The following is a 63,483-nucleotide window of genomic DNA, read 5'->3' as shown; positions in this document are numbered from 1 at the left end:
AAGAAATGGGTGCTTATTTTAGGTAAAGTACTGGTTTCATGGCAGATTACAGCACTTATAGGTAGCCAATTTTTAGTAGGATTTTGTGTTTTTGCAGTGTATAAACTCGTCCTAAAATCTCCTGGTAGTCAGCCATGTTGAATTTGGGCGTGATAAAACAAAGTACCTCGACACCAGCAGGTGAAATTACACCCCAAATCACCACCCACTGTGGAAACTTCACACTGTACCGCAAGCAGCTGAGATTCTGGGCTTTTCCACTCTTCTAGATCGAAAAGTTAAATTTATTTGGATCTAAAAAGATGACTTCAAACCTTTGAGCAACAGTCTAGTTTCTTTTCTCCCAAAAACCTAGGGTCACAATCCCTTTAAGTTTGTATCTATCTCAGTTGTTTGTGGACCTTTTTCTCTTCTACTAAGCTTTCTATTTATATACTTTTATTTACAAATTAAACGCATATTTTATTTTTAACTGAAAAGAGGACCAGTCTAGTCCATTATCTTCTTAGCCCAGGTAACCATCTTTAAGTCCTTATGTGTAGCAAAATTTTTTCTTCCACTCAACTTTGCAATATGTTAGGACACAGCACTATTATTAAACAGTGTTTGTGGCTTATCCTATGATTCTGCTGGTTATAATATTTCTGTATTAAAAACCTCTATTGGTTTCATGTAATATCCTAATTTTCTGAGAAACTAAACATTGGGTTTCCCTTTGTTATAAACCATAATCATGAAAATTACCACCAGATGAGTTTAACTTTTAATTTCACCCTGTGAATTCTAGTCTAAGTTATTGAGATCCACCTGTCACATCTTTATCAAACAAAATAGATTTGGATCAAGTTCTCCTGTTACTTTAATCCTCAAACCCACTTTGTTTAATTTACCACTTGATATTTAAGTTAAACCCGTATACAGTGAATGTACACTGATACAACTGTTTACATGTAGAGTTTAAATATAGAAATGCTAAAATATTGGTGGTATTTTTAACTAGTGGGTTGATCTCAAGCTGCCGCCTTGTCTTCATTTGTTACTGTGCATCCAACTTTTCCATTCAAACAACCATCAGAGCTCCACATCTGTACTGCACTTAACATTGTGTATGATTTCGTTCTTTTGAGAGGCAGGTGGAAGAAAGGGAAATGCAAAGTTGTGAGGTCTGCCTTTTATAGATTATATTTTTGGGGGACTTTTAAGGTTTTTTTTGAAAGGGAAAGGTCAATATAGAAGCCGCCTAAAATGTGAATTTTAAAGCAATTTCTCGTTACAATTCTGCATGGGAGATGTCAAAACCGGGATTATAAACGATTGTAAAAGTTCAATAAACACTTTTAAGAAATAACACATTCTGTGGTGTAAAGTCCCGTCATTCCTGCATGGAATAGAGAAGCACCAATCATGGATTGGATTCAAAATTTAGAGAAAGTACTTGAAATTTTATGTAGTTCCCACAAGTTTAAACAGGGAGTGAACCGCGCCATCTTGGTAGGCAAGCGCATGCGCAATGCATATCGGACCCCATGGCTTCCAGACCAACTAAGAGAAAATATGTGGACACTCTAGACCAATCGCTCGGGATCGACCCGAATGAAACGGAGAAGAAAAATATGGAGAAGCTGCCTCCGATTTTATAGTACAATATGATTAACTACCAAGTGAACACGAAGAGCGTCCACCATGGAGCAGCTTTACGATCTGAAATCTATTGATTCATACAATCACTGTTTAAACGGATTGTAAACGAACCCTTCACGTGAATAACAAGGTTCTGGTGAATGGGAGGGTAGGTACATGTAGCAACATACACGTAGGCTACATGTCCGTCTTAGCTTGGAGATAAACGCTACATTTGCTAAGCTAATTTAGCTTGTTCGGCAGTAGGTGTAATTTATTTATTTTGTATATATTGCGTAAAAGATGGCACTCCCGTAAATGGCACTCATCTTGGCACTCCGGTAAAAGAACAAGGCGAGGTGGTTCGAGAGATTCTGGCTTATTGTTGGCATGGCAACCACTAACAACTGTCATGGCAGCCGCCGACCGCTTATTAGAGACTCAGAACAGTCCATAGTAATATTGCTAGAGAAATATTACTATATTCAGCAAAAATATTACAGTAAGTAAAACTTGGGTTATTTTTGATGACTTATTGGATGAGAAAAAAATGACACATTTGACAGGTTAAATGTAATCCTTTTTTATGCATTAGACGTAAAAAGAAGTGCAAAAAACCAATTCTTTTTTTTCAATTAAAATACAATGCAATAACGTAGCATTCCTTTAGCGAACGACTGATCGTTTGTAGTAACTAAAATATTACTTCTAGCATCAACATGTGAAACTGCTTGATTTATGAATGTAGTGTTAACTTTTTTTTTTTCTTCAATTAATCAGTTAATAATTGAAGAGAAAAAGGTGATTAATAGAATATTTTTTCAAAGAATTTCAACTAAAACCTCACACTTGAGTTTTTGGTAGCAAATATTTAAAACGTTTTTAAACATTTAATCTTAAATGCAAAATGCATATATTTTTGTACAGTTTTGGCTTAATTACTGCTTTGAATATGTGGCTCTTTTAGCAAATAGCATATTTTAGAGTTTGTGTAATAGCATATTTTAGAGTTTGTGTGCTCCAGTTAATCGATTACTAAACTAGTTGACAATTATTTCAATAATCAATCACAATCTGTTTAACCGTAATCCATTTAGAACCATTTCAAAATAAGCTAGGGTTAAACTCTTCAATGAAGATCATTTTTAAAAATAGAACATTCAAATCATTACAGTTCACATTATTTTAAACCAATCTCAAGACTTTAAACATTTTATTACAATGGTAAAAAATAAAAATAAACAAGGTGGAGCACATATGAGAAAATGACAAATGCACCAGGCTACATCTTTGATTCCTTTTTCACTTTGAGGAACTCTGCCATGTTGGAGAAATATTTCTGGTTGGCTTCAGCCACCTTCTTCTCTGCAGCCTGAGGATTTACAATCTCCAGGCCCTGCAGGAGAAAGCAGAGTGAGCCGAAAAAGGAGAATAAAAAAGATAAAGCGAGCCACTCACCAAAAGTCACATTTCTCACCTGAAGGGGAGTAAAAGCCACACTGGAGCTGGTTCCCGACGAGCGATCTCTGACTGTGGACTTTCCTCCATACGTCATGCTCTGCTTCTGCAGCGTCCTCTGTTGGCGATAAAACGGCGCACAGAGATATAAGGGACAACATAAACCAAGCGGAGCTGGGAGAATAAAGGAGCAGCGAGCGTTTACCTGCAGGGATTTGGAGATCCTCGCCTTGGTGGCCTCGTTGACCTGAGCCTGTCTGACTCTGCCGCTGCCGCTTTTTCCCAGCTGACCCAGACTGAAGCCCAGATCCTCCTGATACGCATCATCTTCAATCTGCCACACAAAGTCAGAGATGAGTCACTGATTAAACCACATAAAGTGACAAAATAATAAATAATGAGCAAAGATTAAAAAAAAGCATTTTATCTCAACTAAACACAAACATGCATGTCTTTTTGCAGACTAAGCTGAATAATGCATTTAACCCACAAAACTTCAACTAGTTTTCACCATTTGAAACTTTTTCACATGAGTTAATTAAAAGGCAACAGAGTTGGGTAGAAGCTAGTTAGATTTACTTGGGTAACATTTTGGAAAAAATGTTACTTTTAAGAGAAATTTTACAACGCTGATCTTTTTACTTTCACTTGAGTAAATTGTCTGGATGATCAACCCACTGTGAGCAACTTCACTGAACAAAGTACAAAACTTGTTTTAACAAATAAACCACATCTCTGTCGCGTTTCTCTTAAAGCTTCATAACTTTTATCTCTAAAGAAACAGATTTTTAAAAAGTTCTTTTTTCCCTGACTTTGTAATTAGGTTATTTGTATTAATTATTTTCATTTTGGTCCTTAAAATAAGAACATTTTAACACAACTTTATATTTTCGACTGCCTGGTGATGTAATTTTTCAATATAAATGATTGGTAAGAAAATCCAAAAAACTCAAGTTTAACTGATTAACTGATCAAAACATCAAATGCTTTTTTATTGTTGAATAATTTCTACTTTGACTTGAGTGCAATTTGTTTTGTTTTACAAATATTACAAAAAAAACAAAACAAAAAACAGCAACAGGCTTGACAATGATTGTTTTAATTTTTACCAAAGCTTTATTGTTAAACTAAGGAAGTCATTTTATTTAGAGTGATTTAGTGCTTCATGTCAAATAGAGATTATAAAGTGTGACTTCTATATTATCTGACTGCATGTTGAACTCTTTTGACTTTAGCAGAAATGTACCAACGTGAGGTAAAATAGTTGAAAACGATGCAGATTTATTTTTTTCCACCTTCCTTTTCCACCTTTTAATGTTTTGACACATTGACGCAACAAGACACTCGGCATGGAGTTTTACTTTTATACAAACTGTTTCCACATTCTCTAAGAGAAATGTTTTGACACAATGTAAGCTGCTGCGAGATTACGAAACAACGCAACAAATCTAAAAACAGAGCCGAGAAGAAACAAATAAAAGTCACACACGCACCTCTGCAAAGGTCATTCTGTTGGCATGCTTCCTGATCTCCGTCAGCCCGAGACGCTCCTTCATCTTTCGATACCTGCAGGGAAAGAAAGGAGAGCAGTGAGCTTGGAAATGGGAGCCTTATTTTTAGCTGCTGGCATTTAAAACATATAAGTGTGAGTTATACAAGATGCTCGTCTTTGTTTTCCAACGTTCAGGAAGCTTCTTTCTTTCTTTCATTGATTCGAGGAACACAGGATTATGATTCTAGCTGTTGCTCACTTTAGGGCTTCGTGGCTTTTTATGTCTAAAACCGATAAATTGGTTGAAAATCAGGCCTTCCTGACAGATTCTCTACCTTCTCCCTCCTCTCTTCTTCCTCTGTCCGTCCAGCGGCGCCGGCAGAGGTTTGACCTGCTTCACCGGCGGCGGCTCCTGCCATTTATCAAACTTCCTCTCGATCTCTTCTTTCAGATCATAGCCAACCTGTAGAAGAAGAAGGGAAAAAAAAAAACAAAAACGTTTCAAATAAACACAATCTAAGTTGTTCTTATTGTGACTGTAAAACGAAAATGCATCATTGTTTCTAGGACCTTTCCATCTGAGCTCTCGTGAAAACTGTCCACTCGTGAAGCCAGGGTGCATTTCGCTGCCACCAGACGGGCCGCCTTCCTCCTCAGGTCCTGAGTGGAAGGAGAACAGAAAGTTTAGCCGATCGGACCGGTGGATCATTTTCAATTGTCAAACTAGATAAAAACACACAGTAGTTTTTATCTGCTTTTGAATCGTATGGGAACAAACACATCTTCAATTTTAGTCTTGGATCAAAAATGCAAAATAGGCCAAATTAGATTTAGATTTTTTTTTTTAGGTAATGCAGAAATTGTTCCTGATAAAAATAAAAGAGTAAAAATGCACTCTTTCATTTTTACCAGCAGAACAATTTCTGGGTCAGATAAATTTGAGCAATGACATGTAAAAGTCAAACTGGGTCCTGCAAGTAAGCTGGAGAAAGGTTTTAAGACGCACGCCTCGTGCCTTACGAAGGTGAGCTTTTCTTTAAACTTTGCGACTAACGTTGACTTATGCTAGTTGGTATTATTTTCTGACAATTTCATTATAAAGTGTAAAAATGTGCTACTCAAATATCTAAACATTTTACCTTATTTCATGTTTATTTGTCAGACCAACTAACGGGGGGAGATTATGGTTCGGGTGTTTCGTAAAAGGTTTGATTTTTGATGTGAGGATAAAATCAAAACTACAAAAACATCAATGTATAAGTGAAAATTAACACTTTAAAAAAATGTTTTTTTGACTCTGTTATAAAACAATTTTGTATTTTTGATCCGAGACTAAAATTAAAATTATGAAGAAAAAAAGTACAAAGTAATCGGGATTTTTGCAACTGAAACCAAATAACTTTTTAATTTTTTTGTTGCAAATTAAAAACGGAAAGAGGAAGTGACACACAGATTGAACACAGTTTCAGTCCAGAGGGGATGGGATCGACATGACCGGCTTACAGGCGGCAGCGACTGCACGACGTCACAGTGGTAGATGAATCCTGTGTGCGGCAGCAGAGACGTGCTGCTGAAGCCGGACAGCGTTCTCCTCTGAGCCCCCAGCAGCATCAGGTTACAGGCCGGCATCTTCGAAAGGTTAGTGAGGCCGCCAGCGATTCCTGCAGCCGAGACGAGGAAAACAGAGACATCAGCAACAAATAAAGGGGGAGTTCGTGAAATGCTTGCTCTGGTTCCGTTTGGCGCTTTTTCCCCCCCCCCTCTCACCCATGATCTTGGCAGCAGTCGACGCTCCCACGATGATGGACAGGTTCGGGGCTATGAAGGACATTCTGGACTCCACGTACTCGTATATCCCGTGTTTGGACTGGTTCAGCTCCAGCGCCATGTCGCACGCCTCTTCGAGCTGCTTCAGTTCATCCTCACTCAGCAGTGATCTGCAAGCACACAGAGATCAACTGAGCTCTTTTACAGCATCATTTTAAATGGGGAAATATTGAGAGGCTGTGAAGCTGCAGCTGTAGGTTTAGATGGTTAAAGATGAGAGGCTCACCCCTGCGTGGTCGAAGCTGTGACGCTGACCACCATGATGGTGGCATTGGTCAGGATTTGCTGCAGCGTCTCATTGTTCTTACATTTCTCCAGATTGTTTCCCAGCTCCTTCAAAGAGACAACAGGAGACGAAATGCAGTTAAAATGCACCATGCAGGGGAAAAAAAGAACCCAGCAACCCTTTTGTCTCTTTCTGACATTAAATCTGGCAAAAAGTTTTCCTGTGTTAAGTCAGACAGGATTATCAAGGCCACCTTCATGAGTGGTCAGTTTAATTTTTCTACTTCTTTAACTTTACACACAGTTATTCTGTATTTGGTAATGTTGCTTTTAAACTGTACGACTCGAGTGAAATGTTTCGGGATTCTGGCCCGTTCCTCCTGTCAGAACTGGTTTAACTGGGTCGGGTTTGAAGGCCGTGCTGCAGCTCTTCAGCTCCGACCGCAAATTTTCTTTGGTATTGGGATCAAGGCTTTGTGACAGCCACTCCTAAACACCGACTTTACTGTCCTCAGCTCCGGTTGTAGCTGCTCCTTTACATGTCGCTTCAATATTTCCGCATAATGTGTCTTATTTTCTGAAGCCTCCTGCCACCGTACTGCGCAGCTAGGACATTTGTTCTCCAAAATAAATGCTACAATGGTTATTGAAGTCAAATATTTTTAAGTTTGGTTTCATCAGGTCACGTGCCCAAAACTTAAGGTTTTTGTCGCTTTGTGCAAAGTCTTTAAGGTAATCAATAGACGAGTCTCCGATTAACTCAAATCTTGTTGATTAGCCTGTCGGAATCTTTTAAGGTCTTGACATCTTGGCACTCCCAAATTGTTTAAAGGGATAGTTTTTCGTATATTTAAACTCACCAATTTGAAAAAAGAAGTGTGGAGAATTACAAAACACGGATGTTTAGCAAATAGAAACTATTTTTGTCATCCTAACTGACATAAAACAGGAAAAGTCTTGTCCTATTTAAAAGTACAAGATGAAAATGTGTTGTTTTTTTTAATCCCGACATACCTTGACTGTGCGGATGTAATCCAGAGAATCTGGCACCAAAGACTCGAGCTCTGGAAACCTCTTGGAATATTTGTCTCTAGTGAATTTATGAATTATGTCTAAAAAAAAAAAAAACACGAGACAAAACTCTGATGATTAAGAAGGGACACACATTTCTTCACACTTTTAAACAATATTTCTCGTTTTGCAGAAACTCACTGAGCTCGTTGTCGATCTCCACTGTGAGATTATTGGCTGCTACAATCAGCCTGTATTCTGGATCGGCCTCAACTGGACCTGAAACTAAAAAGATCCACAAAAAGATCTTATTCATAACCATTAACAATATTACACAATGTAAGACTTTAGCAGTCATTTGAGTTTTAAATACGTCACTCACCATCTGAGTTTTTGCGCTGCTTTCCGATATATTCTGAGATTTTCTCCATAATGTCTGAAAACTTTTAAAAGACACAACATGATTATAAACCCAACCAGGTTTGATTACACCAAATATTACCTTATATACAGCCGTAAAAAATACCTGTTTGCTATTGCGCAGCTTAGCGATGGACGCCACGCTCTCAGCTTTACTGTAATCCACCTCCATCTCCTCTGGAATGTCTTCCAGCCCTCCCTCCATCCTTCCCTGACTCCTCTCTCCATCGCTGTCCCCCTCCTCTCCTTCTGGATACAGTCCATCCTCTCCCTCATCTCCGGCTTCCTCCAGATCAGCCAGGAGCTCGTCAGCTAGAGACATCTGAAAGGAAATCGTTATGAAGCAACAGGCGGTGGTGAAATAAGGGATGCATTTCAGTGAGAAGCATGAATCACAAAGAGATGAAAGAAAACAGATTTCAGTTTGTGTAGCAGTTTGTTTTAAAAGGGAATATATAAAGAGATGTCACCTCTAGGAAACGATTCCTCGAGTGATTCGAGTACCTCGATTATTAAAATTCCTCGAGGAAAATTGACCTGCCTCGAAGCTTCGTTAATTTATGTTTAATCATTTAGCGCACCGTGTTCCGGCCGGAACATGATCTGCGTTGCGCGGAGCTCTGACTTCCGCCTCTGAGTTGTTGACGGAAGCTACGTGTTAGCGGCATAACGTCCAATCTTCAAGTTCGGCCAGCGGGGACTTTACTGATTGGTGATAATTCCGGGTTTTCATCGTTTTTGTGGGACCAATAAACATCCTTAAAATGACCGGCGCGATGCCGGGAGTTCGGCAGCCTTTTCATCTCCGGAGCTGCTGGTTGAACGGCGGGAAGAAGCTGAGGAGGATTTATACAGGTGAGCGGAGAGACTGAACACGATGCTTACAGGGTAAGAGCAGCTTTACGAATGAACCGCACAATAAACTTATATCATCCCGGTCTGAACAACCGGGAGGCGGAACATGGCTGGTAGATGAGTTTCTGAACGGAGGAGCCGTAAATATCCTGTCTTGCTCCCCCGGTCTACAAAAAAGTAACTGGTAGGGAAGCTCAAATGTGGAAAAAATAGACTGATGTTGATATCTGATAGTAACACTGGTGTTATGGAAGATTTACCAATATTTTATTTCATAATTGTTTTTATCCGATTACTCGATTAATCGTAAGAAAAATCTATAGATTACTCGATTACTAAAATAATCGTTTACAACAGCCCTAGTCACCTCTTCCCTAATGGGAAATAATTTGTTCAGTGAAGTTGAGGTGTTATTCAAAGTGTCACCAAAATCGAATGAAAACACATATTGTAAACTTGGCGTCTTCAATAATTTGTTCTTATTTATACTTTTTTTGTTTGGTTCTATTATTAATTGGACCCAAAACACTTAAATGTTGTTTTAAAAAATCACAATTTTAAAAGGTCATCATCAATAAAGTGTAATTTAGTTTTTAATCTTATAGTTAAATCACCTTGTGTAGTGCTTTATATATTTTTACATTTCTCAATTACATTTTTTAAACTTAGTTTTGCACTTTTAGTGATTGTTGTTTGCTCCTTTGTTTTTGACTCATGTAAAGCACTTAATTATTATATTCAACTGCATTAAAATCCCCCATAAATAAAATCTGATTGATGCTTGAAAAAGATTAAAAGTGGATCTTATCAAAATAGCGACATATACAGCATAAAGACAAAATTAAAAATATTCTTTCAGTCCCATTGAAAAAATATTTTCTTTCAATCCGATTTTAAAATACTAATCTTACACATTTAGTGGACCAAGTTCAACAATTAAATGTAAATGTGCCTCAAGCATAAAAAGTGTTTGTGTGAGAACCTGCATGCAGAGGTTGGGTGTGCTAAAATCGTAATTATGTTAAAATGACAAAAATTGTTTCTTTAAGGAATGTATTTATAGAGATGAAATGGTTTTACCATTAAGAAAATAATGAGAGAAAGCGATCTGAGAAATATTTTTTTGCCCAATTCTAAATTACTTTATTCAGCGATTATCCACACCATTAATAAACCAAATGTCAATTTTAAACTCATCAAAAGTTTAGACAGATTAAAGATTCCCTTCATTCAACACAACAATGCAGGACGAAATAACGTTGCACACGCTCACATAAAAATATTAAAACGTTGGTAAAAGTTAAAAAAGAAAGAATGAATAAATATTAAACCAGTTGGTAATACATATTACACAAAGTGTCCGTTTGAACAGAAATACCATTTCGATATTTCCCCCAAACAGATGTTAGATAATGATAATGCCATAGTTTCGTTTCCAGCCCTCTGAACCACAACAGAAACACAAAAATACCATAAACACTGAGACAAGCCTTGATGTTTGCAGAAATGCACCAGTGTTTGTTCTGGCTGTAACTCTGTTAGCCAGCTAGCTTCAGTGAACGTTGTAGAACGTCACCCGGAGTTTATTTAAAAATAATAATAATAACTTACCTTCTAGGCTCAAAATAGGCCCGAATTAGTGACCAAAAAGACGCGATGAACCAAAATAATCTGTTTCAAGCGAACAAGCTGAATGTTTAATCGCTGCTGTCCTCCTGTGAGAAGTGCTTCAGTATGAAAACGTTCTGGTCGCAGACTGAATACGTCATCATGACTTCCTGGTGCTTTGTGGGAAATCGAGTCATTTGGGAACACAAACTCAGATGAGCCGTTCCAGAGGATCATCAGCATGTTTTTGTTTAAATGTCATATAGGTGTCATCCCGTGACTGCCTTCTTTATTAATGTTCTTCTCCTGGAGCTTTGTCACAAATTATGAGAACTGTGGCTTGATTAGCCTGAAGTGGCAAAAGTGTAGTCATCCATATCCATTCTTTTGGTAAATTATCAATGTCATCATCATTATGTGAATGGATTGTTGAATTAAGCAAATAAAAAAGTAAAGATAAACAAGAAGAAGCTGTAAAAAGTTTACTTGTTGCTATGGCAATGGTGTTTTCAACGTAATACCAGGTCTTTTTTTTTTGTCATATGTTGTTTTTTAAGTAAATCCAAATAAGTATGCAGGTGAGCCCTCACTACTGACGGTATTGTGTCATTGACGCCTTCTGAGCCTCTCATTTAATTTGTTGCATTCTACGCAGGTGAAAAGTGATAAAAATGAAGCACATCCCTCTATTGGACAGGTCATTTTCCCACAACTTCAACATGCCCCATTGTAATTCCTACTGTAACACGGAACTGTTAATTTAAGGGTTAGAAACCATGTCATGAGACAATTCAAATAAAACATTCACATTTTTTTCAACCTTTATTTCCCCCCTTATTTATACATCATCCCATCTGAAAAGCCTTTTTAAACAACACAAGTTTAAACCAACATTTAAACAGATCGAACAAACAGACTAGCAGGACCTCTGCTGCGTGATCGACTGCCGTTAGTAGAAAATGGGATAAATTAACAGATACACAAACAAATGGAGCTAATTACTTATGAGAAGCTTCGATTTGTGGAGCTATACGCTACTTTAACTGTCATTAAACTATACAAAAAAAAAGGAATGACAAGACTGCTAAAATTTTCTGACTTGGCAAAAAAAAGAATTAACGAAAAAGTAAAATTAAAATTAAAAACAATACAGGACTTAGATCCATACAGTACAGATTGGCATATATTAACAAGTAAAATTATACAAAATACTTATTTTTTATTTCTTCTTAGCAATTAAGACGTTTGGGAAAATATTTTTTATTTATTTGTTATGAAGTTCTTAGAGAAGGTAAAACTTGGATGCATTCCGTCTCAAAATAATTAACAGTTTATCAAGGTAAACTAAGTTAGACAAATAAATACATGAATAAATAAATAAATAAATAAATAAATAAATAAATAAATAAATAAATAAATAAATAAATAAATAAAAGTAGTTTGTTTCATTTTTCGTGCAGTCCAAAGTTTACATCTAAAAGTAAAAGCCCTAAAACAATATTGTATGCACTCGCGTTATGGTATTTGTACAAATGCTGAGGAATATTTCTTAAATACAGGAGTCCGTTTCAAACTGCTGGATCAGCTGCTGCAGGAAGAAAAACCTCTTAAATTAGGACTGGTCTGGAATCCAAGCATTTACATGGACAGATGAACGAGTAAAGAAAGTGCAACCCTCTCCCCTCTCAGTCGGGGAACTGTACAACAGAATAAAGCAGAAAAAGAGAAAGTAAGCTGGTTACACAGCAAGATTCCCACTGCATAGCTGTCAGATTTGTTTCACATTTTTCAAAGCTCCAGGTTCCATTTTTTTTATTATTATTATTTTTGTTTCCTTTTTCTCCCAACATAAGCAGTCTTTTCCAAAGACGTTTGCAGCCAAAGGCTACGGATAAACTCTGTAAACAGTGACAGGCAGGAGCTCAGCAAACCCCCCTTTCATACAAAATCCAGTCACTGGCAAAACCTGGAATGTGTCCAGCTGGTAAAATCAGAGTCTTGTTTCTTTCAGTTCCCAAATCAGTAAAAAAATATCTTCTGGGTAAATGGCTGGTTGTTGGGTGAATTCACTGCTCGCTCTGAGAGGGTTCGGATTCAAAGGTTCCCGTTTTCCGCCTCACACCAGGTGGGGGTCGTCGGCGGGGCTGACGGTGAAGCGCGATGACGTCACTGGGCCGCTTCCGACGGGCGACCGCGGTTTGATCGATAGATCCTCTTTTCTTTTCGATTCTTTGCTTTTGTTTGGCCCTGATGGAGAGAAAAACCAAACGACAGTTAGACATGAAGGCTTAGACATAAACAAACACCCCCACTAATATCTGGTTAAATTTCTTAGTAAGTCGTATCTCCACCACATGCTTTTATAACTTTAATTTTTAATATTTACAAAGTTTGACCTCACAAATTTCTGTTTAATGATCCTTTCTTCCCTTCCAATCTTCAAAAAGCAGTTATTGATATTTCCACACATGACAGCTTGGTCACAAACAACATCAAGCACACAAAGTTTTTGGATAGGAAGCATTTTAGTTTTGTTTGTTGCAACAAGTTCAGTATTTTTTAACTTTGACATCCATAAAGTTTTAATGACTATTTGTCTTTTTATGGTTTTTATAACTCATATCATCCAAGTGTCTTTAAAGGTTTTGGATGGTGAAGTCACATCAAGTCGGGTAGGAAGAACTTCTGGTAGCAGTCAGTCTCGCATCAAATCTAAAAGAGTCTCTGACTGAAGAATGTTGCTGTATGACAGTCTTATGCCAACAGCTCAACATTTGGGCAGCAGAGACGATATTTCACAGAAACATGTCCTGGATTATGTCATTGCTTGTTGGCAAGCACTGCTAATCCCCTTCATTTGCTTTTGTCACTCCTCTGATCTCTGTCTGGCTGCACAGAAAGCCAGGCAGAGATGTTAGAGTTGGTTCTTGCCTATTATGATTGATAAAAGAAATGGTTTGAACTTCACTTTAGAGCGAGTGTGTGTTTGAGTCTGTATGTTTAACAAAAAATTAAACCTTTGCTCTAGTTTCTGTTGCTTTAAATATTATTTACTCTCTTCTCCATGAAAGAAGAAAAGCAAATGATGACATTGACAATGTGTGTAAACTTCTGACTTGAACTGCATGTTCAGTGGCATCAGTTATGCAACAATGTATTTGTGCAAGAATAAATCATATGAATCCCTGTCTGTTAAGAGGCTTGACACTAAAAAATACACTTTAAAAATAACTCAAAGGATACATGGACTCTTCTCTCTCTCCAAGTTTTAAAATCTCCACTCCAAAAAGCTCTGAGAGATGATCTGAGTGTCTAATTTTGGAGCATCTTTGAGGGTAAAAGAAACTCTGAGCTCTGACTTTCATTTTGCTGTGAAATGAGGTAATGAGTTTACGGGATGGAGAGCGCAGTTTAAACCAGAAAATGTGTTGGAGGGGGAAACACGGCTTAGGACATGCATTGTTGAGCGCAGGATTAATGTCCCGGCTCAGCTCCACATGCCACAGCGTCGAGGGAGACGGTTGATTATGGGAGATTAATTCTGGCTGCACACTGGAATAAAAGATGGAGGGAAATGAAGCTGTTCTGTTTAAAGTGCGAGGAGATGAGTTAGATGTCATATTTTATTACTATGGTAACCACCTCAAGGTGAAACTTTATTAAAGTGAGACACGTTGCACCGATGTGTGAGTCAGCTGTTGGACTGTCAGTACAGGCTGACCTACAGGGTGACATTGACCATTTCCCCAGAACCAGAACCAAACACGGAGAAGCAGCATTCAGTTTCTATGCACCACAAATCTGGGACAAACTTCCAGAAAGCTGCTAAACAGCTGAAACACTGAGTCCAACCCCAGAGGTCCTAAATGTAGCGCCGTCGATCCAGCCAAATTTTCAGTACTGTAATTCTACTTCGCGCTACCTGAAAAATCCCAACGGTTTCTGAAAGACATTACGCTTTCCAGCCAATATGTGGTTATTACGGTAATTTACGGTAATTTCACCCCCGCCGTAGCAGGAAGGGAAATTAATCTGAGTGGTGCTCTTTTAATAGACTGTAAATTGCAAAAATAACTTGATAGATATTGAAAGTTCCGGAACTTTCAATAAGTTCCAGATATTGAAAGTTCTGGAACTTTCAATAGTTCCAGAACTATTGAAAGTTCTGGAACTGACATCATGTCAGTGTTTCATAATAATTGAAACACTGACATGATGTGTATTGATGGAACTGGGATTAATGTATTGTTTACTGGTTTTCTCAATTGTTGACTGTGTTTTATCTTCTATGACTTTGTATTTTTGTGTTTTTATGATGTAAATGATTTTGAACTGCCTTATTGTACAAATAAACCTGATTGATTTGTTCTGGAGCTTTTCTGATGTTTTATTTTGCTGTTTCCTGTCTTAGCAGCCAACCAGAAGCCTGATTGCTCACCATGAAAGTCCAGCTTGCTGCTTTTCACAGAGACTGAACCTGGACTTGTAGGAGCTGAGCTGCTCAACTCATTGGTTGGAGTTTCCTGTAGCAAAGGAACAGAAACTTAAATCATTTTTAATTCAAACTCGTCATTCCAGATGTTGATGTAAACAGGAAGTACCTGATCAAACAGATAGATTGTAACGTCATCAAAGAAGGACACGTTCCTCCCTCTGTCCCGCTCTCTGTCAAAAGGCTCCTTGGGTGATTTTAACAGACTCCTCAGCCCGATCCGTTTGTCCACATCCGTCTCCGTGACAACAATCACCCTGCGGGAGCTCTCGTCCTCCTGCTCATCCTCCTCGTCGTCTTCAGGGTCGATTCCTGATGACAGGCCCCTTCGTCTTCCGATGCGATTTCCGATCGAACCGTCCCCGAATCCGCCTTTCCCGCTCGGGGTGAGAGGGAGATTCAGAGCGAGAGGAGGGAGGGCGAGAGACAGGCGAGCGAGTTTGGCTTTAAAACAAGAAAGGAACAGAGTTTAGATAATAAACTGAGTCAAATGGATATGCAAGTTTTGCGGGAAAAAGTGACCTTTTTAAATATTTTTTTCTAGGACAATGGGTGAATTTGCTAGTTGGACAACAAATTCAACAGACAATATGATTTTGACATATTTTGTCAAAATCATACCGTCTGTAATGTTTGCCTTTTTCCAAAATGGCGATTTTAACAATTCCTGGGTATCACAAAGTGTTAAACTTATTGCATCCAAAATGTAGAAGCAGCTTTTATGAATTTGTAATACTTAACGTAACATTTAACTTTAACTTTGCAGAAACAAATAGGAGACACAATGTCCAGGACATAATCTGGTTAAATGATGAGGAAATTTTAGAAGAGGGAAAAAATAAAATCAAACTGAATCCCTGTCAGTAGAGGAAAAGGACTAAAGGAAAAAGTGTCTTTTTGTGTTGCAGCATGACGATACCTTTCATTGCCTGGTTTGCAGCAGGTTGAGATGTAGTGATCTCAGGTTGTTCAATCACAGTGAGCGGCTCAGGTTCAGTTTTATCAGACTCCGTCTGAGGCTCTTGGTTAAGGGAAGCCTCCTGCTCCTCTTGGCTGTGAAGAAAAATACATGTATTACACCCTAAATATAGTATGACACCATTTGTTTACCAAGACATTTTTGTTTCAAGCACATAGCAGATAGTTTTAGCTTTATTTATCAAAGTTTTGATACATTAATTTGTATTAAATTGCACTAAACAAACATGCAAGAAAGTCCTTATTAAAAGCAAATTTCTTATTTGTATTCCCTTTTTACAGTGCAGCTAAAGAACCAAGTCTCAGGTCCTCATTGGATGATTCAAATCTTAATCAAAAGCTGTAATTTACAGCTTGTGGATTGCTGCTGAGAGGTCGTTGCTTCCCACAGAGACACAGAACGGGAAAAAAGGCAACATGCTGACTGCAGAAGGAAGGAAGAGCAGCACTTGAAACGAGCAGATAATTTTCAGGATTATCATGGAGCTCACATCAGCGGCATCTGTAGTGCTCTCAGCCTTATATAATAGCTCAGACAAAGAAAAACTTTCTATTTTAAAATCACAGAAATATTCTACAAAAGCAATCATCTTATCATTGGTGTACAAAGTGTTGCAAGAATAATTACAACACTTTAACTTCACCACATGTTGTACTGCTAAAAAACCCCCACAAACTTTAATGTATTTAGAGGTGATTTCACTTGACAGAGCAACACTAACCACAGCATGATTGTAAACTTGAAGGAAATTGGTACGTGGTTTTCTTTTTTTTTTTTTTGGTAAATAAAAATCTGAAAAGGGTGACATGCATTTTTATCGATCCCCTCTGAGGCATAATTACAAGAGCAAATACTTTGGGGTTTGTCTCTTTCATCATTGCAAATCCAGAAACTGAAGTTTTTACCCATTTCTCGTCGTAAATTAGCCAAAGTTCAGACTGAGAGGATCTGTGAAATTAATTTGAATTTAGATCGGATCTTTCCAGCTAACCACAAAAAGTACCGTGACTCTCAGCACCTCCTCCAGAGTTACAAACCTCAGAGGCCCTAAAAAATAGCTTTATGTTGAGTACAAAAAGGTGGAAACTTGTTAGGTGGTTTCCAAAGGCAGTAAATCTTATTTAGGAGTATTAGAGTTAAAGGGGTTTGATGCAAATACAACAATGTTAAGTTGCAATTTGTGTATTTAATTAATCATGACTTTGATTTGATCTAGCATATGAAATAAACTGAAGTTTGTGATGATGTAAAAACACAACACAAAAAGTGAAATTAGTCAAAGGGAGTCAAGCGCTACAATCTAATTTCCTCCAATCCTCCATTCCTCTGTACGTGTTTCCGGCTGCCTTCATACCTCTCATTCTCTCTCTGGTCTTCCACGGACCCGCTGCAGCTTTCCTTGACTTGTTCCCCCCACGGCCGAAGTGTCACAGTCTCCTTCACAGCTGACCCCCAAAGCATGTTCGTCTTCACATTTTCGCTGAGGGAGAACTGCAGTCTCTCTTCACACACCTGCAATGTCAAAGTAACCCAGTAAGGGAGCTGAGTGAGCAGAAACCATGCAAGAAGTTAGACCACACACTCACCTGCATCATGAGACCATTTCTGGTTGTCATCTTGGATAAAGATCCCTGATCCTTGACATCGGGTGTTTGACCCGGTGACCTCTGCTCATCAATCTTATCCACTGGTTGTGACAGGATTGTTTGCTCAGATTCAACCAACTTACTGCAGTTATCACAGACATCTTCTGCCTTTAAATCCTCTCTGTCAGCCTCAGGAGTTGAGAAGTCATCACCTTCTTCTGTGTCACTGCCCTTCTGATCAGCTGTTTTCTTCAAAGACTCCAGAAGCTCCAGATTCCCCAAGAAAAGTTCCCCCAGTGTCTCCTCCTCATCCCCAGAGATGCAACAGAGTTGTTCGAGTTTTTCAAAATCCTCCAGCGGCTCCTCGTCCAGGTCTTTCCACTCGGATATCAGCAGCGCTGGGATGTTTTTCAAGACGTTTTGCTGCGTAGAAGGACCTGCATTTGAGGTTTTCTGGGTAAAGCTATGACAAACATCTTCAATATCTGAAGTAAAGTTGTTGTCATCGGTCAGCGTTATGTGTACAGACGGGGAGTTCAGGTTGGCGGAGATGCCTTTATTCTGAGTTGTAGCTGGTGGTAGCTCTTGCAGAGATGGCTCCGAGACAGCTGTGCTGTTCGCTGGGAAAATATACGACTCTGTCTCTGGACCAGCACCAAAGTCTTCCAGATTTATGGCAGTAATAAATTCCTCTGCCTCTATAACAGACGGTGGCGGACTAGGAAAAGAGTCATCTAAACTCTCCAGTTTATCATCTTGCACATCGAGGTCTATGCTTGGCGGAGGACTAGGGAAATCAACAGAGCTGAAATTGTCTACCTCTTGATATGACTGATTAAGCTCCTCCGCTCCGGACTGAAGGGCAGCGTCTCTGTAATCCTCATTATCTTTTTGGAGACTTTCCTCTAAAGACTGTGTAGCAAACCATGGGCTGTACTCGGTTTCTTGCCTGGAGCTTGATTCATCGTTTTCTAGGTCGGCGGAGTTACCTTGAGGAGGTTCAGTGACGCTGATGGATATGCTTGAGATGTCATTCTGGAAAGAATGGCTGAAGCGGTTCTCAGAATCAACATGTTCTGTTGATGCTTGTCCCTCTCTGTAGAGTTGATTCTGTGTCAATCTGTTGAAGTTTTGATTCTCCTCCATGTCTGTCAAACACCCTCTGTCCTGAATCTGCCTCTCTACAAACCTCTCTTCTTCTGGAGTTTCCACATTCTCTACTTCCATATCACAGATTTTATTCATTGTGTCACTCTTAAAATCATCAATTTCCTCCAGATTCTCAATATTTTCCTCTTGTTGGATATCTGCTGCAGACTGCTGGGTAACTGGTCTTTCAGAGTCTCTTACTTTTTCACATGCAGAGATATTGCAGCTCGGTTCTTGTGTTTCATTGGTCCCAGTTTCATTTTTGGACTCTGTTGAAGAAGGGTGAGGCTCCCTTACTGCACGTTCATCATTTTCTTTAGATTCCCAATACTTCTCCTGAACCCCCCAGTTCCTATTGCTAAACCCTGCTAAAAAATCTGATCGTAGCTCTACTTCTTGTTGCTTTTTCTCCGGAGAAGCCCACTGATTATTTTGCTCCCCTGATTCCGTCAAACGGTGACAGTCAAGTTCCCCAGTAACAACTCCAGAGGGTGGTGCTTCTTCATCCTCTTCCACGGCACTCCACCAGTCCTCAGCCATCACGTCTGGACCCTCGCAAGACTCTGCAGAGGCTTGATGTGTGTCCAACTCCATTCTGATCTCCACATCTGCTCTGTGGTCTGAGCAGTGAATGTCTCCCAGCTCATTGTGGTCCAGACAAACCATTTCTTCAACACTTTGCTCGATACACAGACTAGTCAGACTAACTTTATCCTCTCTGTGCAAGTTATCATTGTTTTGAAATTCACTCATTTTGGATAATCTGGACTCAGATTCATCTGTTGCATTCCCAGATTTCAAAGACCTTTGAGCAGTGAGATCCCTCTCAGTCCTATCTGGTTCAACAACGCCAGACACGGAGTTGACGGAGTTGATCAAGCTCTTTGTCCCACTGGGACTCTTAGAGTGCAGATTCAAGTTGCTCTTTTCAGACTCTGTGTATTTATAATCCGTTATCTTGGAAATTATGCCATCTGTGTAGTGGCTGTCTATCACATACCCACCACTATGTGAAAGGTTCTTCAGAGGTTCTTCATCTAACTTTGAAAACAGCTTATCGATTAAGTCCACACAGTCCTTGACTTGAGGATCATCATGCAGCAATGTGGATTTTTTGCTCTCGTTGTGATTGTGAAAAATACCTGAATCATCTCTGTGCCCAGCCTCTAGCCCTTTGTTTAGTATATCTTTTTCACAATGTAAGTAGCAAGAGTCATTTTCACAATTCTCAACAGTCTTTTCTTTTCCACTTTCTGTTTTGGTACGGGATGCATGTGAAATAGTTCGTAAGGGGCTTTTTTCTCCTGCTTCCCCCTCCTCTTCAGTTTTCTCCTCTATCCCTGTGAGTGCTCCCCGCTCGCCCCCTCGGCCTCCACTTTGTCTGGACCCTGGTCCATCGCTGCTCCTCCTGTTCAGCACATCACCCTCTAAGTCGTTGTCAGAGAAATAGGCAGAGTCTCTGTGTGGGGTTTCGCTTCCCAGGACCCGCCACCCACTGCCGCTTCCTGCTCCGGTCCAGGAATCGCTGGGTGTGAGGCCGTCCACCGAGCTGGAGGTCATGGGTGACAGGACAGAGTCAGTGGGAGTGATGTTGCCAGAGGACAGGTCATAATCTGGAGTGTTCGGAGTGACTTCACAGTTAGTGTCATTTTGAATGACAGACTTTTCCAGGTCATTGTACTTGTGCTGAAAGAAATTTTCTCCATTTCTCTCCAGAGCAGCTGCCTTCCCACCACATTTCCCCTCCGTTTTATCTTCTCTCTGAGATCTGCAGACCTGCAGGTGCTCTTTCATCATTTCCCCATTCTCTACAACAGTAGTCTTCGTTTGATTTAAAATAAGAGACTTGTTCTCCTGTTGTATCACAGTGTCGGACTCAGTGGATTCAGAAGGAGATAACTCTGGAGGGTCTATTAGTTCCCCTCTGGCAGGTAAGGCAGGTCCATCTGAACAGTCTTCCTCTTCCTTCTGACATTCATCAGTTTCACTGTGCAATAAACCATTTTTGGGCATTATTTCTGAGAGCACAAACTCTCCAGTCTGGCAGTGATCAGCATTGTTTCCTTGGTTGCACGGTTTAAGCAGTTGTTTGTTTGATCCTATGTGGAGAATCGGGATCTCGGGTCTGATGGACACCTTAATCTCGCTCTTCTTTGCACGTTTGGTCACTTGTGCATAGATGGCCTCAGTGTGTATCTCTTCTTTCCCCTTGTTGGATGCCCGTATGGAGGTTTCTGACTGGAATGTGATGGTCTGAGCAGAGTTTGGGTCGATGCATATGGATTCATATTCAGGTGACAACGGAGTAGGAGAGATGGATGGATCTGATTCGTCTTTATTTGTGGTAGCGCTTTGCCTGGATATGATTTCAGTCAAAAAAGTTTCTGCTGATTGGATCTCTTTCAGGAACTCCTCTCTGGTCATTTCTGTTTTTTGTGGCTCAGTCTTAGCAAAATGTATTTCAGATTCTTGTTTCTCCCTCTCGGACAGGAGAGATCGGGATCTCCGAATACCTTTTGTGCTGCCGTCTTCAGTGTCTTTGTTAGATGAAAGGTTGGGAGAGCAGACATAGGGGTGCAACCTGGATCCTGCAGGATACAGGTATTTAACTGGATCGCTTTTCTCATCCTTGTCCGTGTCCATTCTGTCTGTGTCAACCTCTGTGAGGAAAAGATCACCTTGGAATGATGCCTTGTCCTCCTCCCCTCCTGTCCTTTGGAATTGCTTCTCCTGTCCCGATGACTGTCCTGCCGAGCCTATCTCAGTGATCAGTGATTGGGAACGGCGCATTCCCTTGTTGTGCAGCAGAAAGTTCCCCCATTGCCCTCCATCACTCTTTTCCTCCTTCTCCCCATCCCACAAGGTCTTGGACTTGGGCTCACTCATCTCTGTCACGCTCGATATCTCGGTTAGAAACAGGTGCATTGGAGACTTTTTGGCTGCTGCAACTCGTTCTGCCTGAAGTTCAGCGTCTTCCCTCCAAATGTTAGGCAGAATAGTGTCCAGCCGTGACTGGGTTCTCTTCATTCCCCTGGAGAAGAGCTCAGAGGTGGCTGGGTCTGCATCTTCTGACAAGCTGGAGTGAGCGACTGTGGTCCGACTGCTGTGCCTCTCAGGGGAGGCAAAAGGAGAGTCATCCTCATCTGAGTAGGTAGGACTAGACGAGGACTGCCTCTCAATCTGGGAATCTGCATGCTGAGGGCGGGGTGGGTTTCGATAAATGGGCCGCAGAGGATTTTCCCTACGAATGGGGGAGTCAAAGTCTTTCATACGGGGATGAGATTCCTCCTTGGTAGAGTGGCTTGATGGTGCATACCTCCTGTCCGCCTCCCTGTCGGACATGTCACAGGATAGCGGGTCTCTGTTGGATCTCTGCATCTGTGTCTTTACGTATCTTGAGTATCTGTCAGCTGTGTTGTAGCTTGGGATGCTGCGTTGAGGTTTGGAGTGTGGGGGTAGAGGTGGAGGACACATCTGAGGGTAAATGGGATGGCTGGATGGTGGGATGGAGGGGGACAGAGACGGGGACGGGGGCAGAGTCTGTCGGGACCGATGGAGGCCGAGGTGATCAAAGGTGGAGGACGGACAGGAGCTCATGTGGAGGGGGTCCGTCTCAATCTTTCCGCCCATGGTGTAGTGAGGCAGTCCTCTGTATCCAAGCGGAGGCGCGGGGAGAGGGCGGGAGTGAAGGTGATTGGACGAGGACATGGACATGGAGCGGGGTTTTGGAGGGAGGACTGGAGCCTGGAGCACTGTGGGAGATTTTTTATCTGTTTCCCTGCTCTTTTTCTTCTCCACATCATCATCATCACCCAGATCCACCACTGAGAAGTCTGTCACTCTGCTTGAAGTGTCTCTGAACTCGGCCACTCCTGTGTTGGGCACCTGGATTTTCACCTCGCTCGATCGAATAGTTTGCAGTGTCTTCCCGCTGTTGTCTACAGTGCGATAGGGGACTCGCTCTTTTCCCAGCATTCCACTACGGATTTCCACGAGCTCCACATCTCCGGGACAAACCGAATCAGATCGTAAGGAGGACTGAGATTTGCCTTTAAAAGTTGGAGACTTGTCCTGGGGAGTATGCTCCTCTAGGCGGATGTAATACTCACTGGCGAGCGAGGGGCTGCGGGCACTTATCACCGGCACCACAGTGGGTGTGTCTAAAGACTGTCTGTGGTTATTGTTCACAGTTGGGATCGGCTGAGGTGGAGGGAGAGGTTTGTAGCCTCGTCTGGCGTGAGCCTTCTCCCAGAAATACTCAAAGTTCAAGCCTTTGCTGGTTTCTGTAACTGTGAGGATGTCGTCCAATTCAGAGGAAGATGGGGTGATGCAGTTCCCCACAGGGTCCAGCAAAGGGTAGGAGTTGTCTCTGCCGTCCCTGCCGTACTCTCTGTCTCTGTGCCGCTCGTTCGCTGCACTCTGAAAGGCGGGTGGACGAAGTAGATCCCAGCGTCTTTCAAATGACTCGTCACTCTCTCCTCTCCTTCTTCTGCCCTCCTCAAATTCCTCATCCTCTTCTTCCTCTTCCCCCATGCTCCTCTTTGACAAGCCTCGCTCTGCAGCCAGGAGAGACGAGAGGAGGAGGAAAATTTCGGCTACGGAAGGCCGCTGGGACGGAGGGAGCCAGCAGGACTGCATGATCTCATACCTTAGGAAAAGAAAAACAATAAAGACACATAAGTTTGGTTTGTAAAACTGAATTTGGCTGCATTATATCACAACTCTGAATGTGTGAATGAAATCTGTCCGTATGACATGATTGCATTGGAATGATTTGTGACATTTATAGATTCAAGCAGCAATTAAGTACTAACCAGTAATCTGCATGTGAGAGTTTAAGTCTAGGCTGGGCCAGAGTGATCTGTCGCTCCCTGATGACGAAGGTCAGCACCTCTTCATCGCTCAGGTGTCTGTGGGGCTGAGCACCAAACTCGAACAGCTCCCAGATCACCACCCCTAAAGACCTGCAAAAATATAAAAAGTATTAGAAAATAGTCAGAGAAGAGAGTGATTATTTTAAACTTTGATACTTTGCCTTTTAGTTTCTATACTTGCTGTAACATTAATTGCCCATTTGGGACACAAATCAATCTGAATCTATTCGTAACTCAAAAACTGGAGAAAATCTCAGGTTGCAATGCAAAATAAACAAATGCAAAGTTGTTTTTTGTATAACACTACAAAAATAAAGTCTGGAAACTCAAATCATTCTCTAGAAAATGGCTAAATGTCCAAATTTGAACATATCTATACTGAAAGCAGCGATTCTAAAATTTAAAGCTGATGCAGTTAGGAGCTGTGGTTAAATTTGCAACCATGAGCAGGAAAGCAAAGGACCCCTAAGGGTCATTAGTAGAGAACTAACAGCAGTAATATTTCTGTTTCAGAATATGCTGCTGCTCAGTAAACGAAATTATTTTACGGCTTCTTGCACATCTTCAGCCGTGTTGCCAATTAATATGAAGGAGCTGCAGTGAATTGTTATAAGATGATTGTCTCCAACATGTTGGGGTCGTCAGCTCAGGTTTTTTCAGCAATAATAAAAAGAAAAACTTGCTTACCACACGTTGCTGGTTTTGGTTTGATCCGTAACAATCAGGGATCCTCTGTACTCCTCCAGCAGCTCAGGAGCGATCCAGCGCAGAGGGATCCACAGCTTGTCTGGAGTCAGGTAGTAGTCCTCCTTCAGAAACAAATGCACCAACATGTGTTATTTACACGGTTTAATTTAGGGCTGAAACCAATTATCATTTCATTAATTATTCTGATTAACTGTTTGAAAAAGTTGGCACATTCTGCAGTTTTCATTTAGCCAATTAAGCTTATTTTACACAACATTAGAAATATTTATAAATACAAATAAACAAATAATTTAATTATCTTTTTAAATAATAAAATAAAAATGTTATTTCCTAAAATGTGCGTTCATTTAGTGATCATTTGTAGCAAAGGAAACATCTGAAATTATCAGATAAACATGTGAAAAGTTCAGCTCTTTCTGTTTGACTCGACATCAATAAAGTGCAGGGATAATCTGTTAACTGTTTTTTGGATTAACAGATTAATAATTGGAGAGCAAAAGGTGGTTAATAGGAGTGATTTTCACAGAATCTTAGCCGGGTGAAGCAAAAACTATATAATTTGAGGAGACGTGGGTAGAACACAATTACTGACAAAAAAAAACCCAAAAGGGATTTGTTTTTATATTAAATGCAAAATATATTTGTGACCTAATTACTGCTCTGAATATGTTATCCTTTTAGTAAATGGCCTTTTTTGAGTCTGTATGCCCAGTTAACAATTAATTAATTAACTGGTTATTAAATTAGTTGGTGTTATTTTATTAATCCATTCATTATGATTAATCAGATTAATCATATTAATCGTTTCATCTTAGTTTAATTTGTCTACTTCTGAAAAACAGACAAGCATAGATTAACAAACCTTGTAATGGTTGTGTGAGAGGCCGTAGTCGCCTATTCTGACAGTGAGGTCAGAGGTCAGAAGGCAGTTTCTTAAAGCCAAGTCGCTACAGAGAAAACACACACAAAAAACTGATCAGAAGTCCCTTTTTTCTCTGTTGCTTTAATGAAATGAAGTGGAAGGAAACTCCTAACTGACCTGTGAATGTAGTTGTTTTCGTGGAGGTGCAGCAGACCCGAGGTGATCTCAAAGGCCATCCTCTGAAGAGTCAGCAGGTCCCTGGTTGGCAAGTCGGGAGTCATCCCATCTGACTTCCTTTGGGCCCGCAGGTAGCGCTTCAGGTCTCCCTAAGTTGCACAACATTAGCGCTGAACATTTAGCAGGAGGATGAGTCAGCTCTGGTTTGTTTCTAGGTTCGTATGTGTTTTAACGCAAAGCAAAAAGCTGCAGCAACGCTGACTGTGTATGTGAATCCTGCAGTAAAAACATCAATTTTTAGACGTCTGACATCCCAGAGCGTCAAAAAAAACAACAACCGGGGAATGTGGTAATGAACTGGCAACCTTTTTAGTATTCATTTGTGCTACAAGAACAGAATGAGAATAAAATAAGGATGGAAAATATGTGTGAGAGGCAGAAAACAGGAAAGCTTTTTTTTCCTGAAGTCGTCTAAGAGGACTCGGCGTTGTTTGGATTTTCTCCCTGTTGTCATCCGGATTGATCTGCTTGTGTCTCTGTTTGGCCTGAGAGTCACTCCTAAGGTTTCGCTAATGAGTCACAGATTGTGCCAGCTGAGTAACGGGAAAACAAACCGACCGAAACTATAGATCAACCACAGTTTTTCTGTCACGGACAGAAAAACTGTGGTGTAACGACTTTAAAAGATGGTTACGAAATGCAAATAGTGACGTAAATGATCGGTAAATTGCCAAAAATAAAATCTAGTAGACCTTAAACTTAAAGATTTCTCTGGCATTTCATTTAAGTTATTTATTTTGCATAAAAAGTATAGGTAAAGTATTCCTATCCGTTGTTTTTTTTTTTTTTACATTTTGTCACAATGCAACTCATTTTATTTTATTGGGATAAAAGTGTGGAAATATTTGAAGCTGGCTTATTGTCCAACAACCTCAGTCAGACATCCAAAGTCGGACCAAAATGCATTACAAATAGAATCTGTAAGTTTCTATTTGTGACTAATAAGGATATGTACTTTCCATGACATCTACTGTAGTGTTTTCCCATTTCCACGACATTTGAACTTACCAGCTGACAAAACTCCATAACCAAGAGGAAGGGGATGTTCTCGCTGCACTGCCCCAGACACTGGAGGATGTTGGGATGCTTCAGGCTCCTGCAAGAAGAGCGACAGACAAAGCAAAAGAAAAATCTCTTTAAGAGACAACAACAGAGGCAACAAAGACAAAGCTTTTCAATCCCAAATGTCTGGGTTAAAGCCAAAATGTTACCCAGATCTATCACCCTGTAGTTACTCAGCTCTTACTGTCAAGAACAAGTTTTTATTATCATGCAGCTGCAGTAAAAATAAAACTCTGAAGGTTATTTAACTTTCTGGCTGGTTTTAGTGATTAATGGCGATGGTGGCTGTTATTGTAAAGAAAAGTCGAAGCAAATTTAGATTTACAGCAGTGAGAGGTGAGAGTTGCGATGAAAGTTAAAAATATGTGTCATATTTCTTCCATTTTAGTTTCCTTTCATTGGCTCCTGGATATAAGTTAAGATTCTCCTTCTCACACGTAAACCCCTGAATAACGAAGCTCCGTCATACATCAGAGATCTGATGCTTCCTAACAGCACATGAATAGAAATTAGTTTTTTTGTAAAGTACCTTGAGGTGACATTTGTTGTGAACTGGCACTGTATAAATAAAAGAATATATTAAAGAGTAGAGAAAAACCAATAATTCTTTATCATGAATATTTTTTGTTCCACATCAGAGTTCGATAGCGCATTCACACCTCATGTAACAAACAAACAAATTAGAGTTTTTATTAAAGCAGACTAAGCTGGTTTGAATGCATTGAGTCTCCTCCATGTCTCACAGTGGGGACGGCGTCCTTTTACTGGTTTGCTCTGTTTTTGTGGACATATGTGTCTTGTCATAAAGCTTTGGTTTTGTCTCATCTGTCTATAGGACACTCTCCATGTGGCTTGTCAATATGCACTGTGGCAAATTCAGTCTCATTCATTTATGCTTTGCTTTCCTCCTTTGTTGTCTCCCATGAAGTCCACTTTGACTCAAACAACAACTGAAGGAGCGATCTAACGCTGACGAACCTTGACCTTGGAGCTCATCTTTAGTTTCTCTGGAGGTTGTTCTGGGTTCTTTGGTTACTATTTATATTACCCTTCACTTCAGTTTGTCATTAATTGTAACCAACAATCCAGTGAACTTTAAAACTCTGAATAATAAGTGCAACTGTAGTCACAGGAGCATCAAGGCAAATTAAACTAAAGGCATTTTTTATAATTATTTTCAGTGAAATTTTGCTTCTGCAATGCTTTTTAAATCTGACTTTGCAGCATTCGGACAGTGTTGTCATCTTGTGCAGCTGCTCCCACCTGTACGGCTCCGATTCAGCCAGGAACTTCCTCTGCTCCAGGGGGCTGGCGCTCACACGCAGCTCTTTCACCACAGCCTGAGACGAGCCGCAGTCGCACAGCACTTCAGCCAGAATCACCTGCAAACGACAGAAGGACCAGGATGAGGAAGAGAACCAGGAGCAGAAGAAGAGCGGCGATAAACGCAGGCGCCTGGCTCATGATTTGTGATCTAATCAGTGGACGGGATTAAACATCAGAGAGGAGAGAGAACGCCGGGAAGGATCAAAACCCGTGAATAGTAACTTTGAAATGTGAGGCGAAGGAGGTCATCTTACCTTCCCAAACCAACCGTTTCCTATTTCCTGAAGGTAATTCAAAGCATGCCTTTTGAAACACTGAGATTTGGGATCTGTAAAAAAGAGAAACACAAAAGATTTTATTGTTCTTTTGCTACAAACAAAAACAATTTCTGAAAATTGATGAAGATAAAAGAATGTAATTTTCTGCAACAATGTAGGAACTGTAAATAATAAAATATTGAAATATTAAACACTGAGTCTGCAGCCATTTGTACTCGGTAAAACAAGTCAAAAATGTTACATAACCTTTTAAAAAAAAAGACAACTTCTAATTTTAATCAACATCTATTGCAGGAAATGTGTTGTGGTTCTTATATATAACAGCTTTATTTACATTTTTGGGTTTTAAAATTAAAAGAAAAGAAAAGCAAAGTTTTTCAAAAATAGGATAAACACATTTTCTTCTGCAGGATATTGATTGCTATGTGAAATATTTAAAAGACACAGTTTTCAACCTAAAGACAAGAAAAATACTTGGTAATTGGTACTTTTAGTGACATTCTGTTGTGGAAATTCAATGCAATTTTTCCATGAAAAAAACTGCTAAAGCCTGCATTAGTTGTTGTATCTATATTTAAATATTTTGGCTGATTTATTATTTTTACTCATGTTATTAAAAGCCACTGTGTAAAGTCCAATGAACCATTTTGCAGACCCCTGGTATAGACATTTAAAACATAAAATATGCATAAGTAAAACAGATAATAGGAGTAAATCTTAATCAATGAAAGTAAGAATATTATTGCATTCTTCCTGTTAAAGGGACGTTTTTCCTCTCCACTGTCGCTGCATGCTGCTCAGTATTAGTGATTACTATATATGTAATAAGTATTTATTACTTCTTTTTTAGGTAACTACGGACGTGAAAGCATGGCACAGCAACAAACACAAATACAAATACTGCTCTAGAAAATCACCATTTGTAATATGCCTCTTTAAGACACCAGTCACATAAAAACCTGTAATTTTATCCGTAAAATACACACAGTAACTGCATTAATCACATTTTCAAATTTATACATATTAATTGATGCACTTTTATTGAACAAACATTATATATTGTGACAATAATAAATCAAAATCTTATCATGACAAGAAATTTATCACAATAAATAGTAAACAATATGATGAATGCCCACAGCCATCTGCAAAATCAATAATACCACACAAGCAGCTGTCCAGGACTCCCCTGGACGGGTCACCAGTCCATCAGGGCAACACAGAGACAAACAAACATCTCTCTGTTTGTTTAATTATCCTCACATAAACCAGACAACATCTGGACGTCCTGCTGACAGGCAGCAACAGTTCTACAACTGGAGATATGTTTCTCCTTATCCAGGTCAAAGTATCTTTTAATAGACAAACACAATGCCCTTTAAAGAAATGCATTCTGCCCAAATGTCCAACTTGTCCAGCTCAAGCTGACCACTGATGCAGAAATTTCCCAGATTTCCACTTCACTTAGAGGTGAACTGGGTGACCTATGGGGTGAAAACTCACTTTGAGACCTTTGAATTATCCACCTCAGTGACTCAGGAAGCAGCCGACCGTGAGGGAGCGCTGGACGAGCTGAGAGACTTATCTCAGTTTAAGCGTTTCATATCAGTCAATATCAATAAGAATTGTTTAGTCTTTTTGTTTTAAACATCTGAAATACAGACAAACTAGGGGCGTGACTGTTCCTGTTTTATCCACTGTGTTATTTTTTAAGCAGTTATGATGCACAGTGGCAAAACCTTAAACTGCTGCTGTGTCAGTTACTGAACAAGTTGTTGCTAGGTAACCAAAGAGTGAGTGAGTCAGTTGATACCACCAACTTAACTTAGCTGGTCACGAGAGGTTGAGCAACTAACGTCTTTCCTCTGCCTACATCTCCCAGAATGCTGTGCGGTTCTGGTTCAGAGTTCAATGACTACTCTATAAATTGAATATTGAATATTCCAGCTATTGATATTGATCACGTGTCTATCATGATTTACACTGTTATTACTGTACAGCTCTAAGAATGGCCGTCCTCCATCTTTGTTTTCTAGGAGTGAAGTGAAAGTAAGCGAGTCCGAAGGCTGCGTTACCTGCTCCGTCCTGCAGGGCGGCGCAGTTGGGGCGGTCTCTGACCGGCAGGGTGTAAACCTCAGGGAGGGAGGGGCAGGACGACAGGCTGTCCTCCTGGATGGGACTGGAGCCGCCGGAGCACTCCTCTCCATCTGCGTTGTCAAACTCCTGGTTGAGCCGCAACAACGCAAAAAATGACAACATGCCGACAAACCAAAATTAACTGTCAAGCACTGTTAGGTGAAAATCATTCAGTCTGATTAAAAACTCCTGAACAGGTCAGATTAAAGCTCAAATCCAAAACAGTTTGTGTAACCCAGAGAGGTTGATTTAATGAAAGCTCATAAGCATTTACACTAAAAACAAACAAAACATGACCATCACATTAATAAACTAATAATGTCCTATCTTATAAGAACGTTTTCCATAACAGTACAACCAGATTTTTACACAACAGTGTCTTGCAAAAGTATTTACTCCTTGAATTTTGCCACATTTTGTCATGTTACACAAATTTCAATGTATTTTAATAGAGTGCTATATGATAAAAGGTGCTTTTGGTCAAATGCAACCAAAGTTAAACTTTCTGGTCTAAATGCAAAATGCTGGGATGGAGGTTCACTTCCCAGCAGAACGGTGATAAATAAACACTCAGAGCTACAATGAAATGTTCACATAAAAATTAAGCAAATTTACCAATAAAAAAAAGGGAGATTCAAGTAGAGCTAATAAACACAAACAATTAAAAATAGAGTCCCATGATATTTTAATTTCAATATACCAAACTTTCCCAGACTCAGTTTTCTGGATCATGTTTTTTTCTAATATTAGAGACATTTGAGTACAAATCAATTTCCTACTTAAGTTTTATTACCAGTAATTTTACTACAAATCCTGGAACAGCAAATAGCTGGAGCTGGTTTCCTATTTGGCAGAGATGCAAATAGTTATTTTACTATTCTTGTGGCATCTGAGCAAACTGATCAGTTAAAGATATAAAACTGAGACTGCAGAGAAGCAGGAACAAGAACAGCAGCCTGCAGTTTGTTTATCTCTGAGCCAGAACTTGGATCCATTTAAAATTATTTACTATGTCCAACAGTGGCTACAATAAAAACACAAACCAACAGAAGAGAAAATAAACATTTTATAGCTGCATCTATGTTTGAAACTTAAAGTAGAATCTTTAAAACTCTACATGAGCTTCCTGTTTATTTTTTTTGCAACTTTGACGTTTGAAATCTCCACTTCTGATGTAATATTTACCCACATCCATGAATCAAACACGTTACATAGTAATGATCTGTCTCATAAAATCGCCAAACTACATTCATGTTTGTGATTATAATGTGACAAAATGTAATCAAATTAAAAGGGCACACATATTTTTGCAACTACAACGTTTCTGCTTTCAAAAAATGTCAACATGTTTAAGACATAAACACTGACAGTTCTAGCTTTGCATGCCAAAAACAAAATAATGCAATATGCATTAAAGGTCAGATGCATGCACAGAAAGGCAGAGAGGTGGATGAATCTCTTACATGTTGAAGACTTACATTGAACCCCACGCCTCCTCTCTTGCAGCACAGACAGGTGAGGAGGAGCAGAACGAAAGAGACGAGCCCCGAGCAGGAGATGAGGATGATGACGTAAGGTGGAGGAGAGAGAGACTCGGCCCTGGTCTGAGAAACTGGACAGAAACAGAAATGGAAAAATAGAAAGGGAGGAAAGCTTTAACACAGGAAATATTAGTGCATCTGCAAGGGCAGCCAGGGAGAGAAACAGAAATTTCACTGAACCACAAAAGTGTAAAATCATGTCACACAAGTGTTGTGTTTAGCCATTGGAGCATAATCTTAGCTGCGGGTTTTAGGATATAGCGGAAAACCCCAATGGAGAGTTGGTATCGGGAGGGAGAAGCAAGAAAACAAATTAAGCTTACGGTAAAAATTATTATCTGAACCGGTTAAAAAAAGGGAAACAGAGACTGGAATTAAAGTTTGAAAGTGGAAAGATATACCATTCCAGTAAGGAGAATAAGCATGGGGGGGGGAGGGAAGATATCAGAAATGGCATTCCACTCAGGAAACACAGTTAAGAAGCAAGGGGAGGGTGGCTGGATTTGTCATTTAGGTAAAATAAAATAAAGGAGAAAGGGTTGGAAACTGGAAGCTAAGTATTCAACCAGGAAGGTTTACTACTCAGGTTAAAGAGGGAGGAATTGGGACATGTGATATTTGTACCTCAACGTAGATGATTGTGGGAAGTGAACCATCTGCAGAAAAGAAAACGGGCAGGGTAGCGAGGTTAAATACCTTTCAGGTATTCTTAGTTGATTTTATTTCAATTCTGTGTTCAAAAATCCAAGCAAATGACAAGAATAAGTAACAAGTAACAAGTTTAGACATCCAGAATCTGGCTAATACACACTGAAAATGGGAAATAAATGACATATGCATCTTATTTACTGTAAATACACTGGACTTATGAGGTATTATCTCATTAACCTTTTCATGCTTTGTCACTTAAACCACAAATTTCAGTGAATTTTATTGGGATTTAATGATAAGCCAACACAAAGTGCATAACTGTGAAGTGGAAGGGAAAAGTAGACTCTGATATCCCTAAAAAAGGTTAACTAATTAGTCAATAGTAGTGCACTTGTTTGTAATATAATTTCAGTTTAAATAAAACAGTTTCATGAAGGTCTCAGATATTTATTTAACAACAATAGAGAACAAAAAAAAAACATAATAAAGACCAAGAAACACAGCAGGAATAAACTTTAAGCCAAAAAAAATATTAAAACAAAATACAATTACAAGTTTGAAAATTTCACATCGCTCTGTTGATATTTACATCTAAATATGAAAAGAATATGCTCAAATTGCAAACCTAACAAGTATATTATTGATCAAAGAATTTGCCCAAATGTTTATCATGTAGAAGCTGCAAGAATGTGATAAATGTTTGGATGTAACAATTAACAGTTGATAGCAAAACTATTAATTGTGCACTCCTGAAATTTGGCAAGTAGAAAGTCCTTGTTAGGTATTTATGGAACCCAACAAACATGCTGAAGAAGGTGCACTAGTCAGCTGGAAACTAACAAAGAATGTCCCTAGAATGCCTGATGGTGGCAGTATAATGCTGGGGGGAGCCAAATACAAGGCGAAGAAAACCTGTTAAAGTTTCGAAAGACTTGAAATTGGGGGGTTAAGTTCAACCCTAAAAACAGATTGATGTAGATCAAAGTACATTCCTGTGTTAGAATGGCCTAGTCAAAGTTCAGATCTAATTCCAGTTGAGGTGGAGTGAAGAATTTAAGCCCCTAGATGTGCCATCCTGGTGGTGAACATACCCAAAAAGAAGAAAAATGTCCACAAAAAATTTAGGAGGGAGTGCATTTACTAAATGCACATCGATTTTTTTCAAACTGTAAACCCTGAAAATCATCATTTTCCTTCCACTTCATAATTATGCAAAATTCCCAGTAAAGTACTTTGAAGTTTGTCGTTGTTAAATGTGAAAAATTCAACAGGCATAAATACTTTTTTCAAGACACAAATATAAGTTTTATGGAAGAACATAACCTATGTGCAGAGAGAAATACAACAACAACACAGTAAAGAGATAATAAACACAATGCCATTGGTCATATAAATCATAAATTATAACATCTGTCCTTCCTCAAATTGTCCCGGTTTCAATGTCTGACTTCCTCATTAAAATTCAACAATACATTCCTCCACAAGGTCACGACAGTGTAAACACTGCATGCATCAATTTTAAATCATTTTTTAAATAATTTAGCCACTTAAATATTGCGTCCTGCCAAGGAAAACTCCCACCGCTCTCTTTTATCTGCCATTTTTATTGTTATTTTTTTGCACACTGGCGAGCGGAGAAAGTGTCAGGATTTGCAGGAAATAGAAAAGCATCATTTCATCCGAGTGTGGGCTGCTGCATGGCTCGGTCTGTTGCTATTAAAAGAAACGTGAGTGCACTGGATTCCAGTCACTTAAAATAAGATCTAGCTCATGAAAGCCTCCAAAACAAGAAGCTTCTGACTGTGAGGTCCCTCGGAAAAAATAAAAATAACAAATAAAAATAAGACCCTTGTGGCTCCGGCCTTGACGCACAGTTCCTGAGCAGCGCTATTCTTTCCATCTTTCCCCAGACAGATGTCCAGACAGACACCGCATATAAATAGGGACCCAACACAGGGCCTTTTCCCACCAGCCTCCGTGCCAACAGCAGCTCTTATCAAAACAATACACCACCATACAATGACTGCACACATTACACAAACACAACACCCTGCCAGCTCCCTGTAAGGACGCACTGAGAGCGACGATAAGGACGCCAGCGATGGCTAATAGGTTAAACATAATCTCCTCAACCGGAGGATGTTTTAGTCTGAAAAAACTGACCCGACTGGAGATTTTAGCTTTGGTTTTTTTTTTTTTTTTCATGCAATCGATCTGAGGGCCCTGGATCGCAACACCCTGCACATATTTTCACCAGTGCATGTAAATATGGTACCCTACCCCTCACCCAATCAGCTCCGCTCCTGCGATAATAACTCGCAAAATGACTCAGACAAACCGGCTGACATTACAGTATTCAATAAGAGGAGGCCTTCCCCCCCTCCATACCTGACTGATTACACCCCGCAACCCGCAAACGCTCTGCCTTTCATCACTGACAGGTTTTCACCACCACCAACCCCCTCATCCGTCCTCCCATCCATCCATCCATTCTCCGCTCACCTTCCCTCTGCGGTGCTCCGAGGGCTCTCTCCGGGCTGAGGTACGACATGATCCCCGCCAGCGCTACCATCACCCAGCAGTGTGGCCGCATCGTCGCCGCGTCCGGGTCGACAACAGCATCCGAGCGACGCCGCCGAGCCGACCGTCGGTGTCGGTGTCCTCCTCGCTCCCGTTCCCCCCCGCCACGGTCTGTACCGTCTCCGTCTCCTCACCCCCCTTCTCTCTCTCTCTCTCTCTCTCTCTCTCTCTCTCTCTCTCTCTCTCTCTCTCCTAATAATAAAGAGCGTCTCCTCGCCTCTCCTTGTTCTGCTCTCCTCCTCCTCTTCCTCCTCTAATCCGCAATTAAACACGGAGATGCTCCATTGTGCATCCTCACCCCGCCGCTCTGCCTCAGTCTGCTGAAAACAATGTTTTTCTTTTTATATTTATATATATATTTAAATCCTCCCCCCTCATGTATCTCTGTGTGTTGGAGGTTCTGTTTTCTCCTCCGCCTGCCTACGTCACACGCGCACGTCGCGCATTGTCATGGTCCAGCTTCATCATCATCATCATTATGGCAACTTGAAGAAATAATAAAAACTGCTGTTCGTAAATAGGCTGATATTATTTTTTTATATATTATTTTCAAACATGATCAGTTCTGCATTTAAATGAAGACACATGAAATCATGACGTTGTTGTTGTAAAGAAAATAATTGGATTTCTTTGCACTTTTTATGGTGAAGTTTCTCAGAGTTCCCGGTTCTTTGTAGATTATTTCCAAAAATGCCTTCCTTCCTTCTTAAACTTTTAATTTTTTTTGCATCTTCTTTACTTACAAATAAGTAAAGAAGATGCATGGATAGAAGAGGGTTCAACTAGGTGATGCAACAAAAATCTTACCAAGTATTTATTTTCTAGTTTTTAGTGCAAATATCCAAGTTAACGTGAAATAAGACAAAATTGACTTAAAAGTAACTTTTCAGCAAGATATATACGGCTTGTTTTAAGTCATTAATTCTCTATTATAAATAATAATAAGTACTAGTTCCTCTGACAGATTATCGGAAAAATGTTTTCTTAAAAAACTAATAAAAGAAAATCTTATAGTGGAACTATATATTTTTTATCCACACTTTTGAGTAATTTTGTGTGGCCCCACCGACTAGAGTTCAAGATTTTTGTAATTTTTTTAGGATTAGATTTTCCATCCAAGTTTAAATCTTCCTAAACATAAAATGTAAAGCGCAACACAAACAATTTTTTCTCTTTTTCCTTTTTTTGGCTTTAATTTTTATTTTGCGATCATTTTTTCCCCACAAACATTCAGCTGTGTACCAACAGAAACACAGACACTATTCAATATACTCTGCAAATACAGCAAACGTTTTAGAAGAAAACTGTTGTTTTTAGATTATTACCTGCAACAAAAACATTTTTTAGACCAACAAAATAGAAAGCAATTTGCCTTAAAAATTAAATAACTGTGAACAGTAAGGGAAATGTAAAACATGCTTAATTTAGTAAATTCACCATGTTATATTAACATTTTTAATTGGGGGGAGGGGAAGGAGAACATTTTAGACTGCTGAATACTTTCAACTCAGAAATTTTAGTCATCGGTACAAAACGTTTTTACACCAGTGGAACAGGAAACAAAGTCTGAATCTATAAATATTTATCCAAACCTTTAAGTTCCTTGAATCAAATTTCACAAAGTAGAAACACAGTTTGAATATGATCATGTTTCCCTTCCAATTGATCCATTTATTCAACATATATCATTCATAATAACCTGACGGAAGGTAAACATCACTCATGCAAAGTGGCACAAATCCAACACGGTTTTTAAATCTGTCACAAGATAATGTTTCCCTGCAGATATTCATAACAGTAGTGGAGCTGAAATGTTTTGATGCTTCCACGTGAGTCAGCATGCTGCCCGAAAACGAGGCGCATAAATGAGATGCAGTCATCAGTGGGTCTGCAACGCGCTGAAATATTTGCTGAATAAACGGCAGAGACACAAACATGAACAACACACATCCGGTCCACAAGGAGCAGAGGAGCATCTCCAAACAAAAACAGAGGCATGTTTTTATTACGTGCTGAAAGGATGATCATTTTTACTTCAGCCCACAATTTAGAGAATGTTCTCTTTTTAACGCCTTTTAAAAGAAAAAAAAAGAGAGAGAGGAAATGCCGATCATAACTCCTCAAAGTCCAAGGCAACAGCTGGAAATTTATCCATTCAACAAAGAATCACAATTCAGCAAAATGTGGCAGAGAACACAAACAGAGGCAAAGCCTAGGTTCATTTTTTTCAGTGTGATGTGTTCAGGCGGCGTCAGCCAGGCTGACAGGCTGAGCCCCCCTGTGTTGACGACCATCTGCCCTGCTGATGGGCTCATGAGCAAAACGCTGCAGGGGTTAAACCAGGCTGCTGCTGCTGAACGTGACCCCCCATTAAAAACAGAAATAACATTTCACTTCCCTCTGAACACTATCCTCAGTTCTTAAATACGTAAAACGTTTCAAGATTTCAGGATTTCATCCCTCCAGCTCTCCCGGTCGCGCCGCTGCCTCTTCCGGGCGAGTTCTGGGAAGAAGGCGTTGTTGTACGGCCGCTCCCTCTCGTTCACTTCTCTGTCCGTTCCCTTTCTCTTCCCGCTCCGCTGGTCGAGCAGCGCCTGGGTTCGCCTCCTTTCTTCTGCCTCCCTCTGCAGGCGCTCGGCTCGAAGCCGCTCTAGGGAGCTGAAGAAGACAGAAAATTCATTTCATCATTTAGTCTTCAACTCATGAACAAGTCTGGTCTTCTTGTCCAAATATGGAGTCCACTCGTACCTCTCTCCTGTGATTTTCTTTTCCCCTCCGTCTCTTTTTTCCATCTTCTTCTTCTTCTTCTGCTCCCTCCTCCCATAATCACCCATCGCTTTCTTCATGTCCTTCAAAGGATCCAAACTATCCTTCAGTCTGCGATCCTTCTTCTCTCTCTCCTCTTCAGATATCCCCTTCTTCTGTTCTTTCTCTTTCCTCTCCTCTTCTTTTTCTTGGCTGCTTTTCATGTACCACGGAGTGACCTCTGACCCTGGCTGTGGCCCCAAAGACACGAGTAAGCCAATAGCTCGTTCCTGCTTCTCCTATAAAAATAAAAACGGGAAAAAAAAAGAAAAACCAAAAAGACAAAATATTTAGTTTTTTCTCTTTTAATCAAAAAACAATCGTCAAAATTATTTGTTTCATTATGACTGTAAATAATAACGGTTTGAAAGCAACGCTAGTTTAATCAACTTCAATATTTTCTAAACATTTACTATTTAAAACAGAGAGTTGGATTTAGTTCTACACAAGTTTCTTTGTGATTGAGCTTAATCAGTATTTTAATTACTGTAATGAACGTGACTTTAATCATCACTACACATTTTCCTTGTAAACAAACAAACTTATTTAAATTTAAAATATTGAATATTGAAGATGTCATCAAATTTATGACAGATATTTCTAAAGCTTTTAGAACAAAAGAAGGAAGGAACGACACAACCTCTAGAGGATGAGATTGGTATTAAAGTCAGGAAAAAACAATATTTTTTTTATTTTGTTCTCCAGATCTGAACAAAAGTTAAATCAATTTCCCAACTTTTCCACTCTATGTAGAAAATCATGTCCTGCTGACAAACATCTTCATAACATTATTTTCACATGAATGCTAGTGGACTTTAACACAATTTACAATTTACCTGCATCATCTTGACAGGAAGTTGCTTTTTAGAGAACAATAAAACAAATTTATTTAAATAGGTTTAAATTCAGTGAATCTAAAGAATTGGGTTAGAAATAGCCATTATTGTCCAGCAGAGTTGAAATTCAGGTGTAACATCAGCATGAGATTCATAGGTTCACACAAAAAAATCCAAACATGTTAAAATATATATAAAAAACAAGATTAACAATAACAGTAATAAAAATATTCTGCACAATATACCATATAGATACTTTACAGTTATTAAAATCTACATAACGTACTCGCTATCCCAACTATAACAACCTAAAAGTTGTGAAATTGTTTCTCTAAACTAAACTTGAACTTATTCCTACAAATAATCTAGGAGGAAACATGTTGGCAAAGAAAAAAAGTAAATATTTATTTAAAAAATATTATAAACCACAACAACTTTACTGAAAATTGTATTTGCAAATTTGTCTAAAATCTCAGTTTGATCATGTGTAATCCCTCAGGGATTAAAATCTAAGGAGTGCATAGTAAAGAAGAATAGAAGAAGCAGCTCTGTCACCTTTTCTTCCTTCTTTTCTCTCAGATATTCCTCGTTTCCCTTCTTCTCTGTCGCCTCTTCCAAAGGAAACAGATTGAGATGTTCCAGACTGGATCCGCTCCGTTCGTCGTCATCGGCTCCCTCTGCTCCCTCTGCTCCCTCTGCTCCTGCTGACTGGAGAGCAGCCCGAGATTTCCTTCTCAGGTACTCGGTACGTGCCTGTGGAGACAAAGAGTTATAAGAAAGTCAGATAACAATAATCTAAAAATAGAAAAAGACACAGAGATTTTCAAACAATTGAAAAAATACCAACAAGTCCAGCTACTAATGGCTAAAAAAAACAACAACATATAAAATGAAGGTTGTTATGTGACCTGACTCAGATTAAGATGTTGTGGTATATAACTTTAAACCTCCAATGTGACTGACATAAGCAGATTGAAAACCTTTCCACATTGTATTAGACTTATTGCAAACGTTTAATGGCACAACCACCTAATGTTTAAAGGGTATTTTTTCATACACAAGTTTAAATAGTTTTCTTTTTCCCCTTTAATAAATGAAATCTACATTTGCGCTCTGTATCCATCCAGGGCATCTTTATCTGATAAAAAAAATAACAATTTGTGGATCTGAAACATTAACGAGCGACAAAAAGTTCAAACACAGGGGCAAATATTTACCCACGTCACAGTACATGACCACCTACATGCTGGGTGTTCTGCTTTTTTTTTTTTTTTTTTTTACGGAACACGGTTCACGGTTCCGTTACCTCTTGCTCTGCTCGCTCCACGCGGCGCTTGGCCTCGCGCTCCTCTTCTGCCGCCTGGGCTTCATCCCTCCGCACCCGCGCGACATTATCCTTGTTACGGACATGCCAGCTCTTCTTCGGGAGGATGTTCATGGTTGCCTTGGAGACCAAGAACTGTTAGCAGCGGGCTAACTGAGATAGCTAGTGGAAAACTGAGGCGAGAAAAAGCACAAAAGCTGGTCAACAAAACTGTAGAGGGCGCAGCAGGTGAGTAAATAAAGGAATAAATTCTCCGAAATGATGTCAGATATAATATGAAAGTAGAATACAATCGTTAAGTCGCTTGTACAATTTGTATTTAAGCTAACATTAGCCAAACTTTGCTACATGCCAAATTCGCTTTTCCTAAAAGTGTATCAAAAAAGAGAGATACATAGATCTAATATGTAGATCTTCAACATTTTGAAGATAAAACAGGGCAGAAATACTGTTACCGAATTGCTAGGTAAGGAGTTGCATTTGCTTGAGGTTCATGGTGGTCCACAGGAACTAGTCCACTCAAACAGGAAGTAAACAATGACAACATGTTGAATCGATTACAAAACTGTGACACCAGAGGGCGCTAAACAGCTCAAAATGTAATATTACGTAAAGACACGATGGGGTAGATCTAAATCAAATACATGGATAAAATATAACCTTAAATACATTATTATAATATATAAAACTTAGAATCCACAATAGATCCAAAAATAAGATGATTTTTAGACAAAAGAAAAGACTATATTTCTGAAATGCAAAAACGTATACATTTCAAGTTGTTAGACAAAATACAATAAATGTAGGTGCAAAAAAAAAGGCAGGCAATTTTTGTTTCGTGAATTAGACTTGTAGCGGTATTTTTTTTCAATCAAAGATTTTAGTCATGTTCATTTACTTTGCTATTTTTGTATATTGATATTTTTTGTCATATGTGCATTTGTGTGCTTCTCTTTGCATTTGGTCTGTTTTTCACAGTTTACTTCAACACAATAAAATAAATATGACTTTTTATTTTTTAATATGTTTTATTAGCAAGTGACATGGAAAAGGAAACAAATGGGGTGATAAAAATAAAATGCATAGATATTTATTAGTTTAATAAATAAATGTAATAGGTAGGAAGATAGCTAATTTAATATGGCACTATATGAAAGGATTATCAAATCACATTTGAAAAAATATAATTTTTTTATTGGGTACTACTAAGTAACTGAACAGAAACACTTTTATCTCTAGGGCAAAAAAATATATATTAATCTTTGTGCAGAATTGCCTAGTACAATTCAAAATAAATTAATGACATACAGTATTTATGAAATTATTTCAGTTGCATTCTAAATTTGTGAATGTTTCAAAAATCTCAGAACACAAAAACATAATTTGCAGACAGAGTTAGTCTTGGTCTCCTTCGTTGTCCTGTGGTGACAGAAGCTTCATCTTTTCAATCTGCTTCACCAAGAACTGCTTATCCTGCCCTGCCTGTAAACCAGAGATACCACACCGGTTAAACTGGACACCTGAAACCATTTCAGACTGTTAAGGATGGTATACACAAATTTTAAGAAATTATTTCACAGTTATAAATAAAAAAACACATACCAATTTAAGTTGAGCTCTCAGCATTGCAACAGATTTTCCATAGATAGAGGCTAAAGCGATGAAGTAGCACATGAACACACTGCAGGGGAGGAAACAAGAATATGGACCTTTAAGTATTATGTAATACGAGTGGATCTTAATAAATGAGAATATCATAAAAAAATGATTTATGTCAGGAATTCATTTCAAAATGTAGAACTCACATGTTACAGAGATTCATTACAGTCTGATAAATACCGTCATGTCAGCAGTTGTGCAGGCCACAACAGTGCTTCTGTCCTAAATATGTATTTTTATTGGTCTTACATAATATTCTAATTTTCTGAGTAGCAAAATTTTGCATTTTGTCATCAAAGACAACAGAAATAAATTGCAACACATCACTGTGCAATCCATCTAAAAATTAAATATAAAACAACTCCTAGAGGGATATTCTTATTGAGATGCATGTAAAAGCATAATGCCAGCATTTTAATCAGTTACCAAATCAGACTTACCATGATGCAGCAAACAGAGGTACAGAAAAGGCTTGTGAGCCGATGAAGAAGAGAAAATCTCTTGTTCCTTTGGGAAGAATGGATAAGGACTCTGGAACAATATTCCACATCCTAAAGAAGGAACGGAAAGGCCCGCAAGCAAATGACGGATGGATCCTGTTTGGAGAGGCAGAATCAATAATCCTTAATGATGCAACATTAAAATACTCAAACTGGTCCAATGACAAAACTGTACAGACTGCAACATGAATAAACTTGGTAATGTTCATTTTATTGCCTTTGACAGCAGATCTGTTCTAATTTTTAAGATGAAGCTGCAGAAATCAGCACTCACTCAGCTACGCTGTAAATCATGACAACCAAGGCGAGGATCCAGCCAAACAGGAGGACAGCCAGGAAGAAGAAGGCAGAGGTTGTGGACCGGAACGTCCTCAGCGCTGGACGACAGTTGTTGAAAAGTGTGATCTGTGGAGAAAAGCGGCAAGGATTAAGGACAAAATTAGAACCCGCTGTTTGAGATCCTGACCGAGTTAAAGCTGCTGATTCACCTTCTTGCAGTAGAAGAGGATAACAAACTTGACCGTGTTTATGAGAGGCAGCAGAGGGCAAAAGAGAGCTCCGGTCCACACCACAGTCTGACCGTAAACAAGGCCCAGGACGTTGGAGGGAACCACAAACTCTTGCCGGCCCACCCACTGGGTCAACTTACACGACCAGTGATCCACCACCATCCTAACACAAACAGAAACACCCCACAGCAGCGTCGTGTCGTCAAACTGCTGGACTGACTCACAGATATCTTCAAGTTTCAGTCACAACAATTTTATTGGAGTCTTTAAATAATGACGGACGATGGTCTACAGACTTACAGCTGGAATTCCTTGGAGATTCATTTTATAAAAATATACAGGAAAGATTCTGCTGCTTTGATTTTGATTATGTTTTCATATAACAAAGTTAAGGTATAAAGAGCTTGTGTTTCTACCTAAACATTTTTGGGTCAAGATCTTGTGTTCTTCTGTAATTGTTTTGTCTTGTGTTTTATTTTTTCATTTTTTAACTTTTGAATGGAAAGGTTAAAAATGACAGAAAAATAGATAAATATAAATAAAAGTATGCATACCTGCGTGGAAATTCAACCAGCACGAGAAGAGCAATGCTAACGAGGAGGTCAAACAGCATCAGCTTGTACATCTCCTGTCCCACACTTGTTTCCCAGCACTGTGTTATGAGACAAACAAGAAGAGATGAGAAAGACTCACACATAAACGTTTTGTCTCTCTGGTTTAGGTCGGATAGGATTACCAAAATTATTTCTATGGGAAATGAGAAATATTATTTATTGCTTCCTTCAAAGCCAGCAGTTTACATATAAAAATAGGTCCTGAAATGACATTCACTGAAATGCCAGTCAGTGTAGAAGAAGCCATTATTCCAAAAGAAACATAAAAAGAGAGATTACAGTTTGCAAATATATTTAGGAATAAAAACCTTAGTGCTTGGTAACATGTTTTGTGGTGTGATAAAACTACAATTTAAGTGCTTGGAGCAAAACGAGAGGAACTACAAGTCTGAGAAAACCATAGTTCTCTACTTCACACATCATGATGTAGGGATGTGAACTGATGCACCTCACAAAACAGGACACCCAAAATGTTTGACTTAAGTCATATTAAGCAATTAAATGAAATACTAAGGAAATGTGTGACTTTTATGTTTAAAAAACTTTCCGCAATGTATCCATAAAGAAAAATAAACTAATAATCTATAGTTTAGGTAAAGTATGTCTCTGAAACCCGGAGGCAAGTTTAAAATATTACAAAACTCTCTGGTAGCACACAGTTATCAAATTAAATATAACCACAAATGATCAAAAATATGTTTTTATGAATTCATTTATTTATTTAGTAGTTGCAGCTTATTCTATTTCTTATTTCTGGGAAGCTTAAAACAACGGCATCAGTTTCTATGGATACCAAATATTTTTCCTTTGCTCATTGAGTCTTTATCTGCAGAAAGCTTCGGTTTGAACTCTGAACTTGAGCTGACAGAAAAACAAATTGAACATATCTGAGAACAAAGCAGCACCAAAGACGGAAAAAGACAACAGCAGGTCTCTTTTGATTATTGCATGAGAAAGTCTGTTCTGTTTTGGTTGAAGTTGTTTGAACGGTGTGTTTATTGAGCATTTACCTGGTAATTGTTGTGGTTGTAGTGACAAGGACACATGTCTGTACTTCCGTGGCACTCGATCTGATTCCAGAGGGTGTAGAGAAGGATGCCCAGACTGACGAGACGCAAGACCACTGCCCTTTAAAAACAAAACAGGCTTTAACACAGATTCATAATTAAATCAAAGTCTGGTATTTCCTGTTCATGGAAAATGGAAGAATTATTTTTTGAAGTCTGTCTTCCACAGCTAAAACCAAGTTTTGTTTCATTTTCTCTGCTGTTTCTTCAACATTTAAAAGCACAGATAAAGTCCTTAAACTGTGGCTTACAGAGAAATTAAACAAACAGTTCAAACCTTAATAGTGCCACTACCACAGTAGCACTGGGAGGATATTTTTCTAGCAAAGCAATTTGGTCGCACAGCAGAGGCACCAAGAAGTTCCCTGTGGTGATGACGATGGATGGCAGATACGTATAAAGCAATCCCAGAATCCCTTGCACATTGCTGTTTTTCTGTTGGACAGGAAATGGAGACGAATGACAAACCAACACTTAAGACCAACACACACATGATGCTAGTTTTACACAAACTACCTGGCTGAATGTAGTCGCACTAGCGATGGCAAAGAAAGTCGCTACGATGAGCCCGATTGCGACAAAAAACATCAAAACACGCAGAGAGTATAAAGTAACTTTGTTGCACAAAGTGAGGGAAGCTGCATGCTTCTTCAGGCGCTCCTCCTCCAGATCCACCTGTAGAGAGACAGAAAAGACAGGTCAGATGGACAAAAGGGGTCCAAAGAGAGGTTTGTTGGCCGTTTGAGGCCTTCAGAGTAATTAAGTGCCGCCCGCAACCACAATTCAAGGATGATACAGAAACGAATTAATGAATTGATGCACATTTTGTTTATAGCAGTATACCAGATGATGCAAAACAAAAACACACAAAAAAAATGGAGACAAATTAACACTTTAAAAATATGGAAATATACAAAATACTGTCTTTTATAGTTTATTTTTTTCCCCCAAATCAGATTTAGAGACTGAATAAACTTGGCTATATTCACCAAGCGTTTTTACGCTTGGTGAATATAGCCAGGTGAATATAGCTAGGTGAAATTTGCTGCTCAGAACATTGTGTCATTTTCTTTTCTAGATGGTAACAATAATAATAAACATCCAACCCCAAAATTTCGGAAATTATAAGCTTGACTTGTAATAATGCAAACATGCAAGACTGTCTTTGTATTTCAGATCGACAATCTTTATTCTAACAAAATTAAAAACGTGTGTACATTTCATTTTAAATATTGCATATTCTGAGCAAATAATAAAATAATATTAAAATAAAAATTTGATTTGAGTTTTAAGTAGAAAAAAGAAAGTCCTAAATCACTTTACAGCTTTGGCCCAACGTGGCAAAATGTTTGGACACGAACAAGAGACAAGAGAAAAGCGTCACCATCTTCCCAAAGCCTCAGTTGCTCTCGTTTACATATCGACCTGCAGCGAACTCTCCTGACCTGCAGCCGGTAGTAGATATTCCTCTGTTTTAGTTTGGTAGCTTTGCTTCCCAGGCAGCCGTAGTCCCATCCGGTAAAGACGATCATGCTGTAGCTCCTCACATCGCTGCCTCCGGTTCTCACGGCAACTCGAGCCGCTTTGCCCATTCTGCGTTTTGGCAAATGTCCGTCTTAACAGACAAGCTAATACAGCGATACACGTCCTCTTTCGGGAGTAAATCTAGCGAAGGTTCATAAAGTTACTGACCGTGCAATGATGCAAATGAGACAAAAAGCGAAGTAGAAGACGGCAGTGAGCAGATAGGCAAGAGGTAGGTTGTAGGAAAAGTCGCTGCCCACCAAGGAAGTAACTACAACCGTGTTGTTGTAGTATCCATAAAACATGTATGAATACTCCATGAAACCCTGCAGAGTGTTGAGAGGAGAGGCCAGTTATGCAGGAAGATTAAGCATGTAACTTTTATAAAAAAAAATTTAAAAATCATATTGTCAAAACCATCATGTTGTAACAGCATGAGACAAATAATCTGCCTTCTCCCAGAGAAAACAGTAACCATTTGAAATAAAAACGACTCAATCTGTACGTCAGACATGTTTGTAGAGTTTGGTTATGGTGTCTTACTGTTCCTGAGAGCAAATCGAGGAAGAACTCATAAAAGACCACCAGGCCTTGAGGATTTGGGTCATACTTCAAACAATCTGCATATAAAAAACACAAAAACATCAGCAGCTTAAATATCTCTGGGCACGTCAATGTCTTACTGCATGCTTCATTGCTCTCCTTGGATCATAAAGGTCATGTTGATTCAGAAACAGACACAAAAAATGGTAGAAAAAGGCAATAAAAGGAAAATAAAAAACAGTATAACTCATAATGCTATATACATCAAACTCATCCACCAGACTTGACATTTAAGTCAAATATTTGGCTAAAGTTTCCAGATATCTACCTCTACGGTTCACCTCTGGCTGTGTCTGGTTGTTGCTTGGAAACGGATTAAACTGAGAGACCTGCTTCCTGTTTGATAAAAATAACCTGCCTAACAGGAGAACACAGGAAATAAAGCTGATATAAAAATAAACGGTAACATGCCACTGAAACCTGTGTGTGTCAGACCTGCAGGGATCTGAGCTGACAAAACATTAGCGTTGCTGATCTCTGGTTTGATGTCCACCGATCTGAACACGATGCTGGGGATGAGGACGAACCCAGCAATCAGTAGGAAGGACACAAAATTGAGAACCACCAAGAATCGAAGGAAGATGAAGTACGATTGGACTCCACCTCCAAAGTTTCCTGTTAAACAGAGTAAAGTTTGCCGTCTTGGCCTGAGCCCTTTACATTTGTGGCTGTTTGGAAGCATAAACCACATTCCTACCTCCAATCTTTTGCAATGTTTTGCCCCACAGTGAGAAGAAGTAGAGAAACTCTCTGGCGTTACTTTTGAATTTACGCACAAATATGGTCTTTTTTTGTTTCCACGATCCTCCGCTGAACTGAGCAGGAGCCTGCATTTGTTGCACCTGCCTGAAATTGGTAGGAGAAAACATCTATTTAGTTTTCTAATGATTTTAAAGAAGAATTATTGGGGTTTTAAGCAACTGAACGTAAAATAAGAAAACGCATATATTCAGTTTACACAAATTGTATCCATTAATTACAAAATATAGCAAATAAATTTCACAAAATCAAGAATACAGAAATTAATTACTGCTCTCAGATTATCAACACAGCATGTTAGAAGAATAACATAAGCCTGAGGTAATATATGTAATTATTTAAAGCTAAACTTTTAATGTTATTACTTTAGTATAGAGCTACATCATTCTGAAAGCTATTTGTACGGTTTTGTTTTGTATATTTTAGATATTTACTCATCACTTTAAGGTGCTCCATATTAATAATACACTAACACTCCACAACGTTCTGAAAATACTATCTCCACTGTGACACATGCCGGTGGCAGCGTCATGATGTGGGAATGCATGAAAACGGATTAGAGTTGATTGGAAGACGGACAAAGTTAAAGAAAGGGCAATTATAGAAGAAATCTGAAATTCCAGCAAAACAATTCAAAATGTTAAGTTACTTTATTGATCCAACAGGGAAATTAAAGGTTGTTGTAACTCATATTAGATCAAATTCCTCAGACTCATTGTAGATGGTGATGGCAACATGAAAACAAAGCAGGCCTAGTCAAAGTCCAGACCTAAATCTGACTGGGAATCAGTGGCAAGACTTAAAAAATTGATACTGAGGTTTTTTTCTGTTCAGCCTGACTGAACCTAACCTACAATACAAAGTATAGACAACACGTTTCAGATTTGTGTTTGAAAAAAAATAAATATGGTTAATTTTTCTTCCAATTATCTTCTTCTATGTGTCAGAATATTGCATAATCCTATTGAGAAGCACAGAGGTTTTCTGGTTTAAAGTGCCAAAACGCAGGAAGGTTCAGCTGTTATGGAAACATAAGCAATAAACATATTCAGTGATGATTTTTGGATGCCATTGGGTCTCTGTTGGATCCCCGTCCACTAATACGGTATTTTCTTACCGTACAGCTTTTTTCAGAGCCATGGGGAAAGCCATGTTCCTGAGCTCCCGGGTCGGCTCAGAACCGCTCTGTTCCGCCTCCTGCGCCGGGCTTGTGCCTCTGTCGGGTTCATGGTAGATCTGAGCGGACATTCGAGAAGAAGCCCGGCGAAACCTGAGCGACTCCTGGTCAGGAGGATGACCGCTTCCTGTGAAAGCTTGAAAACAAAACAAAAAGGAGATCCATGAGCCGATTCAGTACAATTAAACGATCCAGAATGTTTTTGTCCGTTTAAATAATTAAAAGTTTCTAGAACACCAGCTTACCAAAGCCTTGTCTTTGCTGCTCGATGGTCATTCTGGTAAACTTTAACACAACTTCAGCGGAAAGCAAATATGTGAAGCAGCGGTTCTCTACAGGGAAGTGATTTGTGCGATGAAGACTTCCCTGTTTTCTCCCGGTGTGGACTTTACCCGTCATATAAAAGATCCCACAGGAACTTCCTTGAATGTGTCACCTATTATCCCCAAAATTTAGACTGCACCTCATAATCAACCAGGAGATGCAACAGCAATCGTTTTTGCAAAGCAAAAAAACGTTTTTGCAAAGCATAACTGTGGTCAAAAAGGAGATCGTGTCCCAGGTAAAGGTTGTAGAAATGGATTAAAACATGTTAGATGAACAAAGTGGCTACTGTCTGAAAGAAAGCAACTCTGACAACTGGATCTTCTTCTACCAACACCCAGATGATCAAAAAGGTTTAAATTTATAAAGATAAAAGAAACAAACCGGACACAAAATGGCAGATTTTATTTATAATTCTGTTTCCAAGCAAGAAGAATGGTTTAAAACACAAACACAAAGGAGGAAAAATAAATACCCATGGTTAGGTTTCCTATAGACCCAAAGTGTAACAGCATCATTATGAAAACAAACTGTCTCTGTGTGGGTTTCAAAAACGATTTGCATTTCAAATGACCCTCCCTCCAAACAGAGCAGAAAAGATTCAACAACCTGCCGTACAAAACAAACGCACGACAAAATGACACAGTTTAGGTCCAGCGTAAATGAAACATTCAAAAGATTTCTAAACAAAATATTATCAAACGCATTTAGGGCTCTCCTATAACTCATGATTATAATTTATTTGGACTTATCCATATTAAAGATGGTAAATCAGGGGGAAGACTTTGGTTTATTATCTTTTTTATATCACAGTAATGCTCCCATTTGAAAACAAACCTTTTTTTTTTAAACATTGTAATATATATTCACCTTAAAAAAGAAATAAAATCTTGATTTCGTGGGTGTCGCTCAGGCCAAACAGTGTTATCATATACAATATTGGCAGCATAATGGAACAAGAAGAAGACTAGCGACCTTTTAAAAGTTTGGTCCCGACCCTGAATGGTGCGTAGCGGCAGTGCAGATATTTTGGCAGTAAATGGACGTTAGCAGTGTTTCACATGGGACGCCACACAGTGGAAACAACACGGCTGCAGAGGAGACCGGATATGCTCGTCATTTCATCTGAAGTCCGAACAGCGAGAGGAAAATGAGGGAATAAAGATCCAACTATACCAACGTTTGGAGTTCACAGGATCCAAGAAGAAGTTAAAGAGCAGAAATGTTCATATTTAACACTTGCTTAATGCATTTCGATAGAAAAACATCTTGTAAATTCCTTTCTTCAGCATGAACAAATTTGAATTACACATTAAGACAGCCGATTTGCCTCAAGATTTACATTTAAGAATATGTCCAATTATAATATGTAATACTTCTTGATATATTCCTAGCATTTGTCTGTTTTGTCATGTGATATTTATCACATTTTCATTCGACAGTTCCTAAAAACCAAGTCTGGACTTTCGCTCTTGATGTATAACTCCCTGCGACATTGAAACATTCAACAAAATAAAAGCAACATTCACTCTCCCAGTTCCTCTCCCACAATTCACTGGATTTTAGTTGAATCTACAGAAAAAGCTTTAGTAGTTATTTTTAACAGTTTCACAAATGACACTCTTCACTGCATTTTTAATAAAATTGACTTTTCTAAGAAGAAACGGTCTTGGAACGATGTCGTGTCTGTTGGTAGAGACATGACTAAAACAGCTAAAACCAGTCCTTTTCTGTTCCTCCATTCATTCTGATTTCTGTCCGGTTTTTACGTTTTCAGTCTTTTCTTCATTTATTCGCTCCTTCTCCCCTTTCTTCCCATCTCTCCTCCCCCCCTTCAAGACCTTGGCCACTATTATGCAGCCGACAGCAACGACGTGCATGGTGAAGTAGATGGACATCCAGTAGTTGATGGTGTCGGACGCCTTCAGCAGCACGAAGCCCATGCACATGTAGTCGTAGGCCCTCATTTTCAGGAACCAGTGGATACAGTCGAAGACGTTCTGTCCGGTGGGACCCAGTTTGGACCTGACGGCAGACTCCATGGCAGACTCTGCTGCGATGCACAGCGGGATGGTGAGGAAGGAGAGGTAGTAGCCTGCGTGTAATCCGTGCCAGTAGGCGCTGATGAACATGGTCCATCCAGCTCTGAGGAGCACAGAGACGACAGTGAAGAACTGAAGTCCAAATCTAATGCTTATTATAATCTTAATGCTTTGTAGAAATATTTGTTCTTCGTTAGACTCTCTTATATTTGAGTAAAATCTTCATTTTGAACAGACAAACTTTACACTAAGAGCCCGAATTAGCAATGAATAGGAGTTTGTACATTTAAAGGGGCAGTATGATGTGTTTCACAACCACATAGTGACATTTTATAGCAAAATGAAGTAACCATGTTACCTTCAGTTGCTTTAGAAATGCTACATATCAAAAGAAAGCTGACTTCATAACTTTAAAGCCTTGAAATTGGGCCTCTGTCTCTTTAAGGAAGTCTTGTCCTTTCTGACTCGCCGCCTTCAGGAAGTCGCCACAACATCGCTCCTCTTTTAAAAAACAATGTTTTTACCAGTGTTTCAATGACAAGTAGCTCATGTGATGCACTCATATGATGCGCAGTTCCACCAGCTGTTTGCTATTTGCTGCTGGCTAGACTGAAGGAGCAGAGTGGGGGAATGGTTTTGGAGGGATGCTCTGCGAGGCGGAAGCTTGGAAACTGCAGCTCCGAGGAGGACCAGCCAAGTCCAACCAGGTGTTTTACACAACTCAATGGTTGTCATGGAGATTAAATCATTTGTCAAACATGCATTTACGTTTGATGAGGGAATAACATTATAACATGATGTCAAGCTCTTTATGTAAAAGTAAATTTTACATAATGCAGCCCCTTTAAACATTTGCTTTTAACTAGTTTGCACATGCCACACAGTTCCAGGCTTCAGGATCTGCTATTGGTGCACAGCAGGGGAAAGTCCTACCTGAGTGCGTAGGACTTGAAGGGGGCGTTTGGGTAGATGTAGTGGTGCAGCCACCACTGCACCGTCATGTTCCAGTAACGCATCCCGTGTCGGACCTTCACACAGAAGTCCGAGTTGTAACAATCAATGTTCTGGATGGTTTTGAAGTCGTATTTCTCTTCAGTGCTGGGATCAGTGCTGTTCACAAAGCGAGGAAAAATACATTTATTTTCTAATGATAACAGAAAACATTATACAGTTACTTTAAAATTGCAAATGAACTTTTTCATACAATTTTATGTTACAACCACAAACTTGAATGTATTTTATCTTGATTTTATGTCTGATCAACACAAAATGTATATAATTACAAATCAGATTAATGTGACATTTCTATTCAGCCTCCTTCAGTCAAACTCCTTCTTAAGACATTTCTTCACCAGCTTTCCACATATAGACACTATTACATTTGCCAATTTTTCTTAGTGAAACAGCTTAAATACAGTGTAATCGGATAAGAAGCAGCTGAGGACATAATTTGTCTTTCCACAAAGTCTTAAATATGTTTTGAGGTTTAAAATATGCTTCATTTTATTATTTCCCTATAGTAAGTTCCACCTGTCTTCCCATCATATCTAACCAGCTTAATGAAAGTTCAACTTTGATCTACTCTGACCAGATCCTTGCTTTCCCATTTCTGCTAAATGGTTTGTAACAAACTTCGATCGTGAGGTACCGACCTGTAGTTCACGCTGGGTCCCCCTCCAGGTTTTGAAAGTGCTTTCTCAGGATAGCAGCCGAGACCAGCGCTGATGCAGCCGGCCTCAGCGCCACACCACGCCGAATAGAAACGCATCCTGAACACAAAAAACACTGCGACCATGTAGAACAACCTGGTGACACAGAGGAAGAAGAAAAGACACAAAGAAAATTATTTTTCATCTAATAAGATTTTCCTACTATGGAAAACTGCAGCCAGACTCTCCCTTTGTTGCCATAACGTACAAACATATAGATGTGGGATTATTCAAATTCAAAAGTATTTTATTGATCCCACAGGGAAATTAAATGTTGTTGTCACTCATATTAATTCAAATTATTCAAAGGGTTATTGTAGATAGTAACGGCTGTTCTCAGAAAATATTTCCTGTAGCAGTCTGTATTGCAACAAATTTGAAGAAGCCTCTGACTGAAGACACAGCCGCTTGAAGTTAATCATTTTCCTGATTTTATAAAGAATCCCTCTTTATTTATCCTAATTTATTTATAGAAATGTAATTAGGATTTTTACTTATTTTCAACTCATCAATTTACATGTTCAGTTTCACCCGTGAGTTATATTATCACAACGACAAAACAAATCTACAAAAGATAAATTATGTACCGTGAAGTCAGTGTGGTAAAATTTACCTGAAGAAAAAGTTCTGGTTCAGGAATTCGTCGGTGCGGACGTGGGAAAGTGGAAAGTAGTAGTTGACGGTCACAAACAGAATCCCGAAAACTGGGACCATCTTCAAGCGCTGTAGACAAGGCTCCCAGCTGGGCAGAGCCAGCGGGTTCGGCTGCTTCAGCCAGTCCATGTATGTTTGGAAGCGGAAGAACGGGCCTTTAGGGCGTTGGGGTAATGAGACAAAGGAGAAACCAGAGTGGTGAGAAGAGAGGGATCAATAAAACGAGCAATAAGGACGACGCAAAAGACAACGTTGGAAAACAAGGGTGGTGCAAAAGACGGAGGAAAGAGGGGCGGGAAAGCAAAGACAGCAGAAAATACATATATGAAAACTACAAGAACAGAGAAATAATATCAAATAATATGGACTCACAATGTTGGACAAGTGGCAGGAAGTGAGACAAAGAGAGACATTGGTTATAAATCATGCAAAAGAGAATGAACATCGATTGCAACACGTGAAAGCTTAGGATTCTGCTGTTAAATTTCAAAGCAGACATAAGCAAGTTCATTTAGAGAAGATTGTTGACTTACCGGTCATTATACCGACATAACAGTAACTATAGGACAGAATGTCGTAGAGGGAAGGTTCTTGAGACAGTCCACCAATGACTGGAGACTTAGCAAAGGAGCTCACATCTCTCTTCTTCTCTACATGGAAGCTGTGCACCTCATTGGCAAGACTGACCATCTGAGAGAAAAACAAACACCAAGAGTAAAACACAAGCTCACGAAATGTCAAGAAACAGGACGCTTTTTTGATATGCAAAACAGACGATGTTACTGTGTGTGTGTGTGTGTGTGTGTGTTTGTGGGTTTTTCTACCTTAAGAGTGAGGAGTAGCTGGACGGCGTTGGCAAACGGTGTTGGCTGGGGAAGATCGAACCAGGTGACCAGACGGAAAAAGAGCAGGTAAAGAAATGTCCAGCTGAGACTCAGTGCTGGGGCGTGCCTGATGAGCAGAGGCAGGTGTTATGAGCCACAAAATCTACACTCACTTAATTCATGACGGTAATTATACCAATCAAGCAAAACATTACGGTCACGGACACTTGCAGGTCCGATACATGAGCCGGCGGCTGAACAAAGTGTCTTCAAAGTTGACGTTTTGGAAACAGGAATAACAGCCAAATGTACAAATTTGAGCAAGTTTGACAGCAGACTTGCTGTAATGGCTGACAACTAAGACAGAGCACGTCCAAAGCTTTAGCTCTTGTGGTGTGTTCACCACCTGCAGCGGTCAGGATCCAATCAAAAGTGGCAAGGGAGATGAAACAGCTACAGCTAAGTGATGCATGTGGGGAGCAAAGGTTGGCAAGATCTAAGAGATGATCTGCTCCAAAGACTGAAGAAGCTTATGCTGGTTCTGACAGAATACACAGGTCATTGCAGTCCAATCGGTGTGTTCATACTATCCACCACTGAAAGAACCAAGAATGGGGATGTCATCTTCAGAAGCAAACCAGGAAGCCATGGAAGAAGGTGGCCTGGTCTGATTTTCTTTTACATCCTGTGGATGGCAAGGTGTGTGCATCATTTAACTGGAGAACACATGGGACCATGATGCATTGTGGGAAGAAGTAAGAGGCAGTGTGATCCATGTGGATGTTAACTTGACACACACCACCTATCTGAGTATCGCAGAGCAAGTTCACCTTTTAATTGAGACAGTACTCCCTGATGGTTGTGACCTCTTTCAGCAGTTTAATGCCGTCAGCTACAGAGAAAAAATAGTCCATGGATTCTTTGAGGAACAAAACTGTGAGTTTGATTTTCAAGCTTTGATTCTATATACCAAAGATCTAATCAGGCATTTGTGGGATGAACAGGACAAGTAGGTCTGATCCATGGGCCTTGTTTGTCTTAAAGGATCTGCTGCTCACAGCTTTAAGACACCAAAACAAAACAGGTCAAGGTTTCTGCAGCAAAAAGATGGGTAGCAGGCTTTCAGGCAGGTGTTCATAATGTTCTGATCAGTGTATTTTAAGAACAATGCAAAACTTAACAACCATGTACCTTTCAGCTGAACACGTTACTTTTTCTAACGTGCAGCCAAAAGTTAAGAGGACGTCAACATGTAAACTGGTTTCCCAGTGAGATGAACCACAGGAAGATTATTCTATGAAATAAAGAAACAATGTTTTGTAAAAACCTCAGTAAAGGTTATGTTCTGGTAAACATTTATTGCTGGCCAGTTTCAGATATATATCACCCTGCCTTTGGGTTTGGAGCACGTTTACTCTGTGAGAAATAACATCTCACTGATCACTCTAAGCTGCAGACTAATTATGGTCAAGACTTACTTCTACTTGCATTTTAGAAATGCAGAGACGGTAATCACTCACCGCCAGCTGCTCTTAATGATAATCCATGTTCCTATCACCGTCACCAGGGAGTGCAGAGTGTGGATGTGACACAAAGCGATGGTGATGGACAAACCCAGAAAGAGAGACGCCACCTGCTTCACAGATGAACCTGAAGCAAAGGAGAGAGAAACAGAGTTTGATTGGTAAAAAAACAAAAAACACCTGACACAGGATTTCATGCTAGTAGATGTGCATTCTGCTATTCTTTATCTCACACCAGCAGCAATTAGCATAGATCTATTCTCTTGATTAACAGATGTCTATTACCCACAGAGGCGTAATAAACATTTATGGTGCATTTCAGACTAAATAAATGTCACAAGTGCGTAATCTAACAGAGAAATATGTTTAAAATGAGGAAAATAGATAAAACAGAAGTGATAAAAGTGTAAATAAAAGCTTAGTACAAAACATAATTACAAAAAAGATATGGTGAAATTTAAGCTGAAAAGCAGAGAACTAGAAGCAGATTATTTTTTCACTTCAAAGACATAAAAGTCCTGAGTATTCAGAACTACACCGACAAGTGACAGCAATTAATCAAGACTTTGGAAAATTTTCAAGCTAACAAATAACATCAGGAAATTAATGCAACACAACAACCGTGAAGTTTGGCTCTGACAATGAAACCTAAGCGGCTATGCAAAATACTCACTGAGATAGCGAAAGAGGAACCCAACAGGGACGGAGGCAGCAAGGACGCCCAAATATACCAGCTCATCGGGAGACATGTTTCTGAAACACGGATCAGTGTGTTAAATTCACATAAAACATGTCTGACATTGAGGAAAAACACCATACCAATCCAATATGACTTTAATTCTATTATATCTCATGATTAAAGATACAAACAGAAGTATTTTAAGATGGAAAGTGTTTTTAATAAATCCAGTTTATTTTTAGAAGACAGCCACATAGATTTTTGTCTTTTTCCAAGGTTTAAGAGCAAACCTGCAGAAGAGGTTTGCTCTTAAAAGCATTTATTATATAATCAATTACAGCATCATAGCTATAGTGGATGCTAACATCAATCTAAACAATAAGTGAGATTGTTTACGCCAAGGTGTAGAAGAAAAATCATCTTTCATTTTAGGATATTTTAGTCTTTACATTTTTTCTCCCTTTTCAACCTATTGGAGATAAATATAGTAGGAGGTTTTCTCCAACTGCGATGGAATGAAGTGAGATATTTCTAAGACGGTTAAGCAGATTTCAAGCTTTAATTTTGTACATGCACTTGATCACAACAAAGAAAAATGTAATTTACCCTTTATTAAGCACATGGCTACTGCAGCAATTGGTAGAACAAGCCCATTTATACAAAAAAAAAGAACTGAGGGATACCTCAGGAAAAATTGTGACTAATATTATATTAAGCCAAATAGTTTAGTTTTTCTAAATTCAAGCAGACTGAACTTTGAATCAGGTGTTTTTGTATATTATATTATAAAATAATTATGTTTTCCATGGTTCCCCTGTCCTCACTAAATTCATCATACTTATTCAGGTTCTCTCCACAGCCATAAGGCAAATGTGTCACATAAGTTACCGAGGCTTATTTTATTGCTTCCTCATAATTTTCTCTGTTCATCTGGATAATGAAGATGAAAAAATATATGATTTAATGAGTCTAAGTGTTCTCTATCTAAGGAAATGGGGAGAAATCATGTCTTTGCAACAGAAAGAAAATATCAAATGATACAGTCTAGCTTAAGCGCTCATAATTTTGCTGTTGTATATAATCATAATATTGGTTCTTCCAACTTTTGAGTGAAGTCTGTAGTGAGATCAGTGTTTAAAAAAATGGAATTAACAAATTTAAGAGAGACTAGCACTATGTCACAGCAGATTAGGAAATTAATCTGCTGTGACATATTTAAGATTCTGTATTATTTCTACAAATAACTTTTAACATCGTTTCTTCAGCTACTTGTCCCTAGGGAAATTAGACAGCAATTTGTTAAACAATGCATATGTTGGAACAACTATGAGATTATTTAATTTTAGCTCACTGTTATAAAGTTTCCTATTTAATGTCTGAACCCTAAAGAATCATCTTGCTCTTTAGATGAGATATGGTAAAGCAGATAAAAAAAAGCTCTTATCTGTCTTAAGTGGCATCTCAAACTAGGTTTTTGTAATCAAAAATGTTTGTAGATGTGTGTACAAAATTTGCACTTTCATACCTTCTAAATAGAGTAGAACGACAATATTGTTTTGAGCAATACTTGTACAATCTCAAAAGAATAACTGGACACAGTATTTAGTAGGATATTATATTTATACTTCCATTCACATTCTACACATTATGTTTGCCTACTTGAATAGACTCTGCTCTGTTTCAGGTGAAGAATGTTGTCAGCTTCAAAATGTGCTCAGACGTGTTGGCTTTAATGCTTTATCGCAGATTAAAAAGCGCCTACGTCAACCCGAATACTTCATTTCCCACTGCTGTGGCAATAGATAGCAAGTACACTCACGTATTTCACAACCTATGGCCACAAATGAAGCTAACACTTTCCCAATTAAGGTAATTCCCGATTACAAACACGGAACCACAATATTCACCACCGAATGCCATTTTTAATAACCGTTAATGGCTACAGGCAGGTAAAAAGCCAAACGAGTCAAAAACGCTGCGTGCAACAAGCTACTATAAGGTTAGAATAGAAGCATACCTTATATTTAAGGTTATAAAAACCCACTTTTTTCACAGAACGCAGTGAAAGCTTTGTAACGTTTAGCAGTAACGCGTAAATTAAGTGCGTTTTAAAGGCTATATATGCTGCCGACCATCAGAATTGCAGAATTTATGTACTTACACTCATAAAAAGCTGAGTATGCCAAAAAATTAAGATTTCTATCTCCAGTTTAACCTGCACGTTCCATGAAATCTGCCCCTCGTCGCTCATTCACGCCTAACCCGTGGAAGAGTTCACTTCCGGGTTTGTCGTTGTACGTCCAGCGTGGTGACATCATGACGCAACAGGACTACCATTCTGCTTATGCGAGTCGGGACTGTACCAAACAGCTGCATACAATGAATAAAATAGGTTGGTTCGATTTAAATTAGTTCATGGTTGAGCTCATTTTAATCAAGTGAATCTATTAAGCTGTCAAATTTAACTTAAAATGTGTATAATATAAATGTAAAATATAGTATAAACTTAAATTCCTTGTCACCCAACTAAAGCAATTTAATTTTGATCAACTTTCACTTAATCCAGTGTAGTTATATAGTATAAACTTAAATTCCTTGTCACCCAACTAAAGCAATTTAATTTTGATCAACTTTCACTTAATCCAGTGTAGTTATAGCAGCTGCCCTTGGTAACTATTTAATCCCCTTGACTTTTTACAATTATAAAAATGTAAGTATTTTATTACCTTAAACTTTTACATAAAAAATAATAAATGAATAAAATAAAGCCACATGATGCAATGCAGTTCTTTGGTCAAACCAAATATTTTTTATTAGGAATTTAACAGAACAGGAAGTAAACAAAACACTTCCTGGAATAAATCCTTTTTAATCTTCCTCCTCATCATCAGCTCCTCCAGCTCCACCCTGACCCTTCTTGGCATTCTTTCTCTTGACGCGGCCAGGGCGTCCTCCGCCGTACGGGGACCTCAGAGAGAAGTCGATGTGCTTCTGGCTGTCCAGGCGAACCACAAAGGAGGGGATGTTCACTACCTGCTTGCGCACACTGCCAACACAGAAATAAAGTGGAGGTCAGAGAACTTGGATAAATAGATAAACTTTCACATACTCTGATTTCAAGTCTTTAATTACCATCACCATTGGGATTTATAAGTGCCACAATCTCAAATTTGTTGAGCATTTGTTTTTAAAGATTCAGGTATTCTGTTTAACTTTTATATGAAGTTAATTAAAATTAAGTGGCAGATTTTAGCTGCCATTATCCACATTTTACCAATTTATTTCCATTTTCTATTCATATTTTATTAGTCCATTAATTTTTTTTTTTTTTTACCTCTAACGTATATACCAGAGTTAAACTAATTGATGTCTATTCAATGTTTTAGTTCATTAGCAAAGACATGTTGAGTCATTTAAAAAAATTCAATTACACGTTTGTTTAAAGCACACATATTTAACCACTTATGCAATGAATTGTAGCACTTTTGGCCCAAATATTTCACAGATTATGACCAACAATTTATACCACTTTAAATATAAAACAGGCTTCATTGACGAGGAATTCTTGACACCACAGAAAATCTGCTCATAAATCTTAAATCATCAGCCCGAGTATTCGGTAGCTCACAACACAAGGTGCCATGAGTACCACAATTGCCCGAGGTGCAATCCCCCCTACCTTACCTGACAGCCACCACGTCACTGTGGCACAGTCTGAGCCAACAGACGGCAGGATTGGCTCTGGGCAATGTCTACTGACAAGGTATACGGCTTTGATACCGAAGTGACCTTGTTGAAATGTTTAAGAGATCTCAACGCAGAGTGCTACAGGTTGGTGGTCCTCTGATGGAAGAGGAAGCAGCAAGTTTCTTATGAGTCCCTAAGCAGATTTTTAGACCCTCTTGTGTTTACTTGAATTCTTCCAGAGGCCTGAAAACTCACCGAATGTGCCTCTGGCGAATCAGGACACGAGCGTGGTGGATGCTCTTGGCAAGTCCGAGCTTGAAGACTTGAGTCTGCAGCCTCCTCTCCAAGAAATCCTCAACCTTCAGACCCAGGATGTAATCGAGCTTCATCTTACCCTCATCCAGCACACCGATCCTCACCAGACGCCTGAGCAAAGCATTACCTGGAAAACACACACAAAAAAGTGTGAATCTTTAAAGGAACATAGTATATGTCTCTGAGTTTCATACAGGAACAAGAATGGCCTCATTGACGAGGAATTCGTGACACCACAGTAAAGTCTGAAAATTTGTAATTAAATCATCGGCCAACTTCAACTATGTTCAAGTTGTTGTTTATACCTTCAAACAGACGTTTGGGGTCCTTCTCGTCCAGAGTGAGCAGCTCTCTGGCAGCTTTACGGATCTTAGCCAGGGTAAACTTGACCCTCCACACCTCACGCTTGTTCCTCAGACCATACTCGCCTGGAAAGAAAGATGGTTGTTCAAGTAAACTAACTTAAAAAAAAAAAAAAAAAAAAAGTCTGTTGCAATTTAACGAAATCAAAGCATACCAATGAGTTTTAACTCCTGGTCAAGACGGGACTTCTCGAAGGGACGGCGAGGGGTGACGTATGTCTTACGACAAACCCAACTTCTGGCAACGGGCATGGTGGCTTATAGCGCCTGCAAAATGAAAATGATGACATTACCCAAAACTCAATGTATTTGACAAAAAAAAACTTAACTTTGTCAATGATGCCTGCCATCTTTGTCAAAAGCACGTCAATTATGGCCTTAATTTCATGTGAAAAAGCTGATTAATGACATCATTTAGTACTTGATCTAAACACACCCACTATAATGTTGCATTCAAAAAGAACTGATTTGTGTTGGATAAAAAAAAAAGATTTGTTAAAAAAAATTATAATTGCAGAACACCAGCGGTGCATGATAAACACAAGTACTCTTAATGTTAAGCAGTATACTTTTCCACACTTCTCAGCATAAATGTATTTGACACAAAAGAAACAGTAAAATACATTTCACAAAATTAATGTAGTTTTTAATTTATTTATTTTTTACTTGGTAAATCCAGTTCTGCTGTACCCATGCAAATGAGCAAACCATTCAAATGGCAAAGAAATTTAAACAATGAAATATAGATTCGTTAAAAAAATGGGTTTCTGGCATCAAGTAATTAAAAAAAAAAATCTAAGAATTACGTAGTTTTACAAAGTACACGTATTTTATGGCTTTAGCCTCAAAGCTAAAGACCTATTAGCTTTCCATATGTCCAGTAGAACATAGGTAATTATGCGATATAACATAAAAATTGTAGGATTCTAAATATGCAAAAAATGTTGGGTTTAACTGGAAATAAAGGTAAAACGTGCTGAAAATCTTGTCCATCCATACTACTAGGCCTTAGCCGCATAGAACCACGTTGTTTGACGAGACGAGCTAGCATTAGCTTCCACAATATAGCTAAATCCTCAAATTCGCTAAACATCAAATGTCTGTAATTTAAGATATTTATTTTGAATGTCTGTATTACGTATCAGCGACTGAGCATATCGTAGTTTGAAACAAAAAATAAGTGCCTGTTAAGCATGAAGTAGTGGGCCGTACCTGTCTCGCCCAGGCTCGCTTAGTAAAGAGGAAGAGAAGCAGAGTTCATGCTCTTTTATACGGCGGACAAAACACTACATGTCCCATCATGCCTCTCGCCCTTAAAACAAAAGATAACTTGATTTTGTGCTGCCCTCTATTGGTCAAATAGAGATATTTCAAAACAGATCAAACTTTTTTACGGATCTTAGCGTTCTGTCGTTTCTTTTGTCATTTTTATTTTTCCAATCAGTCCTCCATGATAAAACGGAGCCACACCTAAATTACTAAAACATAAAAGTTTGTTTCTGTTTTCATGTAACTATCTTTATCTCAAATTAAACTATGGCAATGTAGTGTGCAAATTCATTCTAGTAATGTTTCGTCTTACATCAAATGGTGTATAATTGTGAAGAAGGTAGGGTGATAAACTCAACCAGAAGGACATTGCTATTTTTATAGCTCTGAAAGGGGACCCCCAGCATGTGTTTCTGTCTGTCATCCAGCATGATCAACTGATGAACACACAGAAGCACACTTGTTTTCTCTTTCAACGCTCCATACCCTCTCTTTTCCTGACTAAGGAAGTATCTTTGTATTTTTTTAGTTACCTGTAAGGTGAAGTGCAGTCTTAGCCCAGTAGGATCTTGTGCTACTTCTGTTTGGGATTTTTCCTCTTTTTTCCTTTTTTTTTTTACTCTGGTTTGGTTGCCTGATCTTCTGTGTGCATACAAACCTTTTCCTTTTCCCTTACTTTCCTTTCTCCTTTTCCCCTCCACCTCCCGGGCTATGCTCTCCTCACCCACTGTGATCCTCCAGCCTTACGGACTTCCCGTCTATCCACAGACAACCACATGCTACCCCAGCATAGTTCAGGTAATGCTTGATTTGTTCTGCAATTTCACAGTGTCATTCAGAAGTTTGTTGATCTTTGACCTAATGACTCAAACTAACCTTTGGTTAAGAGAACAGAAATAAGCAAAGCAATTAATAACGTTGCAGTAAGAATACTCTGAATGAGCTGCATGAAGTTGTAATGTTGGTCCATGCATGTGTTGGTCATTTGATTCAAAAACAAGTAATGAAAAACAAAAATAATAGTTCTTTGATTTTCATCTTAAAATACAAGGTAATTAATTGAAATATAATCAGTTTTTTTGTGGAAATTGAAACCTGGTTTAATGTTGTTTTCATTTTTAAAACAATAAAAAGAAAATCACCAGAGAAGAGAAATGAAAGAATTTTTTTTCGGACACCTAAAACCGTCATACCGTCTGACTGTAGGAGGCGCTGTTTCTTCTGTAAATCCTGTGATTTTTTTTAAACCACAAACACAAACAAATATATGAGCAGTAACATGTGTAACATATACAAACAAGTATAACCTTCTGATGAATCTAGCTGAGCATAAGTAAAGAGAAAACATTTGTCTTATGAGAGTCTGAAGCCGAATCACACTCCTGCAGTGAGTGAGATGACGTCACGGGATGAAGTATTTGCTAGCTCATGTTGACATCTGACGATTTTCAGTGTAAGAAATTTGACAAGCTTTGTCTCTTTCTTTGCCAATAATTTTGTTATGTAACTTAAAACTTGAATAGACAGATTAATTTATTTAATTTCGGAAGAGAAAGTCCAAATTTACACAAACTGGATTTCTGGCAGTTTTGACCACTATGTAACAATTGCTGTTTTATCGTTTTAGCAAATTATTTTATATTCAAAGCAGTTGTTAGATGTTCGAGAAAAAAAAGACAAACAAACAAACAAACAAAACCCTCAAAGTTTAAAGTTTTTGCTTTATTCTGTCAGAGAAAGA

The 63,483-nt window shown here is 38.9% G+C and overlaps 7 protein-coding genes across 9 annotated transcripts in view; 1 reads left to right on the top strand and 6 right to left on the bottom strand.

The window, feature by feature from the left end:
- Positions 1-2,735: 2,735 nt before the first annotated feature.
- On the bottom strand, positions 2,736-10,688 carry prpf31 (PRP31 pre-mRNA processing factor 31 homolog (yeast)). Its single transcript, XM_008431579.3, has 14 exons — positions 10,520-10,688; positions 8,160-8,375; positions 8,016-8,076; positions 7,835-7,918; positions 7,637-7,734; positions 6,624-6,730; positions 6,338-6,507; positions 6,074-6,231; positions 5,141-5,230; positions 4,906-5,033; positions 4,572-4,644; positions 3,284-3,412; positions 3,098-3,196; positions 2,736-3,016 (listed from the first exon to the last, which is right to left on the bottom strand). The coding sequence occupies exons 2-14, from the start codon at positions 8,373-8,375 to the stop codon at positions 2,903-2,905; spliced, it is 1,527 nt and encodes a 508-aa protein (XP_008429801.1). The 5' UTR covers positions 10,520-10,688; the 3' UTR covers positions 2,736-2,902.
- Positions 10,689-11,608: 920 nt separating this feature from the next.
- Positions 11,609-35,393, bottom strand: lmtk3 (lemur tyrosine kinase 3). 2 transcript variants are annotated; one of them, XM_008431577.3, is made up of 16 exons: positions 34,900-35,393; positions 31,669-31,817; positions 30,145-30,292; positions 28,046-28,119; positions 27,729-27,847; positions 26,412-26,499; positions 25,344-25,492; positions 25,167-25,251; positions 24,284-24,405; positions 23,537-23,686; positions 17,574-23,370; positions 17,342-17,499; positions 15,928-16,061; positions 15,118-15,452; positions 14,955-15,039; positions 11,609-12,763 (listed from the first exon to the last, which is right to left on the bottom strand). In XM_008431577.3, exons 1-16 carry the CDS (start codon positions 34,988-34,990, stop codon positions 12,633-12,635), a joined length of 7,815 nt encoding a protein of 2,604 aa, XP_008429799.2. In that variant the 5' UTR covers positions 34,991-35,393; the 3' UTR covers positions 11,609-12,632. The 2 variants fall into 2 exon arrangements, with proteins under 2 accessions (XP_008429799.2, XP_008429800.2); XM_008431578.3 differs by having other exon boundaries at positions 31,684-31,817.
- Positions 35,394-36,622: 1,229 nt separating this feature from the next.
- leng1 (leukocyte receptor cluster (LRC) member 1) lies at positions 36,623-40,058 on the bottom strand. Its single transcript, XM_008431575.2, has 4 exons — positions 39,925-40,058; positions 39,174-39,371; positions 37,726-38,021; positions 36,623-37,635 (listed from the first exon to the last, which is right to left on the bottom strand). Exons 1-4 carry the CDS (start codon positions 40,054-40,056, stop codon positions 37,416-37,418), a joined length of 846 nt encoding a protein of 281 aa, XP_008429797.2. The 5' UTR covers positions 40,057-40,058; the 3' UTR covers positions 36,623-37,415.
- Positions 40,059-40,596: 538 nt separating this feature from the next.
- Positions 40,597-48,794, bottom strand: tmc4 (transmembrane channel-like 4). The gene is made up of 16 exons (XM_008431576.3): positions 48,600-48,794; positions 48,295-48,490; positions 47,116-47,264; positions 46,854-47,033; positions 46,359-46,435; positions 45,984-46,141; positions 45,737-45,884; positions 44,808-44,966; positions 44,569-44,726; positions 44,235-44,352; positions 43,165-43,262; positions 42,590-42,773; positions 42,376-42,506; positions 42,042-42,197; positions 41,545-41,623; positions 40,597-41,424 (listed from the first exon to the last, which is right to left on the bottom strand). The coding sequence occupies exons 1-16, from the start codon at positions 48,751-48,753 to the stop codon at positions 41,338-41,340; spliced, it is 2,232 nt and encodes a 743-aa protein (XP_008429798.2). The 5' UTR covers positions 48,754-48,794; the 3' UTR covers positions 40,597-41,337.
- A 272-nt stretch (positions 48,795-49,066) lies between these two features.
- On the bottom strand, positions 49,067-58,429 carry mboat7 (membrane bound O-acyltransferase domain containing 7). Its single transcript, XM_008431574.3, has 9 exons — positions 58,271-58,429; positions 56,104-56,183; positions 55,428-55,557; positions 53,908-54,034; positions 53,617-53,773; positions 53,043-53,238; positions 52,373-52,525; positions 51,654-51,830; positions 49,067-50,823 (listed from the first exon to the last, which is right to left on the bottom strand). The coding sequence occupies exons 2-9, from the start codon at positions 56,177-56,179 to the stop codon at positions 50,421-50,423; spliced, it is 1,419 nt and encodes a 472-aa protein (XP_008429796.1). The 5' UTR covers positions 56,180-56,183; positions 58,271-58,429; the 3' UTR covers positions 49,067-50,420.
- Positions 58,430-58,895: 466 nt separating this feature from the next.
- On the bottom strand, positions 58,896-61,789 carry rps9 (ribosomal protein S9). The gene is made up of 5 exons (XM_008431573.3): positions 61,686-61,789; positions 60,629-60,740; positions 60,417-60,539; positions 60,052-60,238; positions 58,896-59,155 (listed from the first exon to the last, which is right to left on the bottom strand). The coding sequence occupies exons 2-5, from the start codon at positions 60,723-60,725 to the stop codon at positions 58,978-58,980; spliced, it is 585 nt and encodes a 194-aa protein (XP_008429795.1). The 5' UTR covers positions 60,726-60,740; positions 61,686-61,789; the 3' UTR covers positions 58,896-58,977.
- Positions 61,790-62,159: 370 nt separating this feature from the next.
- Positions 62,160-63,483, top strand: part of rbfox1l (RNA binding fox-1 homolog 1, like) — a 13,331-nt gene continuing 12,007 nt past the window's right edge. Inside the window, exon 1 of one of the 2 annotated variants that reach the window (XM_081597639.1) lies at positions 62,160-62,540. In XM_081597639.1, the coding sequence (XP_081453765.1) occupies positions 62,454-62,540 (87 nt within the window). In that variant the 5' untranslated portion in view covers positions 62,160-62,453. The remainder of the gene's footprint in view (positions 62,541-63,483) is intronic. The other variant, XM_008431572.2, reaches the window with a different exon arrangement.

The sequence above is a fragment of the Poecilia reticulata genome, chromosome 16 (genome assembly GCF_904066995.2).
Source record: "Poecilia reticulata chromosome 16, P_reticulata-male-v2, whole genome shotgun sequence".
Taxonomy (NCBI): domain Eukaryota; kingdom Metazoa; phylum Chordata; class Actinopteri; order Cyprinodontiformes; family Poeciliidae; genus Poecilia; species Poecilia reticulata.
The sequence above is the reverse complement of the archived record's forward strand: the minus strand, read 5'-3'. Positions and strand labels throughout refer to the sequence as shown.

Bases quoted from the DNA above. Each gene is read 5' to 3' on its own strand.
- prpf31 (XM_008431579.3), bottom strand. From the start codon at position 8,375: ATGTCTCTAGCTGACGAGCTCCTGGCTGATCTGGAGGAAGCCGGAGAT. The intron at 5,231-6,073 runs GTAAGCCGGTCA...CCTTCCACTCAG, and splicing joins TCGTGCAGTCGCTGCCGCCT to GACCTGAGGAGGAAGGCGGC. The intron at 5,034-5,140 runs GTCCTAGAAACA...CTTCTTCTACAG, and splicing joins ACGAGAGCTCAGATGGAAAG to GTTGGCTATGATCTGAAAGA.
- lmtk3 (XM_008431577.3), bottom strand. From the start codon at position 34,990: ATGCGGCCACACTGCTGGGTGATGGTAGCGCTGGCGGGGATCATGTCG. The intron at 28,120-30,144 runs GTAACGCAGCCT...TCTTTTTTACAG, and splicing joins CGCCCTGCAGGACGGAGCAG to ATCCCAAATCTCAGTGTTTC. The intron at 23,371-23,536 runs GTTAGTACTTAA...TCTTTTCCTAAG, and splicing joins CTCTCACATGCAGATTACTG to GTATGAGATCATGCAGTCCT.
- leng1 (XM_008431575.2), bottom strand. From the start codon at position 40,056: ATGAACATCCTCCCGAAGAAGAGCTGGCATGTCCGTAACAAGGATAAT. The intron at 39,372-39,924 runs GTAACGGAACCG...TTGTCTCCACAG, and splicing joins TGGAGCGAGCAGAGCAAGAG to GCACGTACCGAGTACCTGAG. The intron at 38,022-39,173 runs GTGACAGAGCTG...TTATTTTTATAG, and splicing joins GAGAAAAGAAGGAAGAAAAG to GAGAAGCAGGAACGAGCTAT.
- tmc4 (XM_008431576.3), bottom strand. From the start codon at position 48,753: ATGACGGGTAAAGTCCACACCGGGAGAAAACAGGGAAGTCTTCATCGC. The intron at 47,265-48,294 runs GTAAGAAAATAC...TACCAATTTCAG, and splicing joins GCTCTGAAAAAAGCTGTACG to GCAGGTGCAACAAATGCAGG. The intron at 47,034-47,115 runs GTAGGAATGTGG...TCTGTTTAACAG, and splicing joins AACATTGCAAAAGATTGGAG to GAAACTTTGGAGGTGGAGTC.
- mboat7 (XM_008431574.3), bottom strand. From the start codon at position 56,179: ATGTCTCCCGATGAGCTGGTATATTTGGGCGTCCTTGCTGCCTCCGTC. The intron at 54,035-55,427 runs GTGAGTGATTAC...TCTGCTCATCAG, and splicing joins ATCATTAAGAGCAGCTGGCG to GCACGCCCCAGCACTGAGTC. The intron at 53,774-53,907 runs GTAGAAAAACCC...TTTTTCTCTCAG, and splicing joins AGCTACTCCTCACTCTTAAG to ATGGTCAGTCTTGCCAATGA.
- rps9 (XM_008431573.3), bottom strand. From the start codon at position 60,725: ATGCCCGTTGCCAGAAGTTGGGTTTGTCGTAAGACATACGTCACCCCT. The intron at 60,239-60,416 runs GTATAAACAACA...TGTGTTTTCCAG, and splicing joins CCCCAAACGTCTGTTTGAAG to GTAATGCTTTGCTCAGGCGT. The intron at 59,156-60,051 runs GTGAGTTTTCAG...CTGTGTTGGCAG, and splicing joins ATTCGCCAGAGGCACATTCG to TGTGCGCAAGCAGGTAGTGA.